At 36.9% G+C, this 72089-nt stretch overlaps 1 protein-coding gene across 1 annotated transcript; it reads right to left on the bottom strand.

Annotated features, from left to right (window-relative positions):
- Positions 1-2160: 2160 nt before the first annotated feature.
- On the bottom strand, positions 2161-31891 carry TSPAN8 (tetraspanin 8). The gene is made up of 8 exons (XM_069490616.1): positions 31739-31891; positions 20937-20999; positions 15194-15331; positions 13619-13693; positions 13411-13518; positions 9406-9540; positions 6367-6450; positions 2161-2386 (listed from the first exon to the last, which is right to left on the bottom strand). Exons 1-8 carry the CDS (start codon positions 31796-31798, stop codon positions 2333-2335), a joined length of 717 nt encoding a protein of 238 aa, XP_069346717.1. The 5' UTR covers positions 31799-31891; the 3' UTR covers positions 2161-2332.
- Positions 31892-72089: the final 40198 nt, after the last annotated feature.

Consider the following 72089-nt stretch of genomic DNA (forward strand, 5'->3'; position numbering starts at 1 on the left):
ATAACTCTGCAAGATATGACAAAATATGACATAAGGAACACAGATTTTGAGTCATTTAGGCTGAATCACAACTCCTCCACTTACCAGTTGCATGATCTGAGAAATGTTAGTTAAACTCTCTAGGCCCTGCTTTTCTTATTTGTAAATTGGTCTAGTAATAGTACTAAACTAGGAGGGTCATTCTGAATTAAATGAGTTACTTTATATAAAGTGCTTACAATATTTTTTGGCATATAGTAAGTTCTCGATAAATCTATTATTTTTAGCTAGAATTTATTGAGTGCCCATTATGTGCCAAGCACTGCAATAGGTACTGGAAATATAAAAACAAAACACAATCAATGCCTTCAAAAAGTTTCAGTATACTAACAGAGGAAAACACGTGAACAAGTAATTATAATAAAATATGGCAAGCTTATTAATAGATTTATTATGAGAAAGCTAACATGATCGACAGTCAGAGTTTGGGAGGCATCTGTCAAGGTTTGAATCCCAGTTCTGCCAATTACTGTTTGACCCTGGACAAGTTACCTAATCTCTCTAAACCTTAAAAATTTTCTTGCCTGCAAAATGGGAATAACAATAGTACCTACCTCATTGGGATGTAATGAGAAGGAGATAATGAAAGCACAGTTTCTGGTATAGTTTCTGGAAGATAATATGTGCTCTAGGAAGGATAGCTATTTTTATCATTACAAGGGGAGCACAGAATAAGGGTGCCTAACCCAGCTTAGGGCTGCCCCAGGCTTCCTGCTCCTTGGAAGTCACTCTGATCTACCTGACAATAACTGGCTTCCTTAATTTTTCTCCTCCTCGAAAGAGGAGATTGAGTGTATCATACATTTCTAGTATGAATATAAATTAGCACAACCACTTTAGAAAATTTCTTAACAGGCTCTATTAAAGCTAAGCATGTTTACATAGCAGTTCTGCTCCTGCATATACACCCAGAAATGAGCACATTTATGTACCAAAGGACATGTAAAAGAATGTTTATAGCAGCTTTATTTATTTATAATTGTGCCAGCTTGAAAGCAAACGAAATGCTCATCAACGGAAGAATGGATAGATACATCGTGATCTATTCATATACAATGGAATACTACATAACAATTGGAATGAACTACAGCTACATGCAACAATATAGATGAATCTCACAGACAAGATGTTGAGCAAAAGAAGCCAGAGTGCATACTGTATTATTCCATTTAGAGAAAGTTCAAAAGCAGACAAAATGAGTGTATAGTCATGGAAGTCAGAAGAGTGGTTACCGTTAGGGAAGTATTTATGGAGAAGGGCAGTGTATTGGTAAACGTTTATCACTCAGATTTCTTTAAAAAAAAAAAAAAAAAAGGAAGAAAGAAAGGAAAGAAAAAAAAAAGAGAGAAAAACCCTGAATTTACAGCATTTGCAAATTTACATGGTGTAAATACTCCCACCACCATGGTAGATTTCAAGCAACTAAAGTGCTGATACTGAACACAGAGTTGGGAAGAGATATATACGGCAGGTCAGATCCAACACACTACTGGACAATGGCATAAAGGAGCATGCTGATATGCTAGAAATGTTCTGCATCTTGATCCAAATTGTGCTTACACAGGTGTATACAGATTCACAGAGCTATGCACTTAAGACTTATTCACTTTACTGTATGCATATTACACTTCTATAATAAGCAAAATTTAAAAAGGTTTCTGAGAACTAGAAAGAAAAAGAAGTTATAACTGTTGTGTCCCAGAGGATGAGCCACAGAGATAATGGCTGGGAAGTGGGCATTCAGATCTTGTTTCCACAACAGAGATGTACCAAAAGGGAGACACCATTAGTAGTCATTGACATAAATAGAACAGAGATGGTAACTCTTTTAGCTCGACTACTCTCGAATATTTCAACTTCGGAATTTAATTCAATTTTATCACCAATGGTTAATATACCGCACAAAAGATAGTGTTGTTTCTGAAAAATCCCAGATCCGCTGTCTTAACTATCTATGGCCCTGTCACTTGGTGATGATTATTCCACTGGGTGGCTCCAGATGAACATTTTAAGCACAGTACCACCTGAATACAATGAGCAGACACAGAAAAGCACCAATTTAAACAATATTACTTTTATTTTGAGTAAAAATACACAGTCATATCATTTTCCTTACATCCCTCAAATCTTAAATATGTTCAATATGTCTAGAAGATGTCTGTGGTCTAGCTAAATGAGACATTTTAATAGGACAGCAGCTCCTGACATTTATAGCACTTAAATACTTAACATTACAAAGCCAAAGCAAAATTTTGAAGGGGCTGACTGATGATAGCTTGACAAATCCACAGATTCATTTGTTCCCGATCTGGCAATATAGGACCATAGAAAACACCAAACCAAGTATCTAGAGAATAAAACAACAGGATTAGCAGGGAATTTAAGGGAAAACACTGGACACATTATAAATAAACAGAAAGAACATCATATATGAAAAACTTCTGTCTACTGACAGTTCTAATCTTATTTATCTAAGTCATCTCTCTTGGGAAATTAGAGGTTCCAATGGGGCAAAAGAGCTCTGAGAAAGGTCTCCAAGTTTCTTTGTGTTTTAATAAGGGTTTTTCAGCTGGCCAATCAGTCTCTAACCAGGCCTGTTTAACTGTGCCTTAGTGGCTGCCACCAAAAGACCCTCTCTCTCAGACACACACATCCTCCTGTAGGGCATCTCCCCTCGAGCTCTGGGGAGCTCAGGCCTCTGGGGACTAAATATACCTATTGCTTCCATAAGAAGGTTATGATCATCTGGTTTAAATCATCTGCATAAAAATCAAGGAGTCTAAAATTTCTCTTGCCATAGTTTTAGGCATTGCCAAGAGGAACAAAAAAAAAAAATGAAGTAAATTTTATTTTTTTTTAAAAAAAGCTTCTAAACTATGGGGAATAGCTTAGTTCAGGAAATTCCTTTGAAGTGAAAAAAGCACAGCTGAAAATCTGGGGCATAATTTCCATCTCATTAAGTAGCTCTCCCAAGCATGAGGGACCCCAAACTTGCTCTAATTGGCTCTGTAGTTGGTGGCTTGCATGCTGAGTCTTTGATGTAGAAATGACAGACAGGACCTGTGTGCATTACCAACCGACAGTTTCCTCCCCACCAGCCCCCTTTGAAGGCAGACAGGAGTGGGCAAAGCACCATTTATGCTGCATCATCGCAAAAGCTCCTACTGTGTTGAGACTTTCTGCTTACTAATACTTTCCCAGAAATGTAATTAAAATGAGAACAGCTGCCCAATATTTTTTCCTTCTTAAAAAAATTGATAGCAATTCCCTGAAAAAGTAATGATTTTCATTCAAAATGTTCTAAAATTCAGGACTGAAATTTAGTCTTTTTGCCTCCATCCCAAGCCTTAAGTCTGGGGTCTTAAGTATCAGGAAAGAATAAAGAAAATGAAAAAAATAATGGGATAAGGCAACTGTCGTCTTTCACTGCCACATCCTTGACATAGAAGCCCATCATTCAACAGCAGACTAGACAGTTAATATCATATTTTATTGTATTCTGTTGTCTCTGTAAAAAACATTTATCATTGGTCACAAAAATAGCAAATAACTAAAAGAGATCTGTCATTTTATAATGTATGCTGAGTCATGATAAACTTGCTAAGAAGTATGCATGGGTTCCCATATTCTGAAGAAGTCTAGAAAATGTAAAATTATCATTTTTCTTTTAACTGCTTTATTCCTAAGATCTCCTGTCAGGATAACTTTTATCCTACAAAGTGATGACTATCAGTGTGTAGCACTTTTTAAAAAAATTAAAGTAAGGAAAATACTGATCAGTTTTTGCACATCTAAGTTGCTGTAGTCAAATAAGGAGAGAGATGATAATTAGGGTTCTTTTAAGTCAGAATAATGAGAATTCCAAGAATGTCTATAGATAAATTTTTCTTGCAGAATAAAGCATTTTGCATAGAGCCCTAGCATCCAATGTGAAAAGAATCCCTCAGGTATATAGTCTTAACAGAGCCTTGAAACTAAATATTGGCCTGTCCTATCAAAGTTTATGCCTAAACAGACTAACATCAAAGATCTAAATGGGGGAGAGGTTTTCTTTTTTTTTTTTTTTAATATGATTTTTTTCTGTGGAGATAGTCTGAATATATTTTCTGCAGGAAGTCATTTGCTTCGTTTCTTTAAAAATATTTATTAGAGGAGTTTTTCTAACTATGTACTTTGTGCTTTCTTGTATTTGAACTTGGGAGACAGAGAAGGGGGTGGGCCTAAGTGTTATGCAACTCGTGCTAACAACTAAAATAGAATAACATACATTTTTTGGATACATTTTTATAGAATGGCTATCAGAAGACTATTTTCAAAGCTTCTTTTTGAATAAAGAAAGAAGTAATATAAAATGATTTTCTTTCTCTTCAAACCTTAGAGGGAGAACAGGTTTTAGATTGCAGGACAGAACAAAAAAAAAGTTCAAATAGTTCTTTGAACCAACTAGTTACCACTATCTACAGATAGTCTAAAAATCATACTGAATTTAACTGGTCTAACTCAAAAAATGATCATATTTTATGAAAGTACCACATAAATTCCATATCTATAAATTACTGTACAGAAGGGTTTTACTAAGGTATTTTCCTTTATATATCTTTAAAGGAACGAATAAAATATCTAAACGTGTAACAAATACAGGGAGTGTAGTGATTTCACAAAATACTGAAATGCACTATTCCTGTTGTAATCTTATTTTCCACTAGATGTATTTAGGTTTTTGGCAATGCCTTGGCTGTGATATAAGAGACATCAATCTCCCCAATTGATTATGTCCTTATTTTTTTCTGGCTTTGCTTTTGAGAAGCTTCTTAAAAGCAACCGTGAGTTGTAGCTAGTCAGAGTCTATTGTCTGAATGAGGGTTTAGCATGAAATTTAACACTTACATTGAATATCTCATTTAAAGCCTGTTCTCTCTATCATTCATTTAAAGTCAACTCTACCAGGACATATGTGTGTATGTGTTTTATGTTTATACATGTATGAGTATATATGCATGTGATTCCTTACCTCTGTGACCATTAGCTTTCATTTCTAAATTAGCATAAATTCAAAATACAAAGCAGAGAAACACAGGACATTTTATAAAAGGCAGAATCAAGAGAAATAGACCTAATGCATAGTGCCATTTGACTTTGATCATGTATCAGACATAAAGACAGCTATAACCTACTGACAAAGAATTCTTCATATTTAGACCTATTCATTTGTATAAGGAAGTAATACTCAACAACCCAATTTGCTGCTAATAGTCTTTAACCTTTCCCAAATGGTTGGCTGGGAAATTCCACCAATAACCCAAGTGACCACTTAGAACACTAAATTGCTTCAATCCCAGCTAAAATTCCTTTCTGGCAGTGATGTGGCACAAGTGACAGGTACAAAGCTACCAGAAAGCCCAAGGAGGACACTGGACTCCCATTCCATGAGCATGAAGCAGAAGCCACTCAGCTTAGCTAACCAGCTCTCAGAGCCATTAACCAAGGAGATACTTCACAACATTGGGATTCTTGCTAATTCCCTGAAATAGGATTGTGAGTGGATTTGACTCACTTGATATCTAAATTACCCAAGATCTGGGATGATTCCAAAAATGCTTCTCTGAAACAGTTTTAATTTGTCTTCTTGGCAAAGATTTTTATGTAATGTGAAAAGTATCCTTCAGGTTCTAATAAAACCATGCCAAGAAAGTCCATCAAGATAAAAATCCTATGCGGGATATTTTTTCAACATCAATAATTAAATCGATGGGAATAATTCATGAGTTTCAAGCAGAGCTTCCTTGAAAATTCCCAGTGAATCCATAGTACTTAAGTTGAGAAAATCAGAGGCAACTGTCTCTAGTTTTTAGAACTTGTTAGATTTCCCTAGAGTGAAATATTAAAAGAATAGCTCCCCATACTCTCGAGTTCAGTTTTTACTTTCTGTTTCAAAATCAGGATGAGAAATAAGAAATTGTAAGGGTTGTGGTTTTGCTTTTGTTTGGTGCTTTTTCTTCTCACTTTAGAAAACTTTAACCCTTGTGCCAGTTTTCAATGGAAAAAGGATATCTGGGACTAAGAACTGTGTGGAAATTAATTCTATTTTTTTTTCCCAGTAGAGAGGTCATACAGAAATAATAACCTCAGCCATTCAGTTCATAAGACTGTAATCCCGCCCCCAGATGCTGGCTGAATGAGGGAGATGCTTGGTCTTGGGCACTGGGTACCTAGAGCTTTTTCTAAAGAACCTGGTTTTTATTTGGCTCACCATAAATATTTGTTAGAAGAATTAATGAACAAGCAAGGGAATGAATGAAAAGTCAATAATACAAAATCATACTGTACCTCAACAACTGCCAGTCCAAATGCTATTCCAATAATTATGATAATATGTTTTGCCAATAAGTCTTTTAATAAAGAAATACATGGCTGTCAAAAAAAACATAAAAACTTACATTTAATAAAATTTTGACCTCATATTAATTATAAATTATTCATTTGGTTGACTTTTTACATTGCTACCAAGGAACACACTCAACAAAAAAGAATTAGATCATTCCCTTCACTCCCCACTTCACCTTGCTCCAAAAGGTTATAACTGCTGTGGTTTGTTCCTACATTAAAAAGCATTTGAGGAGCAAAATTTTGCTTAACTGCCTAATCGCTGAAACAAGTGATAGATAATGATAAATAATCATTTTCTCACCAACATATTCCCAAATTATACATTTTATAGCTTATAAAATCACAAACTTTATAGTTGTATTATAAAGCTATAAATTTTGTAATTTATAAAATTATAAGTAACATTTTATCCTAATTTTAAATTATTCATTTTAGAGCTGATATCACCTGGACTATGGATTTTTTACGTTTGTAATCTAGAGCAGAGAGGTCGCTGGTTGAGGTTTTAGCTAATTATATTGAAAATTTTCATTTTTAAAACAATGTATTTTCAAAATCCCTTAACTTTAAATTAAAATTTAAATAAAAAGTGTTATTTTTATCTTAAAAATAAAAAATCACTATGTCTGCCATTAATGCTATTACTTTAGATAAAAAAGAGAATTTAGAAAGTTGCCTCTCTGCTGCATTTTTTGAAACTGATGCAAACCAGCATGCAATTTCCAGCTTCAAACATTTCAGAACAGACCTAAAAATTCCAAAAATTGTAAAGTATAAGGATAATTTTAAAAATGGAAAAATACTACACAAAGTAACAGTGTTATTTCTGTATTGCCATAAATCATCCCTCTGATGGGTATAAATGTACAGAGAACTAACAAAATATTGCTATTTATTAAATAAATTAGAAGTTTTCCATAAGGCTAAGTAGTCTTTTCCCCTTCATTCCTGAATGTAATGAGCTTCTCCATTTACATCTGATCCAAAGTGGTAAACATTCAGGGAAATTATTATGTCACTTAGGGTTAACTATGAGATTAATGATTATATCTACTGAGTCACATTCATTATATTTGAGGAGTTTTCTGTCCCTCTTTCCCCAAGATAACGAGGTTATCTTGGCAAAAGTAAGGGAAAAAAAAAACAGGAATTACGGTCATTCCAGATTTGTTCTTTTTCCAGACTTCTTGCAAATGACACATGGCAGTTGGAAGTATTTTATGAATTTATGACCTTTCTTTTGGGACACTGGTGCAGCTATCAGCCTATATTCAGCTGAATTATATGTGAACTTGCAGGGAATGTCTACTGGTTTTTTTCAGGATAATGCTAGGGGCTTTTCAGAACCTATCTTGAGGAAAAACATCTTTAAGTTGAATTTTAGCAGGAGAGAGACAGCAATCTGCAATTGAATTTACTAATTTCCTCATTATCCTCAGTGGAAGCTACATTCATTTGTACCATATTTATTGCCCTTCTTCCTTGTAAATATTATGTCAGTAAAATTAGATAGGGAATAGGAGAGCAGGGAGAAATAGAATAAAACTCTTTTAGTGATATTACATTGAAAATGAAAGACATAAAAAACACTGTAGTCTGCTAGATAATTTCTTGAGTTACTTTAAATATTAGTGACATGAGTGACTTTAAGTATTAATGATGGCAATCCCTCTTCAGAACAGGGCCTCTTTAATGTTGATAATACTAGTAGAAAAGATCAGTAGTCTGGAGGGGAGCAGTTTCCCCTGAGATACTTTTATATGTTGACCTCAGTAGCAGTTACTAAACCAAAACCATGCTAGATTGAAAATAATCTTCAGGTATTATAGAAATGAATTCATTGTGATTTGTAATGGCTTTTATGTATTTCTCTCCCAACTAGATTATAATCTCCTACAGGATGCAGAAGCATGTCTGATTCTAGCAAGGGTTTGTCTGACACATAGTATGCACTGAAAAGTAACAGCAAATAAATGAAGCACTAAAATCAATTGTCATTATTTACACATTCCTTCATGGTAGAAGGAACAGCCTACATAAGGCCCTGTGATAAGGAACAGATGTCATGTCCTCCACGATGCCATATCCTGAACCCCAAAACTGAGTTAGATGAGTTCCCGTAACACCTTGTGCCTACCCCTATTCCAGAAATGCCAGGAGCCCATTGGGTTAAGGCTAATTATCTTTCTCTCTTCCTTATTTCAGCATCAGCTGCATGAGTGCAGGCCTTGCACCCTGCTCGGGAATGGATCTCCACTGGCTAGCCCAAGGCTAGAGATGGTCAATAAATATGTGACGAATTGATCAATAACAAGAAATGTGACATTCATGAGCCATGTAAATATGACATCTATAACACATAAAAGATTAACTCATCCTTTTCAGTAGACTTTAAATGTTCGAGGCAACTTCTCAATTGGACCAATCACGAGGCAAATGAGTAGGTGTACTCAACATCCAGAACCTAAGCCCTAAATGTATTGGAAAGGATTTGGAGTCCTTTCTTTACATCTTGAGAAAAAAGGAACCTCTTTTCTTGAGAAATGGTAATACTGATTAGAAAAAAAAAAATTAAAAAAACCTTGACTTTAAAAACTAAAGTGAAATATTGATTTCTAGAACTTATATTAAAATAGAAAAAAATAGAGGAGAATAATGATTAAGGTCACCAATGAGAGGACAGAATAAACTTTTGTGTTAGTTTGCACTTTGCCTTTGCCGCCCTTTGCAGTAAACTGTTTCTTTGACTCACCTATTAAAGTTGGGTTTAAATGATGCCAGATCCAAAGAAGATAAAATACTTCCATTCTTTTAATATGTGCTTTTTTCTTTAACTAAGAATTTATTTTTTATTTGGGAAATTCCTTAGATTTTTATACCATGATTCCCACTGGCTGCATTTTAATTTTTGTAGAGACTTTTATTGTGAAAATAAAATAACAGAATCACTTACTGTGCCAAATTTGATTTAATGCTTACCTGTTTGTAAACATATTTTCCATCATAAATTGTACAAGAATCATCTGGCATTTCTGGACATTCACATGACTTGGAATATTGTTGAAAATTACTTCCCCAATCAGCAGCTCCCCTGACCAAACCACAGCATTTAAACTGATAAACAATAGAATAAAAAATAGTCACTAAGAAGATTAAGTACCTTCTCAATACATTGAATTATATTCTTCTGAAATCATTATTAAAATATATCTCATGCTAAAATATTGTGTAAGTCACTTTACCCACCACTCTGAATATAGAAGCAAAAATGAAGGAATTTTTTCATTTTGGTCTTAATATTAATGATAGAAAAATGAGATTGCAGATGTAAAGCTCTGAGGAACTTGGAAAGATGAAGAACTCATCTTTGAGTTTTCAATGACAAAAGAAAGGGGCAGAGTCAGATCTTTGTATCCTAGATTTTAGCAAAGAAGTTTCCAAAGAGTCTACAAGAGAGTCAAGGTCTCGTTAAAGAACTGTTGCTCAAAAGAGATGAGAAGTTTTAAAAACGAAATTTCTATCCCTTGATCTCTGATCACTTTTGAAGGAGAGGAGGAAAAGAATGAGAGGTATTGCAAAGACCAAAAAGATGTTCAAGGGGCCTCCTATGAGCTTGAAGTTATGGACATCTTTAAAATATGAGGGGGAGTACAAATGAAGGATAAAACTGTTAGAATAATGTCAAGAAGGTTAAGGCCCAGAGTAAACTGAAATATGGAGAAACATCAAAGGGAGGGGAAGGGGATTTGTGGCCATGTTTTAGGAAGAAAAACAAGGAAGTGATAAGCCCAATGACTCAGGGGATATGACACATAACATTATTAGGTGAGAGAGAGAGAAGTAATTATCCTTCATCTTGCTCCTATCTGCTCTATCCGTGAAAAGGCTCTTCAGGCAGAAATGGTAGGAAAAAAATTGCTGAAGGAAACAGAACTAACACTGAGTGGTTTTCCAGGCTCCAATGCATTGCAATGCCAGGACTTTGAAAGAACTTTCATTCACTGGCTGGGTGACCATGTTACTTAAACCTCTCTGCACCACACACAGTTCCTTATGTGTAAAATAAAGATGATAATAGTTGCTAATAACAGCATCCAATTCACAGATTTGTTGTAAAGATAAAAATGAGAAAATCCATGTGAAGACATAAAGTACTTAGCCAAGCCCCAGGCTTGTAGAAAGCACTCAATAATACAGTAGCTGCTATTGCTGTTGTTTGTTGTTGTTGCTTCTGTTACCTTATCACATGTACATTATCTGTTCAACGTTGTTATTTGGCTAAATAGAAAGTATCTTCTCATTTCTGTAGTTGATGTAGAGCTGGGAGTGATGATTAATTTGCTGGAGAACACAATCGAGTTTCCAAGATAGTTCCAATAATGGATTTAAACTAACTAGTTCAACCGAGGCAGATAGAAAGTCTTGCACTTTGGCTCAAAGACTGAATTATACAAATATTTGGCTCAACAGATGTTCATATGACAAAGAGCTAAAGATTTCATTGGTTCCAAGGTCAATATTAGCAAAGAGGACAATTTTGAAACAGACTACTTTCCTGTTCCCATGGTAGACATGATTAATTGCTCACTGTATCTGATTACATAATCTTGAATAGTATTAATCGATATCAACTCTCCACATCAAGTAGAATATAATCCCACTCTACATACACAGATTAGTCTATATTTGGAACACAAGATACCTTGGGATTCCTTAGGGAGACAAAGAGACATACTAACAGAAGACAAGGTAGTTGGGAAGAAGGCTAAACTTGTCATGGTAGCTGGTCACTAGATCAGAGGTGGGAGCAGTTAGGGAAAAAGTCTGTCAGGACTTGTTGGACATGGTATAACAGCTGGATGAAAAGGCACTGTGAAGTGAATGATACAACACCTCTAGACAAATAGTCAAAGAATCCAAGAGGGGGATATTCCACTAGTGCATTAACCAGGAATTGGTGTGGGAATTCCCTGAAATCCAAAGAGAAAGCCACTCAGCAGCTACAAATTCTGTCCATGTGTAGTGAGGCCCCAGGTTAACCAGCCAGAGTTTGTGGTAGGACTCTTCCCAAAGATGCATAACCTTACAAAGAAAGCAATGGTGGATAAGAAAAAGAAGGAGAAGGAGGGAAAAAAAAAAAAGAATGGACAATAGAAAAGAAATACAGTCCTATGAACACAAGGAGCTTCAGGCACAGGTTTTCTGTACAAGAATGGGAGCACCTCAGGAGAACATGCTACAGCTAATAGAACACTTAGAAACCAAGACCCAGAATCCCATGAAGGATATGCAGCAAGCGTGACCCAATCCAGAGGCCCAGTGGTTACCTCTAGTGCATGTTGTTCTAGGTCAACACACTGGGGAGGGTCAAGGATGCTCAGCCCCACCCAGGGAAGGAACTGAGGCTGCCTAAATTCTTCCTACTTTAGGCCTGTATTCATCTGGGCTCCAGAGAGGGAATGATCCAGGAAAGGAGATGATCAAAGGATGCAGCTATGGGGAGCGAGGAAAAGCACAACACAGAGGAAGTTAAACAGGGACTGACCCAGATCAGGTTTCGGCTCTTGGAAACGATGCTTTAAGCAGAATTTAAGCTTTAAGCAGAATTTTTACAAGCTGGAGTCTATCCAAATAGGAACTGGTGAATGCTCTGGAAAAAAATGTCATCTGATAAATAGCTCAAGAAACCAAGGATGTTTCAACTTGAAAAGCAAAGCTTTGAGGAGTCAAACAATAGCCATTTCAAAGAAAAGAAGCATCAACAGATTTTGTTTTTCCTCTGAGACTCTACAGAAACTAAGAATAAATGATGTAAATTCTAGGGAGGCAGATTTTGTTTCAAATTAAGAAAGAACGCACTAATCAGACTTGTACATAGGCAGGATGTGCAAAAATTGGTAAACTTTTGAATCTTCTATATTTAATTTGAGGGTGGGTGGCCATAAATATAAAATACTTTAATCAATGAGAAGTCAGATTAAATGACCTCTAAAATCCAGCCCTCCCCTAAGATTCTGAGAATTTCCATGTGATGCATAAAGTGAATGCTACATGTAGTCAGTATGATAGGAATTCTGAATAAAGAAGGTGCGGTTAGGAGGAGTTTCACAGAGTAGCTAATATTTTAGTTATGCTTTAAAGTACATGAATTTGGAAAGAAAGAGAAAAGCAGTAAGAACGTTCCAAGGATGCGGAATGATGCAAAGGCTGGAAGGCAGAATTGTTCAAGGGATGTTGAGTAGACAAGTCTGACTGGATGAGAATGTTTTCTTTATGAAGCAGTGTTTAGTAAAGTTAAAAGATTAAGTAGGAACTGATAGTAGAATATCTTCAATGCCTACCCATGTTGTGACGTTACCCTAAGCGGGGGTGGGGGCGGGGGAAGAGGAGGATAGTGAATTGATTAAAAACTCATAAACTTGCCAGACAGATCTGGGTTCAAATTCCAACCCCGTCCTTTGATAGCTGTCAGACCTCTCTAAATCCCAATCTCTTCATCTGTAGAATGGGGTCAATGAGAATAGTGATATTACCCATCTCATAGGGTTATTGTGAGTATTAAATGAGCTACTGAATGTAAAACCTGGTACATAGTAGTAAGTAACAGTAAATGTTAGTTATAATTATCTTTATGAGAGAGAGGCAGTGGAAGGAGAGAGAGAGAGAAAGAGAGAGAGATTCCCCAAACACGCTAACCTTTTAAATGGTAAATATTAAAACAATTATTGATTTGACCCCGTTGAGGCTTAATCTGCCATAAACATATCTTCTCAATCTCTGTCCTTCTAAGCTGCTTAAGAACCTTGTAGAAAAGAATTACAAATATTCTTGGATTTTTCTTATTATATGGTGACAGAGTAAATAATCAATCAATACCCGCAAAATGAAGACTTTTCCTATCTTTAAGGAGTAGGCCAGTTAAAAATTAAGCAAACGCAGAAAAACTATGTCCAACTCCCTAAATGATCTACAAATTCTAATTACCTCTTCTTGAAATTCAGCCAGGGCTTGCTGGAATGCTTTTGCATTATCATCTGTTGCACTCAAATACTTTACATTTTCATAGAGAGTTTCATTCAGAACGTGATCATACTGAAAATTGAAAAGTATAGTTATATTATTCATGCCAGAAAGGTGGTATTTCAACTTTTCAGACTTTTCCAAAATTATCAAACATCATCTGTATACACACCTCAGATTTGAAAGTGGCTCCTAGGATCCCTGCCGCCACCTGCAGGAGCAGGATCAGAAGCAAGCCTATGAAAAACTGAAGAAGAGGAAAAGAAATGGATATTATCGGCAGTGCATTCAGTACATCTGGGGACATTCTGGCACAGCACTCCTCTCCACACCCGGGGTCATATCACAATTGGAGTGGTAGTCCTACTCTTCATTTATTCCACCTTTTGCTTCAATCTGCAAATTTTGGGTCCACTGCCATCAGAATATTTGCTTTAAAGACTGATCAAGGAAAGCCATTCAAATGAAAATTTATGGATAGGATTATTGGTATCTGTATAATATTGAATGGAGGGAAGTTTGAAAACTTCGATGAATTTATTTGAATTTATCTTTCTCCTTCCCTTTCTTTATCAAACACAAACCCACACAAACCCAGAACTGGCTTCAAAACAGCATTTCCACCACGATCAGAATCACCTGGCATCTTGTTATATACGGAGATTCCTAAAATCTGCCTCAGATCTACTGAATTATAATTTTGGAAGATGCAGCCCACAGATTAATTTTTTTTAACAAGTTCCTCAAATAATTAAATTCCCCAATTGCAAATGAGGCCTTATTAATCAAAAAGCAACTACTAGGGACACTATTAGAGTCCCATTAAAACTGTCTCTACTTTCCCTTATAATAAACAAACAATTAAAACAATTGTTTTCATGGACTGACACATACTTATTTTATTAGAGAAATAGTTTATATTAGTTCCGATAAACTCTTGTCATTTATATCTGATAAACACTTGATTTTTTTCTAATATTTTTATTATACCCATTTATGATTTTCTACTATATATGTTAAAAATGAATGTCTAATGCCTGTGGGTTATCCCAACTCAGTCCATCCTCCTTGTGACAAATCTCGTTCCAAGTGACAAATCTGATTATGTCACTCCCTTATAATTTTCTGAGCATGGCATACAGAACACTTTACAATGGGACTTCAGTCCACACTCAGACTCATCTCCTATCATTTTCTGAAAATAGCTTCTGCCAGTCTCCAGCTATAGCCAAGGCCTCTCAGTTCCCCAAACATGCCAGCACTGTGGTGCCAGGCTCTCTTCCTGGAGAGTTCTTCATACCCTCAGCCATACAAACACCTTATTCACTTCTGCCTTGACTTGAACATTTCCTGCTCTATCCTTGCCCTTTTCTTCTGAGGCCACTCCTATTGTAGCTATTTGTTTACTCATTAACCTTCCCTAAGGGGTTCTAATTGTCTTAAGGTCACCTGTATCATTTAGCCCAGTATCTGGCATACAGAGGTACACAGTCATGTTGAATAAATGAATAAGTGAATAAATCAATGAACAAATGGATAAATAATTAAAATCTGTCTCCTTTCAGAGTATCCTCCAATCCAAACCAAACTAAGCCAACTCTAAGCCATATTAGCTTCCATAATCAAACCGTCTCAACAGAAGCTAGAGTTTCATCCATCTTGACATGTTCTTTTGACAGACAACGGAAGGGAACATAATCCTCAGGAGTCTGAAGGCTGGATGCTGGGATTCATCTGGAGAACTCACCAACAGAAGCATGCAGCGGCTTTCCTTCATGGCCCCACAGCACCCCAGGAAGCCCAGAATCATGATGATGGCACCCACGGCGATCAAGATGTTCACAGCAACATTGGAGTTAATGTCAGCACCCCCAGAACTGAGAATCTGGAAATGAAAAAGACATTAATGGCAGAAAATCCCTGTCCTTGAATTTTATTTTGCTCATTCAACAAATATGCATGGAGTATACCTACTATATACCAGGCCCTGTTCTAGGACCCTGAAATACTTCAGTGATCCTAACAATAAAAACTCCCTTCCCTCATGGAGCTTACATTCAGTCAAAATGTTGTTTGCTTGAATAATGTTTCCAACCTTATATTTTTCTAAAATGTTATGTTGGAAGTTGGATAGAGGAAATGTAATAGATTTTTTAAACACTGTTTTAAAAAGCTTAGAAGGACAGGTACTTTAACTCTTCTTGATGTGATCTTTGATTCACAGATTTTGTGTTTTGTGCATAAAGTAGCATTATAAACCATGTGTTTTTATGATAATCTAATTCTGTAAATTAAAAAGTCCAAGTTCCTCAAACCAGTGATAGACACAACAATATGAATGAATGTCAGGATCATTGCGTTGAGATAAAGAAGCCATATAAAAAAGAGTAAATACTGTATCATTCCATTTATATAAAGGTCAAGCCGGGCGCGGTGGCTCACGCCTGTAATCCTAGCACTCTGGGAGGCCGAGGCAGGTGGATCGCTCAAGGTCAGGAGTTCGAGACCAGCCTGAGTGAGACCCCGTCTCTACTAAAAATAGAAAGACATTATATGGACAACTAAAAATCTATATAGAAAAAATTAGCCGGGCATGGTGGCGCATGCCTGTAGTCCCAGCTACTCGGGAGGCTGAGGCAGTAGGATCGCTTAAGCCAAGGAGTCTGAGGTTGCTGTGAGCTAAGCTGACGCCACAGCACTCACTCTAGCCTGGGCAACAAAGTGAGACTCTGTCTCAACAAAAAAAAAAAAAGGTCAAGAATAGGAAAAACTATGGTGATAAAAATCAAAGCAGTGCTTGACTTTGAGCAAGTTAGGAGGGAAAGCATGAATTGACTGAAAAGGAACATAAGGAAACTTTTATGGGTTAATAAAAATGTTTTGTATCTTGATAAAAAAAAAAAAGTCCAGTTCCTGACAATCTGTATTAATTCTATCTCCTCATTCCCAGAAGGTATAGTTCATTAGAGTCTTCCAGAAACTCTTTACGTTGCCTGTTAAATAACAGGATAATGAGGAAAAAATCCCAGGTCCCTTTTTGGTGGGTGAGCCAACCATTCAGCATAATTCAGGTCTTTTCCTGCAACATACGCATACTTCTCTTCATCACCCTCCTAACATCGAGCTCAATCTACCACTTGTCCTCCATATATATTGAGAAGTAAATCACAATAAAAATTGTGATACCTTGTGCCTGTGCTATACACGAGTGCTACAGATAGCCCATCTATCTCATGTAACCTCTATCTGCTAGGCTATCTTTAGTTCAAGCATTAGTTCTCAGACTAACTCAAAGACTCTGCCTTCTGGAATCTTCCAGACAGCACATAGGTCAGCTCCCTTAACAGTCAATACAAAAAAGACTGCTACTACTGGCCGGGCGCGGTGGCTCACGCCTGTAATCCTAGCACTCTGGGAGGCCGAGGCGGGTGGATCGCTCAAGGTCAGGAGTTCAAGACCAGCCTGAGCAAGAGCGAGACCCCGTCTCTACTAAAAATAGAAAGAAATTATCTGGCCAACTAAAATATATATAGAAAAAATTAGCTGGGCATAGTGGCGCATGCCTGTAGTCCCAGCTTAAGGGAGTAGGATCGCTTAAGCCCAGGAGTTTGAGGTTGCTGTGAGCTAGGCTGACGCCACGGCACTCACTCTAGCCTGGGCAACAGAGTGACACTCTGTCTCCAAAAAAAAAAAAAAAAAAAGACTGCTACTACTAACAATGATATTTTTGTTTTTAAAGGCTTTTTAAATCTACTTATAGCCGGCTGGGGTCCCCAACCCCTGGGCTGTAGACCGGGGCTGGTCCTTGGCCCTCCAGGCACCGGGCCACAGCAGGAGGCAAGTGGCAGGTGAGCAAGTGAAGTCCCACTTGCACTCACAGTCACTCGCCACCGCTCACATCGCTGCCCAAGCCCCTCCCCGCGGCAGATCAGCAGGGGCATCAGACCCTCATAGGAGCACGAACTCCACTGCAAACTGCACACGCAAGGGATCCAGGCTGCATGCTCCCCAGGAGAATCCAATGTTCCTTCCCCCGCTCCCACCCCCATTTGTGGAAACATTGTCTTCCAGTTCAACCGGTCCCTGGTGTCAAAAAGGCTGGGGACTGCCGGTCTGGAGGAAACCTTTATTCAAAGGTCACTAGGAAGGAATGATCTATAGTTATAAAAACATGAAAATGAAGCTCTATATTGCAGTCAGGGTCCTAATAAATAAGTTTTTAACTCTGGGACAATTACCCAAACCACTGGGCCCCAGTTTTCCATGTATACAAGGGAACTGGGTCAGCTATCCCAGTGCTATCTCAGGCCTCCTTTGTGTCTAAAAGTGTATGCTTACAGATAATGTTTCAGTTTACATATTTTGAAAGCTTGGTTATGTCCTAAAGATTTTTGTTTGTTTTGGAATCTGTTTGTTTTCTTGTTAAGATTGGACCGAGGCAATGTTTTGTTAATAAACAAGTATAGCATTTGGATCAAAATAGATGTGACAAAAAAGGAAGCATTAGGAAACCAGTTCTGCGTGCTCACCACTATACACTGCTTCACTAGAACACTGTGGCCAGTACAGGCAAACCCTGAGGCGATGGCAAGGGTTGAAGCCTCCCTAGCTGGGTTATCAGAACTTAGCCCAGACATAGGAATAATAGATCGAATATCTGCACGTGAGGCTGGATAGTGAGGGCCAGCAGGTAGTGAGGCACTTCTATGAGGCTAACCCGAACAGGGTGACCCACTGCCAGAGACTGGCCAGAAAGCAACGTGTTGATTGCCCGGTGGTCACAGTTCCAAGTCCAGCCCAACAAGTGGCTATTCTTATTCAAGAATGAAGTGGAAATCTGAGTTCGGATGTTTGCTCCAAGAGAGACACAGCAGGGTTTGAAAAGCTGTCTTGAATGAACACTGTGTCTATGTGTATCTTAGGACAAGGAGAGAATTTCTCCCCCTTTGGATTAGAAGGGATCTCCTGGGACAAGGACAGCTGCCCATACCTCACAGTGCAGAGTTTATTCTGAGCTAGAAAAAAGGTGTCCCTATGAGACACTTTACCAGAAAGATATGTCACCTCCCAGACAGCCTTCTTTTCTGTGTTTATGCTCGTGTTTTCTCTTCTAAAACTTCCAGTTTTGTTTCTTCACTAATAAAATTCAGCTCTTTGTTCAGCCTTGTTTCTTTGTCACTGACTTCAGACAAATACAAATCAAGTCAATTTTATGTAAGGCAAACTGGCTAATGTTGTCCTGGCAGATCCAGGCTTTCGTTCAGGGTGAGAGGCTGACAGAGTGCAAGAGTCAGAATGTAACTAAAGATGCGTCTAGCTCTATCTAATTCACTCCTATCCCCAGATGTGGAAGACACCCTCTCAAGGATAACAGTTCTCCTTTAATACATTCAATGTGTGTGATTTCTTAACAGACTAAACATCAAATTTGTTTACCAGAAGCACTGGGAGGGAAAGAAAATATCAACAGGAAATAAAATAATAAAATAAAAGGCAACGCAGGCCTCACACACATCTTACAAAGGCCAAAGCACACTGTAAGTAGGTGGCTGTTAATCTCTGGGCTTAGTTACAGTCCCAAAGTCGGACATCAGATTCTACACAACAGAAATTCTGCACACCTTAAAATCCTTCTTGTGCCCAAACACCAGAGCCTCGCGTCATCAGGAAGTCACAGTTACATTTTATCAGTATAAAGAAACAAATGAAATCCTGATGCACTCAAATGTTACCAACAAGTTGCCACACCTGTCTCCCACCCAGTTTCTGAGGCTCAGAATGAGGAAACAGCTAATTGCCACCATGATTCTCTGAGTTCTCTAGGGTAGAGAGAAATTTTTAAGAGAAAAAGAAAGAAAGACACAGAGAGAGACAGAAAGAGAGAAAGAAAATTCCAGAAAAGCCACCCACTTTAGGAAAGGAAACAAATGTTAATTCACTTTTAATCTTTCTTTCCACTAGGCTATGTCCAAAGCCATTTAGGTGCGCCATGGTGTAATACGCTGTGATAGAAAATGCATTGTCTTAATTCTTGGCTTAGTAATTTCTTAATAATTATCAGCTAGGAATCAAAATTCTTCTAAGGAAGGGAAACTCTCTTTATGTGGGCAGATACCTTGAACAGGCTCTAGCAGAAGATGTGACCTTGAATAGGAACAAAAGTCCAGACAATAATGAACAAGTCACCTGCTCTGCATGAGGTCAGAATAATAATTTTGGGAGGGTGGGGTGTGCCTGAAAAGAAGAGAGGAGAGAGAAGAATGGAAGCAAGGGAGCCACAAAATGGTGCCAGGTGGCACTATGTTAAGTAGAACTGACAGAAAACCCTCCCACACACTCTTCCCTTCCCCCTCCCCACCCCCACTCTTTTCACCCTTGTGATACTGTGATATGGAACAGGAGCAGCGCCTGTGGAGTCCAAAGGTTGGAGCCAGAATTAACCATATGAAATAAATTTCCTTCATACCTGTGGATCTCGGTAAGAGCTTTGACCCTGGACACAGAATAGCGTGTGGTGGAGGGAAATGGGTCATGTCAATCTTACAGAGATAGGAAGAATAGAGATAAGGCACCCCCGGCTAACTACTGAATGACACCAACATGATTAGCCTCTTGTTGCAAGAGCTCACCTTCAACGTCAGTTGCAACAGGTAAATACAAACTATCCTTTTACTTTGTTGCCTTAGACTACATGTTAGTTTGGGATGGATTTGGTGGCTTGACATGATACCCTGCCAGCTGTGAGGAGACCCTGTTTTTAAGATGCATTGCCAAGCTCTCTGCCAATGGAAATGCTTACGCTGGGTGTTGGGTATGTTTGCTACCTCCTGCTATCTTTGTGGTTTTGGTCCTCTCACTGTGGTAGGACCCCTGGCCAGCATTGTGGCTTGTCATGTCAGTCCCACTGACTACCTTGTCATGCTCTGAGGTATCACTGCCTCTGTAGCACAAATTTCTATTTCCTTCAATAAAAGGAGGTGAAAATAAAATAAAATAAAATAAAACACAGATTCAAATTCTTCTTCTTCAAGAGAATGTCTCACCTTCTTTCCTTTTGGATCAACCACCTTGGAATCTGCTAAATTATTGTCAATAGCTTTTACTACAAAGACTGTTTTTCTTGGTGGGGAGGAGAGATGGCCTATATTCTCAAGCTGTACTTCAGGCTGGCCTTAAACAAATAGTAAAGGAAGTAGATTTCCACTTTGGCCCCTTCCCACCTCCACTTTCATTGAAATGTTTCTATTTTTTGGAGTATACCTCCTCCATTTTCTGGAAGGATTGTCCCATGCCCGGCACAGTGCCAGCCACATAGTAAGTAATTTTCATCGATTGAATGAATTATAAAATCACATGTCAGCACAAATGATTACATGAGGCAGTTAAGAAAAATCCTTTAGAAATGTTATGATTATTATTGTCATTATTTTCATTATTATAGGAGAAATGAACTACTTGGGAGGCAGGGCAACTTGTATTCATGCATTTACCTCTTGGCCATCTTTGCTTACTCGTACCCATATTGCTAGTGACAGGATCAAGATGCCACATAGCTGCAGAGAAAAAGAAAAACAAAAAATGTTAGAGTACAATTAAGATCAAATGGAACTATAATTCCACACCCCCCCATCCATCTGGATATAATAATTATCATTGAGTAACCATTAGAACCTGAGAGACATAAATGAAGCATACTCATGCACAGATAATCATTGAAATGTTCCACTGTAATTCGTAAGTTTGATGAGAATAATTCTATTTCTCATCCACAGTCCATTCCTAGATGTATGGACAAGAAGTCATCCCCATTAGGCCAGAAAGATTATTTTCCATGTTGTAACTCCAAGCCTATGTTTTTTGCTAGGTTGTAACACACAAAAGATAAGTCACAACAGTTTAAGGATAAAATAGCCTTATCATGCCCCTAGGTTTGTCTCTGAGAAGCTATGCTGGACCAAGAAAGAAGGGAATAACTAACTATTAATAATCATCAAACATTCATTCAAGATTCAAGAGGGAGGGAGACATTGGGATAGACAGGGAGCAGTAGGACATTTGACAAAGTTCACAGTTAAGCAACAACGATACATATTAATTGACACTTTTTGAACCCAAATAAACTCTTTTCTAAACAGGCTCTTTTAGGTGGTGAAGTTTACCCACAGAGAAGGAACAATGAAGAACAGTACTTAAAGTCTTAAATTCCTTTAATGACTATACCAGATTATTTAATTTGGACCAATGCCAATACATAAAATGTAAAACACATTTTACTTTAGTGTAAGGAAAACTCTTGTCTTTCAGGGTTTAAAAAAAAAAAAGATATATATTGTGGCCTCAAAAAAAAAAAAAAAAAAAAAACCTCAGAGATCTATTATTAGATAGAGATGTTAAGAGCAGGACTGGTAACATACCAGACACAGCAGGCCTTGGAGGACTTTCTACACAATTCTGACCTTTCTGTGCTCTGACAAAGAAATGTCTGAGTCCTCCAAAACCCCATGTCCTTGGAGCGCCATGCTTCCACTGGTTGAGCCATAGGCCTGGGACCCCCAAACAGAACTTTTAATGGGTTCTCATTAATTTTGCAGAGGCAATAGAGGCAAGTGCTTTGTAAAGAAATAGGAAGCGCAATGAGTAGCTGAATAACCAAATAATTTGTGCTCCCTAAAAGATCTTGAAATCATCTAGATCCAAATCCTTTATTTTGAATAAAGAAATTAGAATACTGAGAGGAAACAGTCACATCATGGACATCTAGGGTAACTTCTAACCGATCTGCCCCTACTACATATTTCAACTACTACAAAATAACTAATGCAATGAAAATCCAAAGCTCTTTATCAAACCACCAAATAGCCTATGCATTTTAATTATATTATACACACATACCACAAAATACAAATCATAAAAAACACAGCTTTTGAGCTTGAAAACTCTCCTTACTTCTTCAACCCTGTGTTTTTATAGCATCCTTCCACTAAATCCTAATTGTATTTGAAAATGGAGATACACGGTCATTTTAGCAGTTCTTTGTTTCTTTATTGTTCTTTGAGTCTGTGAGTGAGAATTTATATCAAATGATAATGAGATCCTGTGGGATTTTCAGTAATGTCATACCAGTTGGATTTTTTGTTTGTTATTTGATTTGTTCACTGATACTTTCTTTCTTTTTCTTCTCCTTTCAAAAGTTGATTTATAATGATTATCTTAATAATCGCTTTGGTCTTTAGCTTTAACTAAAAATAATATTAATGGTTCTAGTAACTATTATGATTATCACTGTTTCCTGATACTTATTAAACTATAAATGAGAAATCTTTAAGAACTCTTAGCAAGAACTTAGTAAGAACTCATAACAAGAGTGTGATATTTCTTAAAACTTTAACTTTTTTGTGTGTTGCTGTTTACTTCACTTTTCAATGTATTTAGACATCAAATCATTCATAAATATTATGAAATCATGAAATCAACTACATCTACCTCTCAAATGACAACTTTTAGTCTTCTCAGCCACCGAAAGTTTTCTGTAACATTAACATGTAAAATAAAGAGTACCCAATTGTTTGAGAAGTCAAGAACATTTTGCCCAACTTTAATCTTCACAATTAGATAAAATTATTTTAGGAGATTTAAAGTTGATTAAAATATCATCTCCAACCCTGTCTCTATCTTTTCTTCAAACTTTTTCATTTTAAAAATGAAACAAATGTTTAGAATATATTATTCTTATCTGATTAGAGAAATTCCCATGCAAAAAAATCAGAGTCATAATATCATGAAATTATTCATAAATTTGTTGAATGACTTTAAAAGTAAATTTCTTTTCTATCAAGAATGATCATTCTAGAGTCAGGGTTAATGCTAAACTACTTCATCCCAATTGTTGGAAGACTGACCATTATAAAGGTTCTTTGAGACTTTGCCCCAGTTTGGCTTTAAGGGTTTGTCCCCCAATCTTTATACTCTTTTAAATAATTAAAGGTGCCAATTAAGAAATAAGTGCTTACCTCTGTCCTACTTTCTGTTGGTAAGGTTGTGAAAGGAAATGGGTTAATATGTTGGCCCCCAGGCCTGCAGAACTGACTAAGCTTACCTTTCCCCCACTCTGCTTTCTCTTTGAAGAGAATCATTGTGGTTTTCACTCAGCTCTCTCAGGACATCTTTATTTTATAAAATTAAGATGCTGTTGGTCTGGACCACCATTCTAAGAAATTAGACAGTTTTAATATTTGCTTATGGATATGTGATGAATTGAATTGTGTCCTTACCAAATTCATATATCGAAGCCCTAACCTCCAATGTGATGGTATTTGGGGTTAAGGCTTTTAGGAGACAATTAAGGTTAAATGAGCTCAAAAAAATGGGGTCCTAATCTGACAGAATTGGTGACCTTGTAAAAAAGATGTTTTTGTCCATTCACACACCAAGCAAAGGCAATGTGACAGCATGGCAAGCAGGTGGCCAGGAAGAGAGTCTTTACCAAAAACCCAGCTGGTTTACATCTTGATCTGAGACCTCCTAGCTTCCAGAACTGTAAGAAAATAAATTTCTGTTGCTTAAGCCACCTAAGTCGATGGTATTTTGTTATGGTAGCCTGAGCAGACTAAGACCAGGCAGAAGCTGAAAACCATGAAATGTCAGGAAGAAAATGGGAAAACACCAGCCAGGACAAAGATAAATGGTAGAATGTTGATTTGTCCTCTTCTCTGATAATGTGTCCTCCAATCATCCCTGCTTCCTCCCTCTCAATTCTATCCTTTGATTTGGGTATTTATTGAAGTGTGTTTGGAGAGTGCTGAAAATGCTATGCTAGGAGGAGGAGTTGATTGTGAGCTAAACCATTATTGGTCCGAAATGGACACCTTTTAGGTAACCTTCAGGGAACTCTTTCTGTGCTGCTCCTGAGAACATAGAAAGTCTAATTCAACTGTGTTGAGGTAAGAGAATGCAGATTGTACAATTGTTGCTTATGAGAATTTTTTGCATTTCCTTCATTAATTTCTAAAGATCCAGAGATACTGGAAAAGACAATAAAGTCTAAAGAGAGTACAAAGTTTATTAGAAATCAATTGTATATGCTTTATTAATTATACTATTTTATATTCTGTACCTCTGTTTTTCTTTTCCTTATTGAGTTATCAAAAAACCAAGAGATTTGTTAAATTGAATTAATGGTGATTGTATTTACTAATATGTATTTCTAACAATGTTTACTCCATATAATCCAATAAATACCATTTAGTGTATTCAGTCTTGGGTTTTAGCTCAGAGTAAATTGTTATTTTCTATATTTTTCTTCTCTTTCAAAAATATTTTCTAGATTGATATCCACTTTGAAATAAAAAATATAACCATTTAGACATGTGAATTCTTTATTTCCAGATCTTTGTTATCATAATTTTCCCATGCTTAAACTCTCCACTTTTACTTCATACCTTAATCATTTGGAATATGTTTAAGTAAATTTTACAATATAAGTATCTGAAGACATCTTTCAGTCTTATTCAATGTGAAAGCCTCTGAGTACTCAGCAAACATTGTTCCATTATCTTCTGACATTTAATGTTACAAGAGGAGAAGTCTGTGATCAGCCTTATTTTTGTTCATGCATTGTTTGCTTGGTTTTTGATGTTGTTGTTGTTTATATCTAGACATTTGTAAAAATTTTTATGTATCTTTTAACTAATTTAGTAGTTTCTTAATATTTATGTAGGCATAGATGTCTTCTTTCACTAAGGTAGAACAGGCATTTTCCATCTGTGTATAGGTGTATTTTTGGCTCTACAAAATTTCCATCATTAATTTGATTATTGTTTTTGTTCCATTTATTTTGTCCTCTCCTTTAGGAATACAGCTTGCTTTGGGTTTTTATTCTCTGTTGTCTGTATCTACCATCTTCTTTCACATCATTTTTATCTTTTTTTTTAATTTTCCTCTGCGGAGAGCTTCTCAATTTGGGATTCTATGTCACTGTCTCTATTTAATGTGATATCTACAGTGAATTTTAATTCTGCTACTGTGTTTATTATTTACTTGAAGTCCTTATTCATTTTATCCATTTCCCTTTTCATTTCATCCTATAGTTTTCCAATTAACTTTAATTTCTCTTATGGCCTCCAGCCTCTATTTCATGGCAAGTTATTTTCTAGCATCATATTGTGAATAACAATTTCCAGATACATTTTTCAGGATTCTGCAGTGTTTATTTTAGGAATGTGTGCTTGTCCTCTAAGTCTTCAGGGTGACAATATCTTTGACTTGTTCAACAGCATTTTTCATTAGGTCTTATGCTCTATTTTCCTTTATTCATCCTTGAATAAGATGAGACTTATTCTTATTTATCATTTATTAAGAGTAGGATGGGTACTTTGCCTCACTCTCTAATGTCATGGGGTATGGTAATTCTCAGGCCTCCAGTCGGAGGAGCAGTTCCTGTGCATTCCCTCTATGGGTATGGCCTAATCCAGCTCTCATCTATTGAGATGGTCTCCTACCCTTCAGCAATATCAGATTTTCTGATGCTCTAAATCAGTGGAGTAAATTAGAATCTTCAATCTTTAGCAGGATCTGCTGTCATAGTTTCTTTTTAATTTTCAGCCCCAAATGAATGATGCTTATTGTATCAATGAGTGTTAAGTGCACACTTCATGTGTCTCCATGGTTGCATTCATGTGCAAATTCTAAATCTATTAAGTAAAGCAAGCACCCAGTACAACTACAGCAAATTCTCATTTTAAATAACTCTAAATTTAGGGAAAAGAAATCAACCACATTTTTGCTCACACAAATAGGGCCTGAATAACCACTAAAACACTAAAATTCATATAACTTAAAAACATGTAAAAAGGATAAATGTTCAGCATTTGATCTGTATCCTGATGTTTCTGAATCATAAAATGCTGCAAATTCAGGGATGTTTTTATTACATCGTTTCAAAAGTACAACTTCCCTATAAGTAATGTGAGTAGACCTGTGCATGCATTTGAAGAGCTTGGGGCAAGAGTACAAATAACAGCCCACAGACCACAGGTCTCTATAGTAGGAAGTTATAACTCAAGGTAATATGAAGGAAAAAAATGTGTTCTATCTTCCTACCTTGACAAATGTGCCCACTTAATGATCTGAAAGAAAAGGTTTGATTTAGAATTCTCAGGACTTTTGGACAGAGAAATTTGGGGTCCTAGATATACAAAGTGGAGGCCAACCTCAGGGTTAGAATATCCCTCTAGTCCTATAGCTTTCTTACTCTGTGAGGAGTAGGGCTAAAATTATATTTAATTTTTAAAAGTACATTATATATAAAATACTATCACACCAGATTTGAAAACTTTTAAATGAAACAGTAACGTGATGACTGGAATCAGGAAAAATAGCTTTAATTGAACTATTGTTGTCATGTCAGTGCTTGGTTATAAGCTTTCACAAAGTATCTTAGTTAGTCTTTACAATTAATCCTGCCAGATAAAATCGTCATTGTCATTTTACAAATGCAGAAACTGGAGCCCAGAAAAGGCAAGGAACATGTTCCAGGTCACGAAGCAATAAGGGGTAAGATTCAGGATTTGAATCTCAGTGTCTGTTTACAAAATCTACTTTTTTCCCCATTCCTTTAATTTATGGAAGGAGAATTTCTGCCTTATCATTGTTCTTGCCATCTTATTTTCTCCTCTGTTTAAAATCCAACATTGAAATTTATTCATTACTATGCAGGATAGTTTCATATTTCTGTCTCATAAAACTGCCTATACAATGTTGGTTGAAATGTCTTTTTCTTAAACATTTATTATGTGTCATTCTGAGTTCTTTCTGTGAATTAACTCACTTAATCATCACAACAACCCCATGAAGTAGATACTACTACTATTCCTATTTTTACAGATGAAGACTAAGAAAGCACAAAGAGGTTAACTAATTATCCCAAGCAAGCACAGGTAATGATGAAGGTGCTAATGTCCAGCCTGAGCTCTTAACCATGGGGCTTTAATGCCTTTTGTCACTGTTATAATTCTATCATGATTGCATAGTGGCAGGCAACCACTGCATTTACAAAGTTCATACATTTCAGCCATTGTTAACTCTTTACCTTGGGAGAATTTCACCAACTGACAAAATAAAATGTAACTGTGTCCTAGTCTTTTTAATGTACTCCTATCTCAGAGTTATGTTTGCTTTGTCTCCAATCTTTTAATTGCTTTCAGCACATCCAATCTAGAGGCCCAGACACCATGTAAAATACAATGGCAAACAGTGAAACGCTGGTTCCTGGATTCTCTCCAAGTTCTGACTTTCTTCTACTCTCTTCAAACCTCCTCATGCATTGGCTTTCTTCAGTTACTGATACATTTGGATTTATAATTTGGCACTGTCTTCTCACCTTTGGGATTGCTAATGTACCCCACTCTGCTTTCCCTCCTTAAGAGCTAGGCTCTCCGTAGCTCTCTGTCTCTGGTCACCATTTTCTGCATCCAGTGGCCAAAGGCCCCATGTTCCATGCTTACTCAGACCCCTAAGACACCCTAAGCATCTACAATACTCCCAGTCCTGATCTACCTGAGAGGAGCATAAAAAAAGGGGAATTCATCTGTTTTTGACTCAAGACTCAGGGAAATAGGTTCTGTACCTATAAGGTATCTATTATCTAAAGCACCTCCAATTTTCTAACTTGTATCAAACTCTAGCATGAGTGATTAGGAATGATTTTCACTTTCACATGTTTTTCTTCAATTAGTATTTCAAACAAATGGAAATCACTGCATATTTATGTGGCATATCTCAAGTTCTCCCCCAAAAGAAACTGGTATGTTTAGATTAAATGACCATAAGCATATCTTAGAAATATTTCAACATCTGGCCCTACTTTGCAAAGGCTTAGTTTCACAAGTTACACCAAAAAGAATGCATTTGAAAACATATACAGCCTTGGACATCTACAAGAAAACCACATCAGTGGGACTGTAAAAATTTTTGCTTAAGTAAACCTTAGAAATGTGACAAATGGCTAATTTCCTATGAAGAATTGTAAAATTCCAACTGAGAGCTCTAGGTTGGGGGTAGATGGGAGAGTAGAAATAGGCATATTCCCTAACCTTAGAGACTCCTGTTGCCTAGATTTTGATTTAAAATATTGATGTCACCTGTTGGCTAAGTTATCACTGGTCTTTACAACTATTGCTCTCACTGAAACTCCATTTCAAGATCTCTTATATAGAGACTGTAGGTCTCAACACATATGCTGATGGGAGGAATCCCTGAGGGAAGTTAGAAATGTCTAAATGACATCTGGGTTATCAGAGAAACAAATAGATAACAGTAACTGTAAAATAATCAGAGCTTTCCAGGAAAGCAGTGATAATGTCTGGGTGTAGGATGGTACAGACCTCTACAACCTGCCTTGAACCCTAATCTTAAATATATAATCCTGAATCTATAATTTATCTCTCTCCTATACTGTCTTTATCGTTTTGGTTTAAAATTCAGTTCTCTTACAAATTCCTGATTAGCTAGGCAATGAAACACTGATCTCTGATGTATTCACAAATAGCTGCTAGCACTTTCCATGATGTTTTTATATAAGAAAGATATATTTTAACTTCATAATTTGAAGATTGTTATTGGTTTGGGTATTTGGGACATCTTAATAAAATAGGAGCCATGAATTTATTAACATTTTAATATTTTAGTTTATTTAAATGAGCCATATATACTCTGTATCATATAAAGAAGACAATGGCTACAGTTCTTTAAAGACAGGGTATCAGGACTTCTTGGAGAAATAGCTGATTCCAGGTCTGGGCAGGAAATAGGCAAGTGAACCTGAAATATCTTGTCATATCAAACAGTGAAGGGTTTATCAAAGTTAGTAGGATCATATCAAAAGGAGTCAGGCACCAAATTAAAAAAGCTCCTGCTAGCCAAAGATGGAATAAATTGCAAAGCAATAAGGGTAAAATTGTAATGGAGTTTATCTGGCATTTCATAACGATACTTAAATACTAGTCTGTCACTGTTGGATAATACCAGAAAGTTAACTCATCATTTTGAAATCGGGTTAGTAAAGAGTAAGAAAGAAGTATTTATACTACTTTTTAAAAAATAAAGACTAGGTACCATGGCAACCAAACAATAAATGAGAAATTTTTCCTTATTGAAAGTATTCCAGCTAATAAATGAAGAAAAGTTGATAGAATTCACCAATTTGAACCTCTTAATGGAATAATGAATAATGAATACAGGCACTTAAGCATCAATGGCTACTAACATCACACATAGTGACACAATCAGACATCATGTGCCCCCTGATGAAAGAGTAAAATACCACTTAAGAAGTAGTTGTGCCAAAAAACCCCAAACAAAACAAAACCCTGAATGTTATCAAGCTGCCAGATGCAATTATTAACTTACAGATAATAAAGAGGACAGGGGAACATGTTAAACTATACCCTGGGTGTGCAAATAGCAAAATCCAGACCTCGGGAAATGTGATAAGATAAACAATACACACCAGTACATAAAATTTTACTGAGAGACAAAGAAATGAAGATGGAGGGAGAAACTACAGATTAAAATTGACATAAAAGGTATGTTAATCAATCCCAATATGTGGACCTTATTTGGATCCTGATTCAACCAGGAACCTTTATATGAGGTAATTGGAAATTTGAACCCTAGGTGGATATTTGAAAAGTGATTAAGAAATTCTTAAGTTTTTAAGAGTGATAGTGACACTGCAGTTACATATTATAAAAGAAATATTATCTTCCAGAGATATATACTAAAATCTTTACAATGAAATGATATACCTGGGATGTGCTTCAAAGTAATGTGGGGTGGAGGAAGTGAATGAGGGTCTGGAAGGAGAAAGATTGGCCATGTTTTCGTGGCTGTTGGGGCCAGTTGATGGGGTTGATTACCCTACTCTGTGTTCTTCTGTGAATGTTTGAAGTACTTTCTAATGTAAAGCTAGAAATAAAATCAAACCAAAGAACACAGGCATTTCTTTATATTCTACTCAAGACGTTTAATCAATTTAAATATTTCAAGAGAAGAAATTTATCAGGAGTAACTTAAAACACTGGCCTATATGCATGAGCTTCATTTAATATTTGTAAAAGCAGCCCATTTTTCTAGAAAAAGGAAAGTACAAAGAACAACTCTTTATTTTATTTTATTTATTTGTATATCCACTTACTTAGTTAATTCACCAACATATTATCTACATTCATTAGGACTATTGATCATTGAATAGAAAGTTATTCTATACAATAAAACTGTATTCATGTAGTTAAGTTTAAGTCCATCATTATTTTAATAGGACAGAAATTTATTAAAACATAGATATTTTACCAGTTTTCTGTTTACTAAAGGCAACCAGGTACAAAAACAAAACCAGAGTTCTTTCTTCCTGGTACTGCATAAGCTATTTTTTAAATCCAGTAAGCAAAATACTTTTTTTCATTTGAGTGTTTTGAGCTATTTCTACTGATATACTTTTAAATAGTCTTTAATTGTACCGTACATATGAAAAATGATAAGGTCAATTTCCCAACATTCCATCCTGCCCTTTTCACACCTTGTTTTTTCATTTTCCAATGCTAGATGTTACCTATCAATTTGTTGATCATGTCTGTGTCAGTGGACTTGCAAGAGAAATATAACAACTTGCTAAAATACAAACCCTGTTGATTTAAAGGTGGGGGGATGACACATCAAAATACTGACTTTAAAATGCCAATACATATCCACTGCCTTAATCTTTTTATGATCAAGTAATTTTATTGTTTCCTCCTCAAGTTTTTCATGACTCATTGTTTCTCAGTTCTGGCTTTGAAAATGATCCTCGTCCCATGTCTTTCTCATCTCACACCCTGAGATTCACCTGTTTCAAACCCAGATGTGAAGGGCAGGAACCAGGGCCTGGGCTCCGGATGGAATCAGATCAAGTTTCTCCCACAGGGTCCTTAGGCTGGGGAGCCCTGCTTGATATACAACTAAGAATAATTGTTCTTTAATTAAGGGGTATGTTTTCCTCTGTGATTGTTTTTGCAGCAATATCAAAACATTTATGAAATGTTTATCCTCCCAGATTCTGAAGTGTACTTTTTTGAGTCATTGGCTCATTTTCAATTACTAAAATAACCAAAGAAAGAACAAACAAATCCAAACAAGTAAATGGAAAATACATTTCCCTCCTTCTCTGATTTCTCTAGTGCAGAGTCTGTTCTTGTTTATGATATTTCTATCAAGATCCCCTTTCTTGCATAAAATTGATAATTTAAAGAAAAACACTTACCCAGAACAAGAAGTTGAAGATAAACATAGAATATTTTATACAGCCACTCACACCTGCCATTTCGGAAAAGGATCAGGAATCCAGATGCCGTGAATTCAACTGTTCGTTATAGTTGTCCTGCAATATGCTCTGGAGTAATTTGCCTGCAGAGATTTCTGTGCCCACGGCTTCAGAGCAGAAATAGCAAAGAAGTAGAGAGGGGAAAAAAAAAAAACCCAGTTATTAAAGTGGATAAAAAATTAACCCACACATTTAAATATCACAAAGCGATATGGTGAGTATGTTCTTTTGCTTGTCATGGCTCCTGGGGCACTGGGCCAGGATATTTATGATCCTTTCTCAAAAACTGCCTCCTCTAAAGTAAACAGATATCAAGTGCAGGGAGTGGCGCTGGATCAGAGGAGAGAATGGCACAGCGATACTAAGTTGGTGAATTTCAGGAACCACAGCCTGACTTCCCTGCCCTCTATTTCCACTAAGGGGAATAAGTCTGTTTTGCTCTGAGGCAAAGGGCAATTGTGTCTCAACTCATTTTTGCATTGCACTCTCTCAAGAATACAAAATTTCTTCCAAATGCAATAAAATGCATTTAGAAATCTACAAAATCTCAAGGCTCGGACATTGCAACCTTTTGTTATTAACCTCAGAACAGTGAAACAATCATTACATGTACCTGCCTTCTAAAACTTCTCAATTTATTTCAAAACAGTTCCGGAGCTGCCTTAAATGCACCGCAGTTGCGGGAAGAGCAGAGGGAGAGGCAGCCTTGCTTATCTTGATAAGACCAGACCATTCAGTTTTTATCTGTATTTCTTTATGATGTAAAAGGAAAAAATTCTCAGAAGTCAATCTCTGACTGCCCCTACTGTGTTTATTTTATAATGTGTAGTATTTTTGATAGCTTGATTTGCTTTTAAGGTGGACCCTGTACTTTCCTTCCTCTGATAAATTGTGTCTAGGAACAGCTTGTCTCCACCAGCTCAGTTTCTGGATTCTTCTGTCCTCTTGGGCAAAAAAATTCAAAATGGGAAGGTGGTCATGGATCAGTGACTAGAGATTGTACAATTTGTTTCCAGTGCTAATAGAAGGCAGCTGTCCCAGGTAAAGGCAAAATTCCCTGACTTAATCAGGGAGGTGTGGACTGTTTTGTATAAACAACCTGGGTCATGCTAGATTCCACATCCTGCCTCTCAAAGGAAATTCTTCTCCCCATAAATATAAGAAGCTTTTTACTTCAAAGGGTTGTTGGGAAAATAAGTCTCTAAAATCTTTCTTAAATTCTATACAATAAGCAAACATGGACTTCTTCCAAAACAAAAATATTTTTCTGATATTCACTGGCATACAAAGATGTTTTTGAAAAAAAAAAACTCTCTGACTGTAGACACAATACATTTTTAATGCATTATCAGCAATATTATTTAGTATTAAGGCTAAATTTAGGATTTGTTCCAAAAATAATGGCTTGATATTTAAATCATCACTAAAATTGTCAGTGTTCTGTGCTGTTTCCTCCTAGGAAATGGAAATAATTTCACAAATGTCTACTGACATATTAGTGTATATAGAATAATCCATGGCTGAAAGAAGAGTTTTAGATTGAATGAAAAAAAACAAAAGGATTTATAGTCCCAGAAATGATTATTTATCATTTAGAGGCAAAATCAGGAGAAATCTACAGATTTAAATGCTGCTTTGTTGGCAAGAATATATTGAGTCCTTACTAAATTTCAGTGTGGAGTAGATTTTTTTGGTGGATGCTGAAACTCCTTAAAAAGAAAACTTTATAGTCTTTTGTTAAATCATTCTTGAACTCTGAAACACAAAAACCAATGGATGTCATTTCACAGGAAAATGGCTGTGTGTAATAGAACCTCCCAGTCCAATTCAAAACATATGAAACAGTTCACTCCTTTAAATTCCTACCCCAGTAAATGTTATAATCACTTAACAATTGCCCAAGCTGAATACAGTACAGTTATTTTGTATTCCTCTTTCTTTCTTCCCTCATATTCAATCACTCATCATGGTCTGTGGAGCTCCTAAATTTCCACCAAATGTTTCCTCCATCTCACCCTTTTGCCACTGTCATTATTCATCCCTTTATCGCTTCTTACTTGAGCCATTTCAACAGAATCAGTTTCCTTGCCATTCTCTTCCCCCTCCTCTCTGCCCTAGCACTCCAGAATTCTCTTTCTACATTCTTATTGATCAGGTAATTCTCCTGATTAAAAACCAATCTAAGGATGGTTTCCTGTTACCAACAAGATAAATTTCAGACTCCTTAGAATAGCACTTAAAGCACATGGCAGGCAAGCCTCCACCTATCTTCCAGAACATTCTCCTTTCCCTCTCTCCCTAGGCAGCTTCCACCCCCGGGCTCCCTAACCACAGAATTATTTCACAGGCCTAGAACATACCTTGGGATTTTATGCCTCTGTGCCACGTTGTTCCTTCCAGCTGGAATACCCTTTCCCACCTTCTCTACCTGGCAAATCATTGCAAACATCCCTGTGACGCATTTCCCTTCTCCTCCACTGCCCTATTCTGGGCGACTGACTTGCTTGTCAGGCCTCATGTCCATTATGATGTAAAAACAAACCTTTAGTCTGCAATTGCCATCCTATCCCACATGTATTTGTATCTCTCCCCTATTTGACCCTTTTACCTAAAAGGCAGAGATCTTGGCCTAGTCTCTGTGGCCACAGCAGTTGCCATTGGAGATAAAGGGAGGTGCAGTTACAGGTAAGCTCCCCAGAAAGTGCAACTCGTGATTTCCTCATAGGGTTCTCTAAGGAACTACCAACATGCTCCCCCACCCCACTGAAAAGTCAATTATTAGATTAAAAATAGTTTCTTTATTTCAAGACTTGTCAGAGCCTGTAACTTTTTGATATTCAAAAAGGTGATATGTAGCAATTCCCAAGTGACTATGATCCCAGAACATATCCAGAACCAGTGTTATAGAACACCCATGCATACTTACAGAAACACTGATCTAGACAAAATTCCATATTTTAGACATGAAAAAAGTGCAGCCCAGGGAGACTGAGTAGCCCAGGTCCACAAAACTGGTTAGTGGCAGATCTCCTTCTAGAAATGAGGTCACATGTATCAGATCAGTAATCTGTCTACTGGCATCAACTACCTCTTGAGCTATGCCACATGAGCATGACTCATTTACCACCTTAGATTTTGAGATGTTGTCATATAACAGGTATTTTAGCAGTGGGGGAGAGGGGGTTAGAGAATGTCAGTAATAAATCTTAGACCCCATGAAAGACCAGGCCAGGAAGGAGAGGCAGTGGAGAATGGGATATCATAACAAGAAGTCACAACTGAGAGAAATAGAAGAAAGTCTCAATAAATTTGGATACAGTTTTCCTAATGCTACCATCATGCCAATTATTATTACTCACAGTGATTGCCCAGGGCAAAGCCGGATAAGGTTTCAAATATGACTAATCATCAAAACCCTCCCTAAGTCAGTCATCATTGAACTAGGTTTTGATAGTAGTACAGGAACCCTGGCAGGGAAAAGAGAGAGAAAGAGATTCCTTATGCTCAGGGTGGAGGAAAGTACATGAATAGGACCATCAGATCCCCTAAATAAAATATGTTATTTTCTTTCGGTCATCAGGCAAACCAGGCCCTACGTTTGGGACTTGAACCAGAAGGCAAGCATAGATAAATAGTTCATATTTTCATCATGGTAACATTTTCCCTTCCATAAGATATACTCAAAAATTTATCCAACAAACGTGTTGAATGCCTACTATATTCTGGCATGATACTAGGTGCTGGAGACACAAAACTTTACAAAACAAGATAATTACTGCTTTCAGGAGCTGACATTGTAATGAAAAGATAACTTCCTCTTTGCATTTTTGTTTTCAAAATCTGGTAATCCAGTATACTTGTCAATGGAGTAGGTAGTGAAAAAGCACATCTATTTTGGGGAGGAAAGATTCTTTTCTCTTGTATCTTATGTATTCTTCCATTACCACTGTCATTCTATAGGGTACGGTTTTTTAAATGACATTGTGAATAATTTCTCAAAGTTTAGGTGCAACAATAAAAAAAGATGCTGAAATTTCTCTTCCTTGTGGCTGTGCTTAGGGATGAGTACATAAGGGCATGAGGTAATGCACTCTAAACAATTAAAGAGAATGTTCTTGTATTTTTTAGCATTTCTTATTTTGAAAAACCCTTTTTCTTATTTTTGGAAAGTTGGAGTTGCTCGCTTATGGATTTTATGGTCTCTTTCACTGGAGCAGAGCCTTGGCTCTTATTGTGCTCTAGTCCAATTCCAGCCTTCCCAAAACTAACATTCTTCTGCCTTCATGTGAGCCTAATGCTCTATGCTTCCTACCCTGTGTACATATGGAGCCTGGATCACAGAAACCTTTTGGGTATTCCCACTGGAGATGGGAAGCATCTGGTACGAGAATGATTCCTCTCCTTTCTTTGCAGGACAAAGAAAAAACAACAATCTCTACTTGTAGTATTAATTCCAGCTCAGAAATAAAGTGTGGCTTGGAATTGTCATTGTGAAGTAGCAATACACTGTTTATCGTGAATGAATATTCAATATCCAATATTATTCTTCTATAGAAATTTTTATTCCAAACTATTTATGATTTGCACCTGGACATAAAATTACTAGTCACATAGGTCACATAAGGAAAAGTATAAAAATGTGCAGGAGAAAAATAGACCGTAGGTCACCATAATCTAAAGTCTATTTTGTTATGTGTATATAAGTAAAAACTGAGGCAAAATGGTTCAGTGATTAAAAATGAAATTTATGACCAAGGCAGATTAGAGATGCCCATGAATTCTCATTATGCCTCACTACAGTGTTTATACTCCTTTGAAACTGACAGCAAGCTGAGAAAGAGGCCAGCAGCTGGGTAGGGACCAGGTTCAGATCCTTGGCTTGGTAGCCCTTGAAGCTCAGCTTTGCCAGCCTTTCCTGGGTCATCTGCTTCTTAGGAAAGATTCATCTTAAATGCTCTCAAAGGAAACAGAATGTCAGTTTCTTAGTCTATCATGAGAAATGCATCCATCAAATCATCCAGCATATGGTAGTAACTGATCAGAAAATCCTGTCTCCCTATAAAAAAGTGGCACAGAAGCCAGAGCATACACAGATGGTGTCTTGAGGGATAAATTCAGGAAAGGAGTCAGTGGATGTGTTTCCAAGATTTGATAGACTGAAGAGTCTAGAACCATCCTAGAGATCCAACAGCCAAACCCTCCAGATGAAGCTCTCAGTGGTCTTAGCATCCTCTCCCTGAATATTGCTCGGACACACCGCTGAATTCTTTCTTCTTGAGGTTGCTGTCTCTATACTCTATTCAGTCCCTGGCCCCCTGTGATCACAGTCTGTCTCCAGACAAGGATACATGATAATTGACTAGGTTTCCATTTACCAGATTGTAATTACAATTCAGTCCTACTTCCCAGATCACATTTTAATTGCATTTTAGATGCTGCTAAAATTCTTCACTTACACATGATTGATCTCTTGGTCCATTCCTCTAGATTTTTACCAGTTGATTTCTCAGAGGTCAATCATATTTTACTTCTCTCTAAATCAGGACTTGTGCCCGCATACAGACTACAATACTTAACAAGAGAATGAAGAATACAAAACAGGGCTTTGTAATCACCAGCCCAAGATCTTTGTGCTGGGTATTTGCCTGGTTGTTTGCTTTTTAAGTTTAAAGTTTAAATGCCAACCTGCTTTCCTGTGAGTTCTCTCTGAATCAGTTCTTTGTTTGGTAAGTTTACAAGGTACACATTAACTACTGAACATGATTAGGCTCTAAGTTAACAGTGATTGTAAGAGGTAGGGAAATGAGTGGAGGCCACCAATACAGAAGAAAAAAATAAAAAAAAAATTAAAAAAATAGAATTGGGTGGAGATGTTTAACGCTTGTATCAGACAACAACTGAAGGAGTCAAGAAAATGTTACACTGAATTTAACACAGGCTTGTCCCATGACTGGTCAGAAATACACAGACATTTTACTCATAATGCTAATTAGGATCTCACAAGTGACTAATTCCAAATTAGAAAGATTTATTCAACCTCACACGGTGGGAGTGTACTGCATAGCTATTTTGGTTCTCAGGGAAAAATAAAATAACAGGAAGTCATTGTAAAAGGTCATTTACGAGGAAATCCCAAACCTCCAATTCACACCTTTGTAAGAACCAACAAAAAGTATCTCAAATACACTCAGGTAGAAAATAACTCACACTCTGGCTTGAATGAATTTTTTTTTAACCACAGAGCAATCTATTTTAGGTTTCTCTTGAGCACTTGGAAGACCTGGTTTGCCCTTAATGTGAGAAGAAAACAAAAGAAACGGATATCGCAGGAAACTTGTGGCTGAATGCCTAACCCATAATTCCCCAAATGAAAGAGCAATGGCCTGATTGCCTTTTCCTCACTGTCATGCCGTATGAATGGACCACCCCAATTTCCACAATATCAAATACAAGTACGTGTCTTTCAGAATACAATGTCCAAATGCAGTCCTTCCAGAAACCAGACACAGAATACACCATTTCTCCTAGAATTCTTTTTTGGTTCCTTTCTCCATTTACGGTCAGGCATTAAAGCGTCCTTTCCTGACCTCCCCTGCAATTCTCTTACTTATTAACACCCTGGTTGATTCTGAAAGTTCCTCATCCATAGGCCAACTATGTGAGGAAGTCAGAATTTTTTTTAAATAAGCTACTTTTAGGGGTCATTCAAGTGCCTATGGGCTAAACAAAGCCCAGGGATTGTTTTGCTTTGCACAGACTCATGTTGATCTCTAATTTTGCCCATACTAATCATTAAACCTTCAGAAAATATTCCAAAGGTGTTCTTACTGCTTTGAGTTGTTTTTCAAATTATGGAAAGGACCCAAACTCTTTGTGCATGCGAATTTATTTACACCGTAGTCCCACTTGAGGCTTCAGAGAGCCAGGCAGTTCCTGTAACTGCTCTGCTCTCTTTCCTCTCCAGTCTTCATGCTTTCTTGAATACATGAGTGTGAAGAGGTAGTGTTAAGCCAGAAAGAGTGGCCTAGCCAAGGCCCTTCAAGAAGGAATGTGCAAATCTGGGAACACATTCCAGGATTTCCAGCTACCAGCACAGAACCTGATGTATAAGAAGTATCAGCCAGAAATTTCAAGTTTCTTGAGAATCACTGTATTCTCAGCCAATCCCCTAAGGAGCTGAGAAGGAAATAGTTCATAAAGCAATTCTCGGTGCAGTAAAAGATTATGTCACTCCCGGGCTTTGAACCCTCTAATGGATTCCCATCACAATTAGAATAGAATCCAAAGCCACACAAGATGGGCCCTCGGCTGCTTCACTGTTCTCAACACCCCCACCCCACCCGCTTTCTCCCTCACTCAAGCTGTGCCAGCCACAGCGGACTCCTTGCTGTTCCTTGGACTTGCCAAGTGTATTCCTAACTCAGGGCCTCTCCATTTCTTCTTCCCCCTCCAGATGCTCTTCATCTGCAGAGCTAGATGACTCATCCTCTCCACTCATTGTATTTCATGTCTGTTTATCTGTTGTTTTCTTTTCTGCTTCCTTTCTGGAATGTCAGCTTTGGGAGATCAGGGGCAGTTTCTGTGTCCTTCACTGCTGTATCCCCAGGGCCTGGAATATAGTAGGTGCTCAATAAATATTCCTTGAATAAATGACTGAGTAGCAAGTCATCTAAATATACTAAATTGATTTTAAATAACAATAAAGAGTGTCAGTTCATGTTCATGATTGCATTCCTACTACCTAGCAGAGTACCAGATTAGCAGATTATAATCAGCATTATGTGCTGGGATACTGCATTGCAAAAGATTATTAAAGTCCACACTGTCCAAATGGGACTTATATTCTATCAACTTGAGATAGCAAACAAACAAATACACAAATAAAGATGCAAGAAAACACTGAGAAGAGAAAAATAGCAGGATCCTGTGCTACAAGGTAAGTGAGGGAATTATTTCACATTAGATGAAATTCTGAAAAGGTGACATTTAAGCTGAGTCCTGCCTGATAAGAAAGCACAAGTCATGCTGAGATCTAGGATAAGAGAGCCAGACAGACAAAGGTAACAGAAGGCACAAAGGCTGTAAGGTGCGCAGACCCTTGGCGTGCTAGAGAAAGAAGGCCAGCATATGAGTAACATAAAGAGGATGGAGAGCACGGTATGAGAGGAGTTCAGAGAGGAAGCTCTGTAAAGAGTTGTAAGCCAGGGAGAAGAGAATGAAGTTTATTTAAGTTTAAGTATTGGAAGCGTAGGCAGGTTTAAAGCAATGAAGTGACATGATCCAGTGGTCCAGGCAGCAGATGACGGTGGCTGGTCTAGGGTGATGGCAGCGTACAGAAGGAGAAGTGAATAGATCCAGGATGTGCTTCAGAGGTGAAATCAACATTGAGGGGAAGGGAAAGAGAGAAACATGGATGCCACTCAGATTTTAACTTGAACAACTTGCTTGACAGTGATGCCACCAAGATAGAAAACTGGGAGAGAAGCAAAGGTTCTGTTTCGAACATCCTAGATTTGAGATGTCTATTAGATACCCAAGTGGAGATGTCAAGTGGGTAGTTCAATATGTGAATACGAAATTCAAGGAAAATGTAAGGGCTGAAGATACAGATTTGGGTGTTCTTGCCATATAGAGGATATTTAAAAGCAAAATACTGGATAAAATTACCTAAGGAGAAGGCATGGATAGATAACATAAGAACCCTGACCCTGTCCCTGGAGCATCACAATATTTAAAGTTGGAAAAAGGAAGAGTAAACACATAGTACTGACAAGCAGTTAACAGTGAGTTAAGAGAAAAACCAGCAGGGTGGTATCCAGGAAGCCAGAAAAAGAAAGTGTCTTAGGAAGAGTGCAGCAGCTGCCAAGTGCTGCTGAGAAGTCTAGTAAGATGAGAACTCCCAGTCCCACTGGTTTTGGCAGCATGGGATTACTGCTGTCTTTGAGAGGAGGCCTGTCTTAGTCACACAGTGGGGACAGAGCCCAGATGGAAAGAGTTGAAGAAGGAATGAGAAGTATGACAGTGAAATAATTTATTTTAGACAATTATTTCAAGTTTTGCTATAAAGGAATGTACTCAATATATGGAAGCTGGGATAACATGGGCTTATATAGTTCCACTGTTCACTGGGAATTTCAGAGGGATATGAAAATTCATTTCCATATAAAATTAATTTAAAAGTTTCTTACCATATTGACAATTAAGATTATGATATTGTATCACGTGGAATTAAACTCTCCATTGATTTAGTGAAAGCCTGTAAGAGATCATAAATGCAGGTCACAGCTAAGTAAATTGTAATATAAAATAGAAAAATAGAAATATGGGGTTTCTTGGATAATGACTTCTTACAAGTTTTCAGATGAATCTCTCTCAAATGCTATAGTAACTAGTAATTGTACCTAACATAATAGATATTAATAAGAAACATTATATATCAACCGAATTAATAAATCCAATAAAATATTAGAAGTATTGACTAGACAATCAAGGGAAACCTATGGTGAGAATTTCAGTAGCTATATTGTGTCATGCTCCAGAAGGGAACTTAGGCAGCTTATAAAAATATACACACAGTTATAAAATACTGAAATAAACAAGGAAATTTAAAGTGAGGGAATGGAGGAGATTAGGTAGATGCAAGACTTCTCATGGTATATATTTTTATGTCCATTTGATTTCTGAACTATACAAATGTATTCACTATCCAGAAAATTAATTTTAAAAAAAAAATCCAGAGGTTCAATCCAAAGCTAAGGAAACAGGCAACTGAACAGATCTCAGCAGTCAGGCTGGGATGGTGTTTTAGATCTGCTTTGGGTGATACCAGAGGGGAAACAGCAAGGTATGTGCTCTATACCGGCTGGCTGGAAGCAGAGCCTAAATATATGAAGGAGAAGTCAGTGACCAGGGCTTAGTCAAACATTTAGGAAAATTTTCAGGATAGGGAATTGAGCATAATTATCATGGATGTGATACAAGCAGGCAGATATATATTCAAGAACAGTGTTCTATGAGCATCCATTCTAGGACAGGTTTTTTTTTTTTTTTTTTTTCCTCCATGCTTTGATTTTAAATTTTTTCTCAGAGTAAAAAGACCATTTTGGTACATGTTCAACTATTCTCCAGAAGTAAAAAAAAAAAAAAAAAAGGAGGTTCTACTGAAGCTGGAAGCTGATGAGGACAGCAGGGAGAGAGGGCAGCTCCCCTTAAGGATGCTCGGGTTTGAGCCTCAATATTCTTATGTCTTCCTGGGGCATATCAGCCAGACACAAGCTGTATTTTAAACGTGGGTGGTCCCTTGATTCCCACCAGGGTACGTTACTTACTGTTCTCAATTTTGAGGCTATTTTACCCAGTGTTTTGTTGATTTTCCTAGTAGGTCACTTTTTCCCCTGACAGTTTAATTTATCTAACATTCTGGTATCTTTATATCTCTCAAAACCTCAAACCCAAGACTATCTATCAAACCAGCAACCACTGATCTTTTTATTTTTTTCACTCTTTCCTATCTCTCTTTATACTGATCATTGCACTTGTTTCATGCTTACTTCTGTTTCTCCCCCTAAATGGTATCATTGTTGAGGCTCTAGACATCTCCTCCAAGTCTTCAAGCCCTGTTAGAGAACCTGGCACAAAATAGATGCTAAATAACTGCAAATGAATGACAGTCATCAGCTTGGTTTTGGAGTCAAAGCCTCAAAGGCCCTGCCCAGGAAAATCCAGAACCACTGGGAAATGGCTTTTTAATTGTGTTGGCTTTATGGACCTCTGATCTGTGCTAATAAGTGGAAATTTAAGCAAGGTGGTTATTGACTTTGATCACTCTGTATGAATCTAAGAACATACAAGGCAAGAGATCAGTTTCCATTTCATCAGTCCTTCTTGGATAGTACCTTAAGGAGATAAAGTGCATCAGAGCATTGATATTCACTAAATTACTTGTTAATAATATTATTGAATACTGTTATGCATGCTCTTCAATATTAAGAAGGAAAGTGAGTCAAAGCATTTTATTGATTGCTTTAAGTTTTATTCTCTGGAGCTGTTCACATTTACATGGGAGCTGTCAATGTTTATTAAGTTTCTGGGTTTCTCTGATAAGAACCACCCACACTGATGCTGAATTAAGAGACCTTTGGACAAGACTGGACAATGCATTTGACTTCAGTCCATTTGTTGCATAGTTCAAAGTATCTTGGTTTTTCCATGTAAATATCTTCTCTTTGAGACCAAAGATGGCATTAACACAAAGCAAAAGAAGTCAAGTAAAACATATGACCAGAATGTATTTTTTTCCTTTCCTCTCTCAATGAAAATAGTTTTATATGTAATAAGAAAAAGAGAATAGCATTTGCAGCATTCTTGGTTTTTTTCTAATTTCAATAGATTTAGGGGGTATGAGTATTTTTTGTTGCATGTGTGAAATGTATAATAATGAAGTCAAAGCTTTTAGTGTACCTATCATCAGGTACATTGTACTCATTAGAATGATTTTGTCCTTCACCATTTCCCTTGGTTTTCAATGTCCATTACACTGCTGGCTTGGGGTTTGGTTTGTTCTTCTTTTTCTAGTTCCTTGAGATGCGATATTAGGTTGTTAATTTATAATCTTTCTGTATTTTTGATGTAAGCATTTAAGGCTATGAACTTCTCCCTTAGTACTGCTCTTGCTATATTGCATAGATTATGGAAGCTTCTGATCCCTTTGTCATTCGGTTCGAGGAATCTTTTGATTTTCATCTTAATATCATCATTGACCCAAGGATCATTCAGCAGCAGGTTATTTAATTTCCATGACTTTGTGCAGATCTGAGACTTTCTCTTGAAATTGATTTCTAGTTTTATTCCACTGTAGTCTGAGAATATATATAGTATGGTTTCAAATTTTCTGAATATGCTGAGACTTGTTTTGTGGCCTAACATGTGATTTATCTTGGAGAATGTCTCATGTGCTGATAGAAGAATGTATATTCTGCAGTTTTTGAGTAGAATGTTCTGTAAATGTCCATTAGGTCTATTTGTCCTAGAATCCTGTTTATGTCCAGTGTTTCTTTGTTAGTTTTCTGCCTCAATAATCTGTCCAGTTTTGTCAGTGGAGTGTTGAAGACCCTGGCTATTTTGATGATGTTTACTTCCTTGCTTAGATTTAGTAGAATTTGTTTTATGAATCTGGAAGCTCCTGTATTAGGTGCATATGTAGTTAGGATTGTTATATCTTCTTGTTGAATTGCTCCCTTTGTCATTAAATAATGAACGTCTTTGTCTTTTTTACTATTTTTAATTTAAAGTCTATTTTATCTGATATGAGACAACTCCTTTATTTTGATTTCCATTTGCATAGAATATTTATTTTCCACCCCTTTAACTTGAGTGTATGAGAATCTTTGAGAGTTAAATGGGTTTCCTGGGGACAGCATATATTTGGGTTCTGGGTTTTTTGTTTGTTTGTTTGCTTGTTTTTTTACCATTCAGCCAATCTCTACCTTTTAAGTAGAGCATTAAGACCATGTAAGTTCAACAGTAGTATTGATATGTGAGATACTGTTCTGTTCATCATGTTGGTTCTTACCTAGTTGCTTTGTTTTCTCCCTTGTGTTACTGTTTTATAAGAGCTGTGAGTTTTTATTTTTTGGTATTTTAAACTGGTGGGTATTGATTGTTCTGTTCCATGTATAGAGCACTTTTAAGCATTTCTTGGTAGGACAGGTCTAGTGGTGACAAATTCCCTTAGTGTTTGCTTGTCTGGGAAAGACTTTAATTCTCCTTTATTTGTGAACTTATTTTCGCAGGATACAAAATTCTTAGTTGGAAGTTATTCTGTTTATAAAAACTAAAAATGAGACCTCAAGCCCTTCTGGCTTATAAAGTTTCTGCTGAGAAATCTGCCATTAATCTGATGAGTTTTCCTTTGTATGTTACTTGATGCTTTCATCTCACAGCTTGTAGGATTTTCTCCTTTACTTTGACTTTGGCCAGACTGATGACTATTTGCCTTAGTGATGTCCTATTTGCCACGAATCTTCCATGTGTTTGATGAACTTCTGGATGTCTAAATCTCTAGTGATACCATGGAAGTTTCTCTCAAATAGATTTTCCATGCTTTTTGCTTTTTCTTCTTCTCCCTTAGGGATCTATGATTCTTGTATTCATTCACTTGACATAGTCCCATATTTCTCAAAGAGATTGTTCATTCCTCTTGATTCTTTTTTCTACATTTTTGACTGACTATTTTAATTCAGAAGCCTTGTCTTCGAGCTCTGAAATTCTTCCTTCTGCTTGGTCTAGTTCGTCTCTAAAACTTTCTACTGTATTTTGAAATTCTCTAAATGACTCATTTCTAGAAGTTCTGTTATGTCTTTTTAGTAAATTTTTTATTCAGCCACTGAATTTTGTTTTGGTTTCTTTGTGTTGGTTTTCAACTTTCTTGTCAATCCCAGTGATCTTACTTGCCATCCATATTCTGAATTCCATATCTGACAATTCAGCAATTTCTTTTTGTTTGAAGTCCATTGCTGGAGAAGTATTGTGATCCTTTGAGGGGGGTCAAAGCAGCCTTTTTTTTCATGTTGTCAGAATTCTTATGCTGGTTCCTTCTTACTGAAATCTCTTCATTCATATCAAGACAGATAGTTTTGTGGTACACCTGTTCCTCTCTGTGGTACACCTATTTGCCTCCTCTCCTGTGGGAACTCTGTTTCTCAGTGAAGAGAGGCAGAGATCTCTGGGTGTCATACTCTGGGTGAATCCTACTCTGAAAGATTAACCAAGCAAGAGGGGGGAGGTACATTTCGAACCTGTAACACTGCTGCTCTTCTGTGTCTCCCTGTTCCCCTGCTGTTGTCATACATGGTTGGTGTGTATGACATGAGTATTGCCCCCGCTTAGGTCTGTCAGTGGTGGCATTACCTCAGATGGCAGCAGCAAGCACCTGGGGCTGTGGGTGCTCTCTCTGTCTGGGTCCACTGGCAGTTGTGGCCAGATGTGGCCACCCAGGTGGTGGCAAAGGGCACTAGGTTCATGGATGCCCACTCTTCCCAGGTCCCTTGGTGGTAATGGGGGCACCTGGTACCCACCTAGGAGACACACAAGAGGGCCTGGCCTCTCTACTCCCTCTCCAGCTCAGCAATGGTGATGAAGAGGCAACACCAATGGACCTGATCCCTAGGTAGATGTGGATCTCTGGGTCTGAGAACTCAAAATGGCACCAGTACAGCTCCCAGTGTTTGTAAGCCAGTGGGACCCTGCTGTACCTTCTCTCTGGAACAATGCCACTGCACTATATCCAGTCAACTCCCTGTGACAGTCTAGTGGCCTGTTGCTGTGATGGGACCCTCCCACAGCTCTGATTGCAATGCCCATAGGGGAAGTGTGGAGCTCCAAGGTTTTCTCTTCTGTCCCTTCCTCACATGCATGTACCTTCCCTGTGTACCTCCAATACTGCACAGTAGGTCACCCTGCTTTTCTCTCCTTCACTTTGGGAGCCTCCTGTCACCATTCTGTTGATTCCCAATGCTCTCTTTTAGATGATCCATCCAAAAGTGACTATCTACTTGCCAACTGCAATCTTGTCTGTGAGAGTGGAGTGTGCAGGCTGCTTCTAGTCTATAATCTTTGAACCATTGATCTTTTTATGTTTCCATAGTTTTGCCTTTTCCAGAATGTCTTAAAGTTGGAATCATACATATGTCTTTTTCCGATTGACTCCTTTCACTTAGTAATATGAATTTAAGTTTCCTCCATGTCATTTTGTGGCTCAATAGCTTATTTCCCTTTAATGCTGACTAATATCTCTCATTGGATATTTTATTTTAATGCTGAATAATATCTCATTGGATATGGACATACCACAGTTTGTTTATACATTTACCTATTGAAAGCCATCTTGGTTGTTTCCAAGTTTTGGCAAGTATGAAGAAAGCCACTATAAACATTCATGTACAAGTTTTTGTATGGACATAATTTTCAACTAATTTAGGTAAATACCAAAGAACACAATTTCTGGATTGTATGTTAAAGGTATGTTTGGTTTTATAAGAAACTGTCAAACTGTCTTCCAAAGTAAGCTGTACCATTTTACATTCCTACTAACAATGAATAAGATTTCTTATTGACCCATATCCTTGTCAGCATTTGGTGTTGTCAGCGTTCTGGATTTTAGCCATTTTAATAGGTATGTAGTGGGGTTTCATTGTTGTTTTAATTTGCAATTCCCTAATGATATTTATTTGCCACTTGAATATCTTCTTTTGTGATGTGTTTTTCAGATCTCTTGCCCAGTTTTTGATTGGGTTATTTTATTATGGTTGAGTTTCAAGAGTTCTTTGTATATTTTGGAGACCGGTCCTTTACCAGATATGTGTTTTACAAATATTTTCTCCCATTTTATGACTTGTCTTTTCATTCTCTAAATACTATTTATTTTAAGAAGAAAAACATCATCCCATATGAAACTGAGGCTCAAAAATCATTATTCTTGACTGATTATTTTCCCAATTTACTGACAGATTTTGTTACCTCTGGAAAAACTCTAGCCTCATAGCCACTGCCAGTACAGTAATGTCTTATTGAATTACTCTAATAACTGCTTCCTTGGACTTGAGGATTTTAGTTCTGTAAGAACTGTGACGGCTCTGAGATTTTACCCTACTTGTAGACTAACAGGTTATCCTGCCACAGTTTGATGGTTGCTGTCAGAAGACATGAAACTCCTGGGTAGACACAATGACTTTATTACTCACAACACAGAAAGCTCTATGAACTTCACGTTTGTAAGGGTTTTCTTTATTCCCCAAGTCCCATGGGGGAGATGCTCAGCAGCCCACGTGGATATTGAATAGACAATAAGTTTGTATCACACTGAGGAACTCTGAACTTAGGAAACTTCAATCTTTTAAAGGGGTTCCTTCGCCTCTCCCATAAGGCAGATGCTATCTCTATATTCCAAGGCTATTTGCTATATAGACATTCTTGAATCTGTCAATTCCTTTGCTCATAAGCTTGCAGAAATGTGGGAAATCTGTGGAGAATTTTCTACCAACATAATATTTCATCTCTCCAGGTTATGGTGAACTGCCAGAATAAGTATTCCATTTTCTAAAAATATTCTCATGTTTAGCAAAAATACCAATAATAGTTCTCTATTACCTAAACAAAGTATAAACTCCTTAGCAAAGCATTGAGACCATTCAATAACAGTCTCCCAATTATCCCTTCTAATCTTAATTCCTAAAACTTCCCAATATGTATCATCATGCCAGCCAGTACAAACTTTTTGCCTTTTTCTTTTTGAAACAGCACTATCCTTTCATTCCTTCCATTCTCCCTATCTTTAATGCTATCCCTCATCAACTTCATTGATACAATCAGATCTTTTTATTCAAGCATTAAGTCAAATGATATCTCTCACATAAGACATTTTTAAAATGAATCCCTTCCTTCTCCTGAACTCTTCTAGCACTTTCCCCCATACCTCAATTTAAGTACTTTTTATTATATTTAGTTGTCTATTGGTATTTTCACTCTACTAGCATGCAAGCAACTAGGGTCTATATTTCTTCACAACAAGAACTTTGTCTAGAAAATATTGAGCAAAATGAAAAAATAAATAAACATTGTGATTTTTATATTTTCCTAAAAATTTTTGAGACAGAGAAGAGGGTATAATTTTGAAAAACAATCATCTTTTATCAATAAAACAACTGCTTCTCAACTTACCAAATTTTTTTCATCATTACCACAATCAGAGATATTTTTTAGACCTTCTTGGCATTTTGGCAAAAAACCCAGTGCTTCCTTTTATTAAACCTGCAGTAATGTTTTAACCTAATGTGAAAGTAGCAAAGCAAAACAAAAAATTTCATTCTGTCTTGTCAAAATCCCTCTTTTTATCCCTTTTATCTCAACTAAAATCCTTCTTCAACTTTCCTAACTGTTTGACATCCTTTGAGTGCTTTCATGTTAGCATTGCTCGTCATGAAGTCACCTTGCACAACCCAGCCCTCTCAAGAGGACAGCAGGTTCCAATTAAGCTAACAGTCAGCAGGGTGAAAACAGTGTCTGCTGAGATCAGAATAACACAATATTTTTAAGAATGAAAGGTTCACAACTTTTGTCCAGAAACTAACAGGCAAGGCAGCTCCCAGCTTGCAAGGAAGACAAGATGGCTCCACCAGAGAGACTGTCAGGTGAAGGGGAAAACAAGGGAGACAAGCAGCTGTGCAAAGAGAGGTGCAAACCAGAGGCTCTTGGCAAAAGCATGGGCTTTGTGTTCACAAAGTTCTGTATTTGAAAGTAAGAATCTGCTTCTTACCAGTTCTTTGTCTATTTAACAAATATCTTTTAAGTGCCTAATAAGTGCTGGGTATGCAATAGTCAATAGGGCAAATGTAATCTCAGCCCTGGTAGATTTTACAATCTAGCAGGGCTTAGACAAAAAGCAAATAAACCAACAAATCAATTTATACTTATGATTAATGGCATGAAGGAAAAATGCCAGGTGTTCAAGAAAGTCAATGATTACAATAATCTACTTTGATTGCATGATCCAGAAGGCCTTGTGTTGGGAAATAATGTTTTATTTGATATGAAAAATAAGGTGTCAGCCAGACAAAGATTGTGGGGAGAAATAATTAATCGGGGAAAGGAGAGGTATTTTACCTCATCTGCAAAATGAGTATTCTCATGAAAGTTTACACACAAAATGTTTGATACAGGAATAATGCATTGTAAATGCTCAGCGAGTGATGCTTCTTATTTCTATGGCTGTTGACTGTATATACTTTGTAGCCAGTCTGTAAAAGCCTATAGATAACTGAAAAATCTTTTAAACCCTAACAGACGCTTAAATAATGAGCATCAGCAGTTATATCTTTAAAGAAGAGGGAAATATATAGAACATTATACATAATACAGAGAAAATATCATATGCAGCTCAGCATCCTCACTAATTCATATGCTGATAATTAGGAATTTTACATTTGTTCTGTGAAGCAAGTGAAAAATGTAATCAAAATGCAAACAGTCAGGATGTTTAACTTAATTAAGGAAACCTGTTGTTTCTGAGCAACTTTAACCACATACATTTGCATACAATTAATGTGTTGATTACAAATGACTTGAATTTTCTCATTAAAGCAAGGCAAGTAAGATCTTAGCTCCACCTTTGCAAACTTGCATTTCTTGACAAAGTTTGCAATAATTAAGTTATGCTGCTAACTTAGACTGATTCTTTTCTTCAGTTAGTCCAAATTAGAGTTTTCTGTGTGGCCAGTCCTAAACTGAGCTGCTTTCCTTTAGTAGCTTTTTATAATTTATACTTTGTCATTTTCCAGAAGGCAGTGGATCCAATTAAGGTGGACCCTTTTATGGTTAAATGATCTTTGCAATAGTTATAATTTGATAAAGATTGAAAGGGTGTTCAAGATGTAATTTTCCTTCCTTTATTATTCTGCCAAATCTTCCTTTCTATAATCCCTAAGACTATTCCCACATCTCTGATTCCATATGCCCAGAGAGCCCCATACGGGCCCCATATGATTCTCTACATACTTAAAAAAAAAAAATTTTGTCTTTGTTCTCTGCCTCATGGGAGGAGATGAGTTGTTAGAAGAGTTCTGCAAGTTTTAGCCTAGAGTCCCAGAAGTCAGGCCTCCCATTGGACTAAAGGTCCCAAAGTGGACCTTAAAAAAAACTAATGTGTTTTATTAATGTTGAATGACAATCTTCATGTCCTGGGAGGGATGGTTTCAGATCATCTCTAGAGTGTATTCTTTTCCAATCATCTTATAAAATATTTTAAAATGTCCAAGGTCATCATTAGACAAGTTTTGGACAATGTTAAGGAGATAAATTTTTTAAAACAATAACATCATGACTCTCATAGAGATATCAAGTGAGCATGTATCGTTAATGAGGGAATTGGTAAGAGGTTACACATAAGCAGTTCAAAGGAGAATTCAAAGATAATACAGGTCAAGAATATTGAAATGAAGGTGCAAACGGAAGTAAAACTCTTGCTACTTTTATAGTGGGGAGAGAAGTCAACTGAATGTCTACTGGGATGAAACTATTTGCATACCCAAAACAGTAATTATTATTTATTGCTATCAATTATCTACAATTTACAGAGTTGTAAAATAGCTCAAAGTTAACAAAAGCCCAGAGCCTCTATAAAATCAGAATTGGATAACCCAAAAAGGTTTGTTCTTACCAATACAGTGTTTTATGGAAAACAGTGGACACAGAAATAATGAGTAACCTTCCGTAAGTGCTTTTGTGCCTGTAATTGCTCTAAATGCTTTTCACATGATTGTTTCCTTTAAGCCTCATAGCTCCACATCGTAAGTTCAATTACTAATCCCGTTTTACAGATAAGGAAATGGAGGCAGAAAGGAATTAAAGAACTATATCTAAGGTCTCATAGATCATAAATGGTAGAACCAGAATTTAGACCTAAGTATGATTCCAGAGCTTGTACTCCAATCACTATACTCTACTATCTTCCCACAAAAGATAGAGTACTTAATTCTGTTTTGGGTAAGGGGTGGGGCTGGGAAACTGGAGAAGACAGCTGAGTTGAATTATGAAAAATGACTAGGGTGTATCTACAGGTGGGAGCAGGGGCTTCCAGAAAGAAAGTGAGCCACATGAGCCAATGTGCCAAGATCTGTATAGTTAGGAGAAGCCAGATCATGAGCACATCTTAGGTCAAACTAAAAATGTTTACATCTATGATGAAAGAAGAACTGACAAAGAATTTAAAGGTGGAGAAAACCATGATTCATTTTGCTCTTTTAAAAAACTATGGTCTTTATTCTTTTGATGGCAATATGGAAAATGGATTAGAGACTGGGATAATCATTAAGAAACTATGGGAGTAGCACAGGCAAGAGAAAAATAAAGACCTAAACCAAGTCAGCAATACTGGCGAGATAGAGGGGAAATAAATGCACAAACACACACAACATGAAGGAAATATATTTGATAGAACTCAGACATAAGGCTGTCAGAGAACAATAATTTTAAGATGACATATAATAATGTTTCTTTTTTAAGTTACTGGGGAGATGTGATATCATTCACTGAGGTAGAAAAAAAGAAACAGATTTGGAGGAAAGAGGAGCTTGGTTATGGACAATGTTGAGTTTGAGGTGAAAACATCCAGAAGAAAACTGAATACCAAGGACTGGAGCACAGGGGAAAAGTCTAAACAGTGATGAAGATTCATGAATTTTGTATAGCAAGGTAGTAATTGAAACCATGAAAAGAAATGAAATTACCCCAGGTAGGCAGAAAATTCAGAAGAGAAGAGAGAGAGACAAGAACCTTGGGGCACACCAACAATAAAAGTGTGATGAAGATGACCCATGAAGGGACCAGGAAGGAAGAGAGGTAGGGCGATCCAAAAGCAAGTGAGTTACAAATCCTTGGGAGAGAAAGAGAATGGTTTCCAAGAATGACAGAAATGGCCAATTTCAAACACCACAGATAAGACAAACCCTGCTGAGGACCGAGTCATCAGTCCCCTTGCCAGAGTGTTTCAGGAGTGTGGAAGTGTGTTGGAAAGGTTACTTGAAAAGTGAGTGGGAATGATAGAATGAAAATATTTATTTACTCTTGCTCTCTTCTGAATCCACTGATCTAACACTAAAGAAATTTTTAAAACTCTTAACCTATGAAGACAAAGCCAGCAGTGAGGAAAAAAATTTTTCGGAAGCTAGAAAACTGATAAATGAGTGGTAGATGATTTAGCAGTCAAGAAGGCTGAATCCTAAACCGACAATGAGGAAAGATAAGCAACCTGTTTGCACCCCAGATTGCCCACCCAAGTATTCTGGAAGTAGCAGCACCAGATGCTGATGCCACTGGAAGTTTGACTGAAGGCAGAATTAAAAAGAGGAAGATTATTTGAAAGTTTGTGTAAAAAGCACTCAGACGCCAAGATGGCCTTCCTTCTTCAGCAGGCAGGCTTTACTACTTTATGGAAGACTGGAGATTTATAGTCTGCAGAGAATGAAAAATATTCTTACACTAGAAGACACCAACACAGTCATTGGTTGTATACCTTACTGAGTTTGACGGTGGGGGATAAAAGAAGTTTTCATATCAAAGATTGGAACCTTCAGCCCTCTTGTCTAACTCCCTATAGAAAACTGTTGGCCAGAATTACACATTCCAGGCAGGAGAAAAGAAGACGCTTCTCCAGAGACTCAGTCTAAAGGAAAAAGACCTAAAAATACTGGCATCAGTGATTCCCCAAGGAAACATCCCAAACAGCCCAACCTGACCACGGCAATGAAGCCCACAACCCACAAGTTGGAACTCACCCTACTCTCACAGAGTCTTCCATCAGCTTTTTATTTTATTTTTTAACTACTCCTTTATTTTTTAGTTTTTATTTGTATAAATTTATGGGGTACAAATATGATTTCATTAGCTTCTTAGTGCTACAACCTGAAACACGAACAGATAGTCAAGGATCCCTAGACAACTAAAGAAAACCTCTTACATGTAAGGCAGAAAACAAAACAAGCAGCAAATAATCAACTATGCAGGGAGGTGAAAACCTCAAAAATCTACCATTAATATAGTCAGAGATAAAGTTTATTGCCTTTGAAATAGGAACAGAATGCTCTATGTCAATAAAGGGAACAATCAAAGAAGAAGAAAGAACTCTTAGAAAAGTAAAAATATATTTGCAGAAATAAAAAAATTAGAAAAAGGGTTTGAAGATATTGAGGAACTCTCCTAACAGTAGAGCAAAAGAGAAAGAGATAGGAAATAGAGAAAAGAAAATTAGAGAATCAATCAAAGAAGTCCAACATTCAAATAATACAAGTTTCAGAAAGAAGAAATAGAAAAAATGGAGGAAAAGTAATCATTAAAGAGCAAATTCAAAAAAATAAATAAATAAATAAAGAGCAAATTCAAGAACATTTCCTATATTGAAAGCATCTATTGAGTGCTCAGAACAATAGTTAAAAGTATACCCACATTAAGGCTGATCCTGAGAAGATTCATAACACTATATAGAAATATAGAGTCCTAAAAGGCAACCAAAGAAAAAAATAAAATAAATAAAAATATAAGCAAAATTAAGTCACTTAGAAAATATCAGGAATTAGAGTAGCTTTAGATTTTTTTTTCCAGTTTTATTGAAGTATACTTAAAATACAAAAATTGTACATATTTAAGGAGTACCATGTGCTTTGATATGAATATATATAAACATTGTGAAATGATTACCATGATCAAGCTAAATAACATAGCCATCATTTCACATAGTTATAATTTTTGGTGTATGGTCAGAACAATTAAGATCAACATTCTTAGCATAGTTCAAGTGTATAATACAGTATTATTAACTATAGTCATTATGCTATACAATAGATCTCCAGAACATGTTCATTCTACATAACTGAATCTTTGTACCCTTTGACCACATCTCCCTATTTTACCCACCCACCCCCTCAGCCCATGGCAACCACCATTCTATGCTCTGCTTTTATGAATTCAACTTTTTAAAGATGACACAGATAAGTAAGATCATGCAGTATTTGTCTTTCTGTGTCTGCTAAGTGTCTGCCCTATTGCACTTAGCATAATGTTCTCCAGGTACATGTCCATGGATGGCTGCTAGATAACATGAGGTGGGGACCTCCTGTTCCACTGTCTTGCTGATCTGGATTTTTTAACAACCCTGTGAAAATGGCGGAATGGCTTCAAAATTCTAAGGGAAAGTGCTTTCCACCTCGGAATTCTACGTACAACCATACTACCAACTAAGTGTGAAGATAGACTGCACATGACGATACAGACTACACATAAGGCATGCAAAAAACCAAAATATTTATAACACATTCCCCTTGCAGTCTTTCACCAGAAATTACTGAAAGGGGTACTCTACCAAAATGAGGGTGCGCCAACAGAGAAATTCAAGGGTGAAGCAAGGGAGATTCTGAGTAATGAATAGAGATCCCTGGATGACAGCTGTGTGCCAGGTGTGGGTGACAACAAATTTAACCTGGAGAAGTTCAGAAGGCTCCAGGAGAGATGACTGCAAAAGATGAAATTGATAGAATCCCTGATGTGTTGTTTGAACACAGTGAGAGCAGATTTAGACAATTTGGGAGCTGGAGGATTGAAATAAGTGCATAGAAAAAATAAGCAAATGAGAGAAAGGAGAAGTGTTAAGTTCAGGAATACAGAGTGTGCAGGAAAGGAAATATTAATACAATCATATGATTCGGCTATGAATGACATTTAAAAGTCATAGTTATATGACATGAAAATTAATAAATAACTATATTGAAAAGAGAGTTCTGAGAAGTTTATGTATGAAGAGGGATGTTAGTAAAAGACAAATCTTCATCTTTTATAGAAAAGAAGTGATCAATAGATATTACTTAAAATGGAAAAATCATGGAGTTGTATGTTATGTAGAGATATGAATAATTCAAAAATAAAGGAAATAAAAGTGTGTTGCCTATGGGCTATACAGGAGAGGCAAAGCTTGGGAGAGTGCTGATTTTTGTTATAAGCCTTGGAGAACTATTTGACCCTTGAAAATGAGATTTTTATCAAATTTTACATTTTAATAAAAATTTAGAGGACAGACTCTGGTTCACTCCTATAATCCTAGTACTCTGGGAGACCGAGATGGGAGGATTGCTTGAGGTCAGGAGTTAGAGACCAACCTGAGCAAGAGCAAGACCCTGTCCCTACCAAAAATAGAAAAAAAAAAAAAAAATAGCTGGGCCTGGTGGCCCATGTCTATAATCCTAACTACTCAGGAGGATGAGGCAGGAGGATGTCTTGAGCCCAGGAGTTTGAGGTTGCAGTGAGCTATGATGACACCACTGCATTCTACCTGGGGTGACAGAGCAAGACTCACTCACAAAAAAAAAAAAAAAATTAAACTAAATTTTTAAAAAGTGAATGGGGTTGAGGATGTAGAGATAAGCACAAATGATTTTTAAATTAATTTGGTGGGGAAAGAAAGGGCCGTGATAGTGTGCATGTGTGTATATACACATACACACACACACACACACACACATATATATATCATGCTTAGGCATGTATACAAGCCACAATGATAGAGTCAGAAAATCAAAAGAAGTTGAAAATGCAGATGAGCGAGGAAATGATTAACAAGCATGCTCCTGGCCCTACAGGGGGTAGGAAGAACTGACCTGGAAAGCACTCCTTCTAATAGGAGAGGAGACACCTCTTCTTCTGAACCTTAATGAAAGCGAGGAAAAGGTGCATGGGGATGCTGACAAAATTGAGGTGATGTTGTCAGGGAGGAAAAACAACATTCTAATGCTGAATTCTCAAAACCCAATGAATTCTGGAATGTGAATCTTCACTAAACATTTGAGATATTTTTCCTAGTTTCTAAAATCAGTCTCTACTATTTTTTTAATTTTGTGAAGTCAGTATATTTGTTGATCCCTTGTTTATTTCCTAGCTCCTGTTCAAGTCACTCCTGCAATAGCAAATGTGGGCACGTGCTCATGTGCACATGTATGCACGCACATACGTGCTCACACTCACACACATCTTCCACTCGCTTGTACTCACTGATAGGCATCTACTTACTAAATATTCCTTCTGGAAAAACTATGCTGATAGTATAGCAAAGAGGGTTTTGGTATTCTCTTATAATTAAAAGAATTTGTTTTCTTTTTCCATCACTATTTGCATCTCTCAAGGAGATTAAAGCAAAAGTAATAATATCCTGGGTAGCTACCAGCTTAACTCTTGGAGATTCTACACTTAACTTAGAGATTGCAATTCAACAATGGGTTCATCAAATTGTGTTTTCTATTCATCTCTAGTAGCAACTTTGACCTGAAATTCCACCAACAATGTCCTGTAAGGTCACATCTTCTAAATGATAAATCATAGCCCTGGAGGAATATGTAGTCAATTTCTTCTGCTCTCTTCAATGGTGTTTAATTTTCAATTTCAGTTGTTTTTTTTTTTTTTTTTTCAGATTAATGTGCCTATTAATATAAGTCACTTCTGGTCACATTTCAGACACAGATACCTAACATGAATAGAAAATTTACAGTGTGTTATCTCCTGTGCTAAGCCTTTTACATTCATTAATTTATGTTATTCTCCTAATAACCCTAGAGCATAAGTATGCTATTAGCTCCACTTTAAGGAATGTGAAGTGACCAAGCCAGCATTCAAATCCACAGTAGCAGGTAGCAGTACTGCTTCTCCAGCTGCCATGGTCCAGGGGCAAAAGGATGAGGGCTTTAACCTGGGCAATGGCCTTGGAAAAGATTGTATAGATGACGCTCCTTTTCACTCCACAGCACAGTTGATACAAGTCCTTAATACAGCTGTCATCTGCTACAAAGTTTATATAAACCCTACTTCCTGTACAAACATCCTTCCTGAATTCTTTAGGATTTGAATATAAGTGTGTATGTGTGTGTGTGTGTGTGTATGAGTTCACATGCCAGAAACTATTTCTCACATGCCAGAAACTATTTCTATGTTATCTTATCAAATCTAACAATAACACTATGAGTTACATATTATTTTCTCTGTTTATAGAAAAGGAAATTGAGATTCAGAGTGGCTAAGTGACATGTCTCTCTTTGAACAGCTTGAGCGTACCAGGCCTGAGAGTCTGAAAGAAAGTGCAACAATAGAATCATCTTTTGAACCAAGCTTTAAATTCTGTAGCTGGGAATAACAGTGTGCTTAGCTGTACTCCCCCTCTCTGTTGTTCTGTAAATGACCCAGAGGTGACAAAGATATGTAAATATTTTTTATTAATTTTAAAAAGAGTCCTTTTGACAGTACCCATTTAGAAATGAGATATATATTAATATATAAAATATATGAGATATATGAATGATACTATATATATGATGTAATTATGTTATAGTAGTGTATGATTAGGAAATCCTATATTTGTGACATTATATAAGGACACATAAAAAGTGCATCCTAATTCTCATGTGGTTTAAATGCAGCAACTAATAGGTTTAAACCCAGCTAATTAGTTTTTATGATACAGGAACAGACCAAGGATGTTAATTGCACATAAATATAAGATCATACAACAATTATTCCTTCATAGGGCTTAATGTTGTACAACTCAAGGTTTAACAATCCCATATGGATGCTGCAAACAGATGTGCCTGGTCCTTTTAAAAGACAAAGGCATTTCCCTGAATGACCTCGTTTCTTTCCTGCTAAAGCAGTCATGCTAATCTTGAGTTCTCCTGCCTTGCAATACTCAAAGGACAGTCTTTTCTCACGATGAACCAGGAAACAATATTCTATTTTACATGGAAAATTCACCTCACAAAATTATCCTGACCTTGAGATGTTTTTAAAGTAGAATCAGTGTGAAAACTGTCCTTGGGCTCCACTCCAAAAAGTTTCCTGAAAAATTTCCACTACCTGAACTATTTAATCATGACTTTTACTTTCTTCGAATCTTATTCTTTGGCTTTTGAAAGAGTCTTTGTTTATTTCAGTTGGAGCAGACGGAAGGATTGGCATAGCACAGGGCCATTTTTAATAATAAACCATGTACTCATGAGTTAGAAAGGGACAATTCATTTCTTTTTTTCAAAGACTTTATTTTTTTAGAGCAGTTTTAGGTTCAAAGCAAAATTCAGAGGAAGTTACTGAGATTTCCGATATATTCCCTGCTCTCATATATGGATAACCTCCCCCATTATCAACATCACCCAGCAGAATGTACATTTGTTACAATTGATGAACCTACATTGACACATCATTGTCACCCAAAGCCCATAGTTTACATTGGGGTTGACTCATGGTGTCGTACATTCTATGGGTTTTGGCATATGTATAATGACGTGTCCACCATTATAGTATCATACAGAGTAGTTTTAGTGCCCTAAAAATCCTGTGCTCCACCTATTCGTTCTTATTCATTTCTTTTTAAAATCATATGAAGTTGTGTTTTCCTTCTAAGGAACCCAGATGTATTAAGGACATCAATAGAGTATGTAGGTGCATGCTATATGCACCATCTTCAGAGCTCTGCCTACTTTAATGGACTTTTTTCTTTCTGTAAGGAAGATTCCAGAAATTAACCTTATTTTGTTAGAAAATAGATAATGAATTTGCACACAGATGCCAGCTAAATCCACAGCAAAATTTAAATACAAAAGAGTTCCACATTTGTAATTATGCAAAACATCACAAATATGAAGCCGTTACACCCAAGGGAAATACACAAATTAAAAAAAATCTCATAACTTTTGTGACTTTCTGAGACTTGTACTCTTCTCTCATTTCATGCTACATCATGTGTTACTGTTTCATCAAAGCAAACAGTTTGTTTCATTTAAAATCTCTCCAATGAGCTTAGTGAGAACAGCTGCAATGCGTCCCCTCCCATTGATACTACTGAGTGTTCTTTCTTGTTCTGTTTCCACTCTAGACTTGACTAACCATATTTGCAAAAAGTCTGCTTAGCCACCTGTTTCCCTGTCTCTAGCTAATTGTTGTTTGTGCCAGGTGAGAAGACTAGGTGAACAACATTAGTGTACTTTTTATAGGGAGAACAAACAGCTATAGGAAAGAAGATAGGAGAGGAGAGGAGATGAGAGGAGGGGAGGGGAGGGGAAAAAGGAAAGGAGAGGAAAAAGGAAAGGAAAGGAAAAGAAAAAGGAAAGGAAAGGAAAGGAAAGGAAAAAGGAGGGAGAGAGGGAGGAAGGAAAGGAGGAAGGAAGGGAAGGAGGGAGGGAGAGAGGGAAAAATTTTTTTATGAGTTTGCCTTGGTTGTTTGTTTTTTGGGGGGCTCATCAGCATAATAATTATATTGTAATTAGCATAAATCAATTACCCTAGGACAGGAGTTGAGGCAGAGGCAGTAAGTATCCATTGGTTCCCCTGGCTTCGGTATATAACATATAGTTGTAAATCTGACACAAGTTATCTGTCATGACATCATTTTGTCAATGAGTACATACTCCCAAGCTAGGAGAGGTAAACCAAACCCCCACACCCAAAACACCCCTGCTGCCATTGTTTTAATAATCTGACTTCATTATATTATGTTTCAAACTGGTTACAATTCAACAAACTCTTTTTTGCAAGAAACAAAGAAGTGTGGACAAAAGTCAAAGAACAACTAAGTAACACATTTAAGTTGTTAAGATGAACATAAATACACTCTGCTTTAATAAACTAATCAGACGCTTATCCATATATTGCACACAGAATCACCATCAATAAAGTAGAACTGCCAAGACTGAATGCTGGAAATCAATTAAAGGAAATGCTGACACTAAATTTGCACACATTTTGGATGTATAGCATTAATCCTTTAATTCTCTTTAATTTTACACATCTGGTGTTCTTTTTGCCTGTGGATTTCTGTATATAAATAAATACTAAGAGTATAAGCTTTGCATTGTTCTCTAAAGCAATATGGTTCCTTTGGAGTTGCCTAGGATGCAACTTTGCAAACAGTTGCCCCTTTGTTGGGGCAACATGTTCAGAAGTCTAGAAACTCATCACCCCCAGGAGATCTGGCTATAAAAACTTAGCAGTGCAAAAACTTCAGTGTCCAAAACCATTAACTCTAACTCACACTGCCAAATCACTGGTAGCAAAGTTGATCACAGGTAGGTTTCCACCTAAGCACACCTACGTAAAGGGCCTTGTTTCTGGGAAAAAAAAAAATCTGTATAGAAGACAAGTGTATTCATTTGTGATCTACTAATTATGGATAGGAATCTAGGGACAATAGATAATTCCATGCTTCATCTAATAACAACCCTATCCCTTTGAGTGGAAAAGGAAGAAAAAGTTCCGTCAAGATCCTGTTTAATTTTATTACCTACTAATGAAGAAAGTAAATAGATTAGATCTAATTTAATTAGCTAAATGCCTTTACATAGCTTTTCTGTGAAAATGAGAAAAAAAGTAAAAAGAGCCCTAGTCTAAAATCTATGAGAATATTCTTTGGAACATCATATGCATGGCGGTTTCATCATCAAGAAGCAGAATAATGAAATGATGTATTGGGATACTTAGTGTCTAACCCTGGTTTTCCCTTTCAGGAGCTACATGATGTTAGGAAGGTTGTTTAATTTCTCTGGGCCTTCATTTGTTCACATTTGCTAATGGATAGGAACTACGTCTGTTTGCCTTGCTTTATTGTCTTGCATTATGCATAATGGTTTTTAAACTCAGTTAGTGAAATGTATAAAGGGCAGAAAAATTATATTATAAAACTAGTAATGTTATCAACTTCCAGTTACATCTCTTTCTATTTCTATTTCATTATTTCCTTAAGGCCACCGGTGGCACACAATTACTAGGCAACATAGCTTGGCAGGAGCAAAGGCAAATAGGAGTTTGTCCAGTATTAATATCCACTGATGCAATTAATCAAGCTTGTAGAGCTTCCTGGGAAAACAAATGCCTACAAGGGGAAAATGGATCTGCTTAACAATGATTTCCAGGCAGCTCTCCTAGTTGATGCCAGATGAGTGACTAAATCAGGGTTCAGCAAACTTTTCTGAAAAGAGTAGATAACAAATATTTTAAGCTTTGCAGGTCTTTGTTGCAGCTACTTTACTCTGCCATGGTAGTACAAATGCAGCCATAGACGATATGTAAATCGATAAGCATGGCTATGTTCCAATAAAACTTTATTTATGGTCACTGATATTTGAATTTCATATACTTCTCACAGGCCATAAAATATTATTCTTCTTTTAATTTTTTCAACTTTTAAAAACATAAAAATCATTCTTAACCATAGGGCACACAAAAACAAGCATTGGCAGGGATTTGGCCAGAGGGCCTCAGTTTGCCAATCCCTAGATAAATGTTAGGAAATTATAGAGGTTAGCCATGGGGGCTCTGTCAAGATTTCTGTTTGGGTTACATTGTGTGATTACAAATTGTTCTCAGCACTGATTACCCTTTGTAATATATCATGATAGTATCTGTGGATCAGGGATGCTGCTCAAAGTGAACACACAGAGAGAAAAAGAAAATCTAGTGGCACTTAGAGAGAGAGAGAGACAAGCCGTGTTGTGCATCGAGTCCTAAACCAGGTGGCAGGTGCTCTGATCTCTGGCTCTGCCCTTGTTATAGAACCACCATGAGACTAGAGGAAAGATAAAGGCAGGAAGGAGCCCAGACACAGTAAAGGCAATGCCACATTGTCTGCAAATGAAGCAGCAACATTCTCCTGTCTTACAGAGCTTATCTAATGCATCAATAGTCAATTCTTCCCAAACCAGCTTGACGGGCCTTAAGAACCCCCTGCCTATTGTGGATAGTAAAATTCTAACATGGATACTCAGTCTTGTCTCTAGCCCCATTTGGAAATTGTGAATACCTCTTGAAGGAATAACTTAGTAAGTCACCAACATTGGTTTTTTCCAGGTTATTTTACTTAGTGTTTGGAGCAAACTGCAAGAGGAGGTAGGAGTAGAGGGTGATCAGGCACTCAAGGAGGAGAAAGAAGGGTCAAGAACAGAAGGAAGCAGCCAGACTTTGCCAGTTCCATAGTTCAAGCTAAGTCAGTCCCTGCTATTCATTCTATGGCATTCATTGCACTCCTGCTCAATTCAAAGTATTTGGCGACCAAAGCTTTTACCTTCATGATGCTTACAAACATAGAAATGTGATTAAGGCATTGTTTTTGTGTTAATAATAACTATCATCAAATAAGAAGGTCAATTGTACTCTAGTAAGAAAGCCCAAGGTTAATTGAGAATTTCAGAATTGTATATTTTCATTCAAAATAACCCACAATAAAATCTGTAGTATAATGATATACTGACCTAACTGCCTAGCAGATTCTTTTGCATATATACATATTTTTTACATTTTTAACCAAAATACCTTGGTTATGTAATATTAAAATAATGGTTGTAATGGTTAATCAACCGTGAGCAAGGAAAATACATACGAGGAATAATCCCGATTTGAGTTTGGCAAGAATTTCTACTGTTTGCTTCACTAATATGTTGTGTGGTAAGAACAAAGCTTAAGAAATTCTTTTTGGAACATTTAACTCTTTAAAATACACATTCATTACCATGTTGCCACCAACAATGTTGGAAAGATGGATCAATCGGAAATGCCTAAAAAATTTGAGGTTTCATCAGGGATGAAATAAACTTCAGAGTCAGATGGGCCCAGATTTGAGTCCCAGCGCAGTCAACTAACAACAGTGTGACCTCAGGCAAATCACATCCATTCCCCAGTCCTCAATTTACTCGTCTGCAAAGCAAGAGCTTATGAGAGGGCTCAGGACAGTGTCTGGCCCACAGCAGGCTTCCAATCAATGTCAATTCCTTTTTAAGAGAACATATATGCTATTTTTTATATGAAAGCTGTGTGAAGTAGCAATAGAATTCAATAGTCATTGGCTTTACTGAAGTTATACAAGAATCCCTTCTTTCCTGCTTCAAGTAAGCAGGCCTAGAGAACAAGATTTAGGGTTTTTTCTTAGTAACTGAGGACCTAGCAGTAACTGTCTGTATTTGAACACTATCACCTGCTAGCTATATGGCCTGGCAAGTTTTTTTTTAACCCTTTCTATGCCTCAGTCCTGTCTTTGAAATCAGAATGATAATAGTACCTAACTCAGGTTCTTAAAGTTATTGTGTGGAAATATTTGTATATCTACATTTATCTATCTATCTATAGCTTAGTAACAGTAATAATCCTCTATAAGAAGTATAAGCCAATGTGTTTAACCTTGACATTCTAGGCATTAATTATAAATATACATAGAAAATATAATTAAGCTAAAATATTGAGAAGGTACACGGCAGTCAGCTAAGGGTATAAAGAGAGCAAGATTTACTCACTTAAGAAATCATTAAGTTTGAAAGTGTTCCAGGCACTGTCCTTTGTTGTTGTTGTTGTTGTTGTATATATCTCCCCTTCTAGGTGAGGGACAACACATATAACATAAAGCTTTAAAAATATTTCCATGTTTTTTTTTTATTTTAAATGAATCTCTCTTGTAAAGGTATACTTTTTTCATTTGCCTCTTTATCCTAAAATCCAAAGGCAGAGAAAAACAATTTAGTTCATTGGGATTTTTTTCCTAGTGTGGTACCACTGTAGAAGTGTTGGTTTGCTTAGTTCTGTGGGAGTCCTTTCACCTTTCATGTCTCAACTTAGATTCTGGGTGGAGGTTGCTGTGTTGTATATGATGTAACCCATTAAAGGAGTCCCTGCACTTGGAAACTGCACTTAAGGTACCTTCTACGAAGCATCTTAAAGTTCTGTTTAAGGCAAAAGGTAGCTATGGGCCAAGAGGAAACTGAAATAATTCTTAAAAACCCAAACCTAGCTTATTATGACAGACTTGGAATGCTGGGAGTGTGAGCCCCAACTTATACTGCATAACAGCTAAGATTTTTTTATGAAAATAAGAATATTTTATTTCTGTTTCATGTTTGTTTCTTTATTTCAGAATATTACAGGGGTACAAATGTTTAGGTTACGTATATTGCCTTTGCACCACCAGAGTCAGAGCTACAAGTGTGCCCATCCCCCAGACATCGCACACCATGCCCATTAAATATGAATTTATCCATCCCCTCCCCCCCCATCTACCTGACACCCTAAGAATGTTACTTCCATGTGTGCACATAAGTGTTGATCAATTAGTACCAATTTACTGGTGAGTACATGTGGTGCTTGTTTTTCCATTCTTGTGATATTTAGTAGAATGGGCTCCAGTTCTATCCAGGATAATACAAGAGGTACTAGATCACCATTGTTTTTTGTGGCTGAGTAGAACTCCATGGTATACATATACCACATTTTATTAATCCACTCATGTATCAATGGGCACTTGGGTTGTTTTCACATCTTTGCAATTGTGATTTGTGCTGCTATGAACATGCTAGTGCAGATGTCATTTTTTCCTTTGGGTAGATGCCCAGTAATGGGATTGCTGTATCAAATGGTAGTTCTACTTGTATCTCTTTGAGGTATCTCCATATTACTTTCCATAGAGGTTGTACTGGTTTGCAGTCCCACCAGCAGTGTATGAGTGTTCCTACCTGTCTGCATCCACGCCAACATTTATTGTTTTGGGACTTTTTGATAAAGGCCATTCTCCCTGGAGATAAGTGATATTTCCTTATAGTTTTGATTTGCATTTCCCTGACTTATACCAAGACTTATTTGAATATTTTTAAAAATAAATATATAAGGAATGTTTTGGAGATTTGTGGCAATTTGAAAAAACTCAGACAGACTAGGTAGCCTAGAAATATTGAAAAAATTAAGAAAAATTAGGTATATCATGAATACATAAAATATATGTACATGCTAGTCTATTTTATCATTTACTACCATAAAATATACACATATCTATCATAAAAAGTTAAAACTTATCAAAACTTACACACACAAATGGAGACTGTACATGGTGACATTCAGAGTTGAGAAAAATGTAAACAAATCTAAAGATGCAGTATTAAATCATAACTACATCAAATTCACTGTAGAACATGCTGTTCTACTGTAATAATTTCACAGCCACCTCCTGTTCCTATTGCAGTGAGCTCAAGGGTTGCAAGTATCTGCTTAAAATGCTAATCATCTCCCACTGAGCAGTTTATTTCTCCAGTAAATCGTGTATTGTGGTAAAAAAGTGATCTCTTGCAGTTCTTGTGTATTTTTTATAGTGTTTAGTGCAATACTATAAACCTAGAATAACACTCTGGGACCCATACGAAGTGCCACTAGTGATGCTGGAAGTGCTCCCAAGAAGCAGAGAAAAGTCACGACATTACAAGAAAAAGTTCAATTGCCTGATACGTACCATAAATTGAAGTCTGCAGCTGAGGCTGCTCGCTACTTCAGACAGACAATTCATATCAACACAGGTGACATAAACTTACAGTACAATAAATACAGTAAACTACTATAAATGTATTTTCTCTTCCTTATGATTTTCTTAACTTTTTTTCTCTAGTTTATTTTAAAAATATGGTATATAATACATATATCATACAAAATACATGTTCATCAACTGTTTGTTATGAATAAGGCTTCTGGTCAATGGTAGGCTAGGAGTAGTTACCTTTGGGGGAAGTCAAAAGGAAAGGTATACACAAATTTTCAACTACGGATGGGATCGGTGCCCATAACTCCTGCATCGTTCAAGCGTCAACTGTAATTACATTCACAAACTAAGTGATTAGGTACAATTACCAAGGAGGAATTTGGTTCATTCTCTCATTTAGTGAGTCCTCCTGTGTGCCAGACACATGCTGAGTGTCCTGGAATTACAAAGTTGAACAAAGCAAAAATCCCTCAGCCTAGAGGTGAAGACAAACATGTAAACAAATGTAAAAGGTCTAAGGTAAGCAACCTCTCTGATTGGCTAGGTTCAGGTTCTAGGTGTGCCACTTACTAGCTGGACATTAGGGCATTACTAAACTCTTCTGCTTCTGTTTCATCAGCTATAAAATTGAAAGGTAATAACTGTACTTACTCTTATAAGGCAGTGGGAGGAATTGAATTATTAATAGTTAATGTATGTAAAATGCTTAAATGATTTTGGACACATAATAAAAGGTGGCTCTTAATATTGCTATGCACAGGGTGCAATAGGTTTAGGGATGGAAAAGCCTATAACTGTATATGGAAAGAGGCCAGGGAAGACCTCACCCAAGAGGTGTTGGGCCAAGCATTGAAGCAATAAAAATTCATTAGGCAGATGAAGGAGAGAAAGATTTTATTGTCAGGAGGTCACCAGGAAGCATGTTCTATTTTAGAAACTTAAGTTAGAAGATGGGATCTGGCAAACTAGACTTGGGTTGAATCATGAGAGAATTTTGTATCAGAGTTGTTTAGTTGCAAACAGCAAAACCAGATTCTTGCCACCTTAAGCCAAAAATCAAAGGGAAAAGGAGAAGAAAAGTAATGGAAAGGATGTGGATAGCATACAGAAGCAAAGAGAATGTGGAATAGGCATGTCTTTGAAAGAATCCAGGGCAGCTAAAGAAATTTAGGTAATCCTAAAATAGCAGTAGTCCCCCTAATCCTTGGGGGTTATGTTCCAAGACTCCCGGTGGATGCCTGAAACTTTGAATAATTCAGAACCCTATATATCCTATGTTTTCTCCATATATGCATACCTACAATACACTTTACAAATTAGGCACAGTAAGAGATTAACAATAATAACTAATAAAATAGCATAATTATATAAATATACTATAATAAGTTATATGAATGTGATCTCTGTCTCTGTCTCATAAAATACCTTCTTGTACTTTACTCATCTTTATTCTTGTGATCATATGAGATGATAAAATGCCTATGTGATGAGATGAAGGGAGGTGAATGACACAGGCATTGTGGCATAGCATTAGGCTACTATTAACCCTATGACAATACATCAGAAAGAGGATCATTTGCTTCAGGAGATCCTGGATCATCAAGCCATGACAATGTTGATGGTTGGATGCCAGGACCAAAGGATGTCGGTGACCAACGGGCAGGACAAAGGGATAATTCTCATACCAGGTAGGACGGAGCAGGATGGCATAAAATTTCATCAAACTACTCAGAACGGCACACAATAAAACTTATGAATTATTTATATCTGGAATTTTCCGTTTAATATTTTTGGACCATAGTTGACGACAGGTAACCAAAACACACCAAATGAAGCCACAGATAAGGAAGGACTACTGTAGGAGCAAAGAGACAATCTTCTTAGAGTCCTTGAATCTACAGTATGTCAGCAACAGAATCTACAACATATGCCTGAAACAAATCACCTCCAAGTACTTTCCTTCTCTTTATTCAAAACTGAAATTTCCAGGAGAGAATTGGCCTAACTTGGCCAGGGGAGGCGAAGGCATCTTGAATAATAGTCCCTTAAGTCTTCTGGCTTTGGGGTCTGGGTAGTTCCCCCAAAGTAATATCAGTTGTATGGCTCCTGGGATAACTGAGGATGGATACTCCATAGGCAAGAAGAGAGTCTGGGATACTCTATCAAGGACTTTGGACTTTATCTTATAGGCAAAGGGAAGTCAATAGAGGATTTAAGGATGGAGATAATCCACACTCGTGTTCTCTGTGGGAATATGATACACTCTGGAAGCTGTAATATATATGATCATAAAATGAGTGTCATATGGTTTTGTGTTTAGGTTGCAAAATATAAATAATATGTAAAATTCTCATGACATTTATTGGCAGGCAATATCAGAAAGAGGAATAAATTCATAAATCATTAAGTGACTACAATTTCATTTTGTAGGTAACTAAACAGAGGCTCAGCATCTGTGGCTTTCTCTAAGTCACATGTCTACTTGTTGGCATTTTCCTTGTTTATTGTATAACATCATCAGGTCAAGCCATTTCAATAAAAGCCCAGTTTGAAAGTAACTTTCTTCAGTAAAGTACTGTTCTCCAACACAGAGATACTATTGTGACTTGGTTATGTCTGCAGTATACCTCATGTGAGGTATTTCTCTTCATTATTACTTGGAATGCTGAAGAAATAATAGTGTTTTTCACTATCTTTCATTGTTTCGTTTATTCAGCAAGGACTTAGTAGGTATCAGGCATTATGTCGACTGAGGGTATGAAGATAATGGTAATGATGTTGATAATACATCATCAACAATCATAATAGAAAAACACTTACATCACTTCCTAGGTGCCAGACAATATTTTAAGTGCTTTTCATATATTAATTCATTTAATCCTCATAAAAAACTGTGAGCAGGGATGGGGAGTGATTGTTCATGGGTTCAAGATTTCTTTTGGGGATGATGAGAATGTTCTAAAATTATGCTGTGTGGTTAATTGCACAAATCTGTACATATACTAGAAAATACTGATTTGAGTACTTTAAATGGGTGAATTTTATAGTATGTGAATTATATTTCAATAAATCAGTTGAGAAATAAAATTAAAACCCAGGAGATGAATTATTAGTGCCACAATGCAGATAAGTAATCCAAGGCACAGAGAGGTTACATCATTTGTGACCAAGGTCACAAAGCTGGTAAGTGACGGAGCTGGGATTCAAATCTAGGCAGTCAGACTCAGATTTTATACAATCCTTGACCTGAAAGAACTCCAAATCTGGGGCACCTTTACAAATATGAACATACATTGCCCTTGTGCCTAAAGTATGAAGATTCATTAAACACACACCTGGAGACAAAGGAAAAATATATAAAGGAAAGATAATGGATAGCAAAGTACCAAATATCTGTACATGTGCCATTATATCCAAAGCCTGATTTTGCTCCTGATGATGTTGGTGTGATCAGGAAAAAGTTTCATAAGTTGCATTGGACAAGAAGGTAAAGAGCAGTTGACTCATCATCCATTAACAGGACAAGCTAAGGTTGGCCCTTGTGTGCATGTGAGTGTGCAGATGTCTGCATGTCTGCTGGACAGTCCTACTCCAGGAAGTCCCAGCACCTGGCAGAACACACAGGAGATAAATGGATGACTCTCAACTAGTTAAAGAGAGTAGCTTACGTTGAATTCCAACTTTCTGTACTTTAGTTTGGCCCAAGTCTAGACCATAAAAGAAGGAAGAAGAGCTGCCACATGATGATCTGAGGTAGGCAGGCATTAATGACTGGCCATTTGGTGAGCACTTGTTAATGAGGCCACAGCTTCAAGCCTATATAGGTCAACTATTTCTTACATAAAATCCTTTTCAAGAACACAGACTATGATTATCTTGAAAATGTATTTAAGTGGTTATGAAAAGAACCGAGTAGGAGAAAATGGGTGGCTGAGCTCAAATTCTTTTCTACTCTAAACTCACAATGCATTCCTACTAATGGTGAGCTAAGGACAAAGCATTTCCTTAAATAGTGCGCATTCAAACATTAACAGGTTGTTAACACCAAAATGTAACAAGCAGAAATAGCAAATACTTAAACCAGAATACAACACCCAAATTTTAGTTCCACAATCTGGCAAAATTTACTGTAAATTCTACTCAACTGCATTTGTGCACCAAGCACTGCACTAGTTGCTGGAAAAATAAAATGTGACCTTTTGTGCTGAAGAAGCCCACAGTATGTGTTCCTACCTTCACAAGATTTTTAGCATTTCTGTACTATTATTTAGTTGAACATACTTCTCTTTGGTAATGAATTATGAGTGCGGTATTCATTAGGTCCCAAATAGGGCTCTTCTCATTTGTGAAAAACTAAAAGAACTACATAAAATACAAAGGTAGCAGCACTATTCACATTAGCCAAGATACGGAATCAACCTAAGTGCCCATCGATGGATGAATGGATATAGAAAATGTGGCATATACACAATAGAATATTATTATTCCTTAAAAAAGAATGAAGTCCTGTCATTTGCAGCAACAACATGGATGGAATTGGAGGAAAGTATATTAAGTCAAGTAAGCCAAGCACAGAAAGACAAATGGCGCATGTTCTCACACATGTGTGGGAGATGAGAAAATTGATCTCATGGAGGCAGTGAATAGAATGGTGGTCACCACAGGCTAGGGATGGTAGTGGGGAGGAGGGGCTAAAGACAGGTTGGTTAATGAGTACAAAAGTACAGTTAGATAGAAGGAATAAGATCCTGTGTTCAGTAGCAAAACAGGGCAAATATAGTTTAGTGTATATTTCAAAATAACTAGAGTAGATTTGGAATGTTCCCAACAAAAAGTAATGATACATGTGTGAGGCGACGGATATCCCAATTACCTAGATTTAATCATAACACAGTGTACACTTGTATCAAAATATCACATGTACTCCATAAATATGTACAACTTTTATGTATCTATAAAAATTTAAAATAAAAAAATTTAGAAAAAGACAAAGGTAGATCGTCTTACTAGAATTCAAAAACTCCACTTACCATTGAAAAGACAGAAGAAAATGAATTTTAAATAGAGAGGTAAACCCCAAATAATTTATATTTAGCTTTTGAATGTTCAGAGAAAAAGATAGACATACACGCGTAGATGTGGGTAGAGGGAACTCTACCTGGGTCCAATTTCTCTGTCCATCACAGACTCTATACAGTCTTTTGTTAGCTTACTTATTATATGTATTATAGGAAGAAGAACCAAGTGGATAAGAGCTCAGGTATCCATGTAATGTATTATCTAAACCAGGGCACCTTTAAGAGTAAATAAAATCACTACAAATACTTGAGACAATAGAAGGAAATTGGGGCTATCCCAGGCAAACTGAAATGTTTTAGTCATTCTATTAAAAGCCTGTGCTCTGAGTTCAGACTTCACTAGAGGGCAGGCAGGGAGAAACAATTGAAAGCTTCTGAAAAGTGTGGGTAAAGGACCAGAACTTCAGGAAGCTTAATATAGATGTGGGTTATGGTTGAATTGGAGCAGAGATAGATTGAGGCTGTGAAAGCCCATGAACATTCTTATGGCACCAGGTAAGAAACAATGAGAGATCAAGCTAGGATGGTGGCAACGAAAAGAGAAAACCTACATAAGAGATCAAGCAGTTAAAGAAATTATACAAGTTATAAAACTAGTCCAAGTAGTTAGAAATTATTGAACATATCTCAAGGGGCTCAGCAGGTAAAGGTCAGGCATGGTAGAGCACCTGCCAGCAGGAGAAACCAAGGGAAGCTCAGATTCCAGGGCAAAAGCTGTTTGCTCCCTACCCATTTTTCATACTGCCTGTTCACGTGTGATCACAGATGTGTGCTTCATCCTAGAGAGAACTAAAACCCTCCACATTCTGCTTGCTATCATGAAAGGCACAGGTAAGCCAACAAGTTCTGTCACTGGTGGGGTAATAAAATGCCACCAACAATTGCTCCAGATACCACTTGGTGGCACCAGTACCCTGAAATGGTTGAATGCAATTTGCACTTCGTGATCTCACATGGGAAATGCATATAGATCTTCAGCCAACCCTCAAATTCAGTTTTTTCCATGATTATCTGACTTCTTCCATAACTTTCACATCCTCCTGCATCTCTATCCATGGGGATTCTGATAGAAGATGAGAATGTTTTATTTTAATAATCTCTTATTATTTCAAAAATTCCTTTGCATATATGCACACATATAATTTTGCATAAATATGACCATTTCATACCACATTTTTCCTGTTAGACTCTTCCCTTTTTGTTTAGCTTCAGCACCTACCACCACTACAATTCCCCCTACCCTTCCAGAAAACCCATCTTAACCATCTAGTATGTATTCATCCATATTTTTCACTCATATAACCTTATACAAATGGGTAGACAGATAAATTACAGAAAGGCAAACAAATACATATAAAAGTTT

Source organism: Eulemur rufifrons, chromosome 16, assembly GCF_041146395.1.
Source record: "Eulemur rufifrons isolate Redbay chromosome 16, OSU_ERuf_1, whole genome shotgun sequence".
In the NCBI taxonomy this organism is placed as follows: Eukaryota; Metazoa; Chordata; class Mammalia; order Primates; family Lemuridae; genus Eulemur; species Eulemur rufifrons.

Excerpts from the sequence above, each read along its gene's own strand:
- TSPAN8 (XM_069490616.1), bottom strand. The coding sequence starts at position 31,798 with ATGGCAGGTGTGAGTGGCTGTATAAAATATTCTATGTTTATCTTCAAC. Across the intron at positions 15,332-20,936 it reads TAAGCAAAGATGGCCAAGAG|ATTCTCAGTTCTGGGGGTGC; the intron begins GTAAATGCATGA and ends TTTCATTTCCAG. Across the intron at positions 6,451-9,405 it reads GAAAATATGTTTACAAACAG|CCATGTATTTCTTTATTAAA; the intron begins GTAAGCATTAAA and ends TTTTTTTGACAG.